A 72,089-nucleotide genomic window follows, 5' to 3' on the forward strand; every position below is an offset into this window, starting at 1 on the left:
GTTATAAAATGTTTAGTTGAAAATCAAAATGATATAGGTTTAATGTTTTTGTATGTTAAAAATAATTTAAATATTTTGTCTTACTAATATTTAATATAAAACATTAAACTCGCTTATAAGTTAAACGGCTATGATTACAAATAATTTTAACGTTCAGATGAAGTAAGAATGAACGAGTATTTCAAAATAAAACATCCAACACAATTTTTCACTATTTTCGTCTTAAACAGTAGAAGCCTTACAAGCATAAACAAAGGAGAATGGTTGGATTTTGATGTTTGTGTGATTGGTTGGGAGTAAGTATAGAATTCTAAGACAAATATGGTCTTGGTAGTTGCACGAAGCCATATTTGGCAACAATAAACAATACATATGGTAATATTAGTTTTGTAAACGTATAGGATAATCTTATGTAATTTTATAGCAAGGTTTAAGTAGGCTTTGTAATATCCTTACTATGTTAATTGTGTATTAAAAAATTATTAAATAACAATTTTGTTTGAACCAATAGTTAAAGATTAAATATAAACTTGCTGCTGAGTTAAACACATTTAGTAACAACAATTTCTATGTTCAAATGAATTAGCGATAAACGGATATCCTTAAACAATCTATAAATTTTAATAATATGCTTTAAATTTGATAAATATATATGGAAAACAAGTAAAACTAATAAAAAAATAAATGTACAGATTTTACTGTAGATTTTTTCCAACCGAATTAGTTTCATTTTTTGCATTAAATAAGTCTCTTTTAAGAAAATGTTGAGAGTTTTATTGAATTTACATTATAACAATGACAAATATTACATCAAGATTGTCACACACACACACGCATAGCAGTATCAGAATTTTTGTAGGAATTTTTGACACCCCTAACACGAAACTGCGAATACAATATAAAAATCTCGGAATTTCTCTGTTAAAAGTGGGTTATTTATTTTCTTTATGGATTATACTTCCAAAATAAACTATTACAGTTGTTTTAAAAGTAATAGAAATTTTTTTTTTAAAACAGTAATGAATTTTCCGAACTCAAGATTTTTCAATTTTTAAACTTTAAAAATCTATCAAAATTTTTGTATTGATTCTATTTTTACGATATTTTCAGGGTCAATGTGAAATTTTATGTTCTTTCCAATAAATCGAATATAATATTTTAGACAAACTTTTTTTTTAATTCACGACCCCCCATCCCAATTTTTAAGTGTCTATTAAAAAGTAAATAATTAATTTAGTCACCCAAAAGTAAATAATTAATTTACTCACAAATTGAAGAGAAAAGGTCAATACATAATATATTCAAATTTAAACAAAAAAACATAGTGTTTTTTTAGAATTTTACCTGTAAAGTTTGAAGTTTAAAACCTTCTTTTTAAACCACGTTCTTTGTTTTTTCTTTTTTTAATGAAACCTTGGTCCTTGCTCCTTTAATTGAAAAAAAAATTAGGGCTTGAATTACATTTTTCGAGGAGTTAATAGCTTGGATAGACAGGGGGTCGAATAATTCACGCCTCCCATTTTGTAAATGTCATATAATAATTAATTTAGACCCGATAAGTACATACTTATTTACTCACAAATTGAAGAGAAAAGGTCAATACATAATATATTCAAATTTAAAACAAAAAAAAATACTGTTTTTTAGAAATTTACCTGTAAAGTCCGAAGTTTAAAACCTTAAAAAAAACACGTTTTTTTTGTTTGTTTTTTAATGAAATCTTGGTCCTTGCTCCTTTAATTGAAAAAAAAAACTTAGGGCTTGAATTGCATTTTTCGAGGAGTTATAAGCTTGGAAAGATGGGGTGGAATTATTCGCTATTTCTGACACTGCTAGTCACACGCATATGCACATTTTCCTTAAAACAATATACGTTTATAATGTATTTATTCAATAAGCATATCTTAAAATACAACGGTTTATTAAAATTAATTGTTTAATAATAAATTAGTTAAAATTTTATTAAAATTAATTGTTTATTAAACTCAATGGAAATGATTTAAGTGTTTCATAACTCAATGAAATCATCAGACTTTTAATCATCAAAAAATAAATTTATTTGCTCTAAAAAAGGAAACGTAATTTTAATTTGCTCTAAAAAAGAAACGTAATTTTTATTTGCTCTAAAAAAGGAAACGTAATTTTTATTTGCTCTAAAAAAAGAAACGTAATTTTTATTTGCTCTAAAAAAGGAAACGTAATTTTAATTTGCTCTAAAAAAGGAAACGTCATTTTAATTTGCTCTAAAAAAGGAAACGTAATTTTTCTTTGCTCTAAAAAAGAAACGTAATTTTTATTTGCTCTAAAAAGGGAAACGTAATTTTAATTTGCTCTAAAAAAGGAAACGTCATTTTAATTTGCTCTAAAAAAGGAAACGTAATTTTTATTTGCTCTAAAAAGGGAAACGTAATTTTAATTTGCTCTAAAAAAGAAACGTAATTTTTATTTGCTCTAAAAAAGGAAACGTAATTTTAATTTACTCTAAAAAAGGAAACGTAATTTTAATTTGCTCTAAAAAAAAGGAAACGTAATTTTTATTTGCTCTAAAAAAGGAAACGTAATTTTTATTTGCTCTAAAAAAAGAAACGTAATTTTTATTTACTCTAAAAAAGGAAAAGTAATTTTTATTTGCTCTAAAAAAGAAACGTAATTTTTATTTGCTCTAAAAAAAGAAACGTAATTTTTATTTGCTCTAAAAAAGAAAACGTAATTTTTATTTGCTCTAAAAAAAGAAACGTAATTTTAATTTGCTCTAAAAAAGGAAACGTAATTTTTATTTGCTCTAAAAAAGGAAACGTCATTTTTGTTTGCTCTAAAAAAGGAAACGTAATTTTTACTTGCTCTAAAAAAGGAAACGTAATTTTTATTTGCTCTAAAAAGGGAAACGTAATTTTTACTTGCTCTAAAAAAGGAAACGTAATTTTTATTTGCTCTAAAAAGGGAAACGTAATTTTTATTTGCTCTAAAAAAGGAAACGTAATTTTATTTGCTCTAAAAAAGGAAACGTAATTTTAATTTGCTCTAAAAAAGAAAACGTAATTTTTATTTGCTCTTAAAAAGGAAACGTAATTTTTATTTGCTCTAAAAAAGGAAACGTAATTTTTATTTGCTCTAAAAAAGAAAACGTAATGTTTAAGCTGATTAGAAAGGGTTTAAATACATAAAAATCTAAAAAAGAAACGTAATTTTTAAGCTGGTTAGAAAAGTGTTAAAGACATAAAAATCAAAAATCCAGTAAGAAAAAGAAACACAATTTTTAAACGAAATAAAAAGCTTAACCGACAATAAAATATCTACTGGTTATAGATACATCATTAATATGCAGAAGAATGAAAGAAGATTAGTTCCTAGACTATTAGACTCATTTTAAGGCCATATTTAAATTCATATTTAGCTTTAAGCAAACATAACTGGTTAACGAAGTTCAAGTGAAATACAAACGATTGCACTGAAAGGGACTGTTAGAATCCTAAAAAGATCTGTTGGTTGGACTCACTAAAATAGGTGTAAATATTAGACATCTGGTTGAATGTTCCACTCCCTAGAAGAAAAAGATGAAGAAAAATGAAAAAAAGAGAGAAAGATTTCACCATTAATACATTTTACTAATGCATACTATTAGAAGGTGAAAATTATTCTGATAAAAAATAATAAAGAAAATAAAAAATATATAAAAAATAAAAATACACTAAAAACGTGGATGAAATAATTTGTTGAATGCTAGTAACAATTTGTTGAATTTCAAAAATTAAACAATATTTTAATCAAAATTAAAATAACTACTAAGAATATCAATTCTGTAAGGTTAGGTAAGGTACCAAATTTACAACTTTCGGTGTCTTTTTTCGTATACAAATATGTATTATCAGACGTTAATTAAAAAAAATGAAATTGTGATAATCTATTATTATATGCTTTTATCATTTGGATAATAAAATATGGGAATGATAATAATGCACTCATATGACTTAAAACGAAAGCTGAGTATTTGAAATCATTTTTCCTGTATTAAACACTTATTGTTCTATTGTTAGAAATATATTTTTATTATTATCAGTAATAGCATGGTAGTTATATGTTTATTGTTTCTACAAATTCTTACTATATTATTGTTTATTTTACTTTATTAATTGCATAATTCCTTTATCTATTACAAAATACTATGAATAGTATTTTACATTTAAATATATGAATGTGAATTAAGTGGTTATGTCTGTGATTTTAAATGTTTTATAAAGTTACGTTTCTGCTTTTGTTGGCACGATTAAATAAACAATGATATTTAAAATATTAAATTTCATTTATTTTTTTATTTGCAGATGTTCCTGCTTGAATGTTTTTAATGAATATTAAAGGACCATCCTTCTCCTTAAACAGTATTCTATACACAATTATTTCCTTACGTGGCTGACAACAAAAACGACAGCACACAACTTTATTAGACATATATGTGTGAAGAGTTATTTTATCTGGATTGTTTAGCAAATAGTGATAAGAACATCACGCATATTTAAATTTGTGAATTTTTTGTTTAATTTTTTTATAAATCATCTGATATCGAATTTAACATTTCAGAAAAATCTGCTTGTTTATAAAAGAGAATATTTTAACTTTTACACAACGAAATATCTCTTATCAAATAAAGTGATACAAATTGAAATTTATTTAGCATCTTAATTGCATCAACAACTCCAGATTAAAATTTGTGTATAACTTGGAAGTGATAATCTTGCTCCAGGAGAGTTTAGTTTAAATATGAATAAACATATGAAGGAAAAGCCACTTTCTTGTAAAGTGTGTGGATATTCTTTTACTGAAAAATCAACATTAGTGAGACATATGAGAACTCACACTGGAGAAAAACCACATTCTTGTGAAGTGTGTGGATATTCTTTTACTCAAAAAGGAACATTAGTGATTCATATGAGAACTCACACCGGAGAAAAGCCACATTCTTGTGAAGTGTGTGGATATTCATGTACTAAAAAATCAAATTTAGTGAGACATATGAGATCTCATACCGGAGAAAAGTCACATCCTTGTGAAGTGTGTGGATATCTGTTTACTGAAAAATCAAATTTAGTGATTCATATGAGAACTCACACTGGAGAAAAGCCACATTCTTGTAAAGTGTGTGGATATTCGTTTACTGAAAAATCAAATTTAGCGAGTCATATCAAAACTCACACTGGGGAAAAGCCACATTCTTGTGACGTGTGTGGATATTCGTGTACTAAAAAATCAAATTTAGTGAGACATATGAGAACTCACACCGGAGAAAAGCCACATTCTTGTGAAGTGTGTGGATATTCTTTTACTGAAAAATCGCATTTAGTGAGTCATATGAGAACTCACACTGGTGAAAAGCTCAACAGATATGACAATAGAAATAGTGAGGAACCACCATGAACGTCTACCTCAACAAACCTCAGTCACGAAGCTTACCGAAAACTTTGGGGGTGTCATACTGGAAAATACTGCCGAGGTATATGATAATCCAGCAACACAGATTGCAAGAAAAAAGAGAAAGAAATACACCGAAATCGAAATAGACACAAGAAAGCAAGGATGGGAACAACATAAAAGAGCAGGAAAGTTTCTGGAAGAGCTTAAACAGGAATATATAGAAAGGGATGCTTCACTCGAATGGTTCAAGAGCGGGAGACTTCCATTTGATGAGGAAAGACTCATTGTAGCCAGTAAAGACCAAGGCTTACTCACAAATGGATTCAACAAAATTGCTGGCTTACAAGCAAATGGCTAATGCCTGTTTTGCCACTCAGCAATTGAGAGTCCAAGCCACCTAATGTCTGCATGACCAATCTTATTGGCAGATGGCTTCTACACTGCCCGCCACAACAAAGTATGTAAGTACCTTCATTGGAAAATCTGTGGAGAGATGCAGCTTGACAGAGCGACGAACATCTGGGAACATGAACCACCACCAATAACATCAAATGGAAAAGTGACCGTGTTCTATGACAAAGACATACAGGCGGGGAGATACATAAAGACAAGGCCATCAAGTCAGATATTGTAATATGGAACGAGCCTGAAAGAACTACGCTCATTATCGATGTTACAGTCCCAAATTATTTTGGCCTTAACAGAGCTGAACGGGAAAAAATAACAAAATATCAGGACCTAAAAAATGATCTAAAAACGACATGGTCTCTGAAAGAAATAAACATTATACCGGTTTTGATAGGAGCAACTGGGTTAATAAAAAAGAATCTTCATAAATACTTAGAAGCAATCCTTGGAAGACCAAGCTGTAACGAAATACAAATAGCAGCCATAAAGGGAACAGCATCTATTCTTAAAATAGCCCTCAGATATAAATTTAAATCATAACAGAATCAAGTGTTAGCTCCAGGAGGGAGCCCCTTGATCTCTTAATACTTACTGAAGTAAAATAGATTAAAAAAAAGAGAAAAGCCACATACTTGTGAAATGTGCGGATATTCTTGTTTTGAAAAATCTTGTTTAGTGAAACATATGAGAATTCACACTGACAACCAGGAGAGAACTTAAATGCCTACTAGACATTATCATTGAGTGTACAAGGGGTTTGCCAGAATAACCAAGCATGAGGATACATTTTCCCTATAAGTAAACCATGAGTTAATATTTAAAATCACATAGTATTCACTGCTCACTGTTCTGCAACATCAGACATATGAGAACTCACGAGTGTCTAAGTTTTCTCTGTACAGGGGTTTGTTAGAACAATCTGGCATGAGGATATATTTTCCATAGAAGTAAACCCTGACCAAATATTCAAAATCACATAGTATTCACAGCCAAATAAGGTCTCCTCACTTCGGCTACCCCACAACTTTTCCAAGGAATGGTGCACCTTCTCGAAGTGATATTACCTCAAGTAATAGCACGAAGCTGGATACTCCACCAGATTAGATAAATTCTTGTCCTGGAATCCGGTAAGACCATGAGACCAACATGAAAGATATACTACAATGTATAAAAATGGTTAATTGGGGGAGAGGAAAATTATGTTCTCAATTTCTTTACTAATTCAGTGCTTGAGAGATAAAGAACTTTAATGGAACATTCGAATATCTATGTATCTCATATACAGTTCAAGTGTTAGCCCCAGGTCGTGGGCCCCTTGATTTCTGAGAATTCGACCGAAGTAAAATAAAACAAAAAGTGAAAAGCTATATTCTTGCACAGAATGTGAATTTACATGTTCCTGTACATCAACTTTCACACTATGTTAATATTCCTTTATTTTGTAAATAAATTGTGAAAATAAACAATTGACAAAATTATATTCTTGGAAATCATATCTGATAAAAATATCCAGCAAAATAAGTTTCAGAAATATTTTAACAACTGCACATTTAGGGAATCTTTTAAAATCTCTCGGTTGGAATGTGCAAGAAAGTGGTTTTATATCTTTGGTTCGATCGGATGCCTCAATTCTAGAAACAAACGCTAACAAAAATATAAAAAATAACAAGAGGTTTAGTAGAAATTGAATATAACCGTATTTAACAAAAATAAACCTGAAATGCGAGAATCTTGAATGTTAAATATAATATTGGATCAATTTTATCATAGACGACAATTTATCAAATTTCTGTTTGAAAAAGCTATCATCACTTCATAGAAAATATGGTGGTTGTTTCACGAATCCTTTGATTTTTAAGGAAGCCACAGAACTATGGCAACTAAAAGGTGTTATAAACATCATTTCCCCATAACAGTAAGACACTATGCTTTAGCAAGTACAGAGGCATCTTCTGTCTAACTATAATATAGAAGCTCTTTATTTGTTTGATTGCAACATTTATGAACAATGTCTGAACAGGAATTGTTTTGGCATCAAAAATGTATTAATTGATTACCAAAAGGCATATTATCACGTGTTTCGTACTACAATACATTGAATTATTAACAATTGAACAATAGTCAACATGCTAAAATATTTTTCAAATAGACAATTTATTTCCTATACTATTTTGCGTAATGATAAATCTACTAATCAATAAGATGTTTACAATGTGAGAAAAAATCGCCAATATGACCAAAAAAACATGCTCTTTTAAAGATCTAGAAGAGGATGCCTTTTGCGTAACGATAAATCTGCTTATCAATAAATGAGAAAACCTATGAGAGGATGCAGAATACAACGATTCAGTGTTGATAAAACATAATGATCAAAAGAGTAAATCCGCCTCAAATCATGAGATAACGTTCAATGAGAATATATCTATCGCCATTATAAAATTCTCTTATCGAAAATATCTCTTAAAATAAATGTCATCAATCAAGCTGTTGTTTCTTTTGTGTTTTATTATTGCTCACTTAAATATAAAATTATGAATTGCCTTCACACAAAAACCTTAAAAATACTGCCTCTACATAATAGCATTTACCAATATACAATGTAATACTGATCTGTACTTCACATGAAGATAAAGTAAGTTTCACTTAAAACGCCATCGGATATAAATTAATATCATAGCGAATCAATAATGATTTGGAATGATTTGAAAACAAAGCAAATCATCAAGAAAGAAACTTGTTGCGACAAAACTTTTCTAATGAGGAAATATTTAAAATTATACAGAATCTTTGCAAGACAAAACTGTCGCTAAACTTTTTTTTAGAAAAACTATATAATATGTGCTTTTGCCTTTTCATCTAATAAATATTAGTTAACCACATATTTACACATTGAATAGAAATTCTATTATGAAAGCTGTGGTCTTATTTATATTTTAGTTATTGTTAAGCAATTTGTTGATAATCGTATTTCGTTACTTAATATTTTCATCAATATCGAATAAAGTTTACATATGAACCTCATTTAATATTGACATCAATCGTTTAAGACCGATAATGTTGATACTAACATGTCAAATATATTCCACACATTTTCTCAAACAATTATTTTTACAACCATTTAAATATGTGACAATTATTAACAGATATATTGTTCATATTTTGGAAATAAGGTAATCTTTGTCATGAATTTGTACAGACTTAAAGCATAAAAATGTTATGTGATTTAATATTTTTCTCAACAAATACCAGACAATCTGGTGGATCCGTACATTGTTTACAATCATTGGAATATCGCCATGTTTACCATTGTCATTCTTATTAAATATTTCAAATTGTAATGTTTTGTTTTCTTATTTTTCCATTAGTTTTTAAGCTATTTTCAGTTGAATAACGTTGACACATGAGTAATATAATTGTTCTTCTTTTATTCATCTAAACTTGATAGTTATTGATTTATAATCATTTTTATGTAAATCAAGTGTTTATACAATTTTATTATATCTGGTAAAATGCAAACGAAAGCCAAGAAGAAATAAATAACCGTTTAAATTTATAAAAAAAATAGGTTAGTTCTTATTACACCCTAAAAAGAATAACCTTTAAAATCCTTAGAAAATTATAATGTCTGTATGATCACAATAGGGTTTTTACACTAATTGGAATTTGAATATATTAAATTGAATTTACTTATCTTTTCATGAAGAGGAGATAATACGGATAAGGGCTTTCACATGTGGGGAGCTAGGTGTGTCAGAATTTTGGGATAATTTTTGAAACTCTTAACACAAAACTGTGAATAAAATATACAAAACTCATAATTTCTGTTTAAAGTGGTTTCTTTAATTTCCTTCTGGAATATACTTCCAAAATAAACTATTATTTTTTAAAATATAATAGAAATATTATATTTTATTTAAAAAAAAGTGTCTCCAGGTGCCTGCGTGCGCTCATGCAGCCATTTTTTACGTAATAAAATGAATTGAATTTTACGAGTTATTTTTTTTTTCAATTTTTTCAATTTAATAATCTATCAAAATTTTTCTATAGGTTCAATTTTTACAATATTTGAAGGTTTAATGTCATATCTTTCCAGTAAATTGAATATAATATTCTAGGCAAACGTTTTTTTTATTCACCCTTTCCCATTTTGAAATGTCTATTCAGATGAAAATAATTAATTTATTACTTTAGATTTATATATCACAAATTGAAGATAAAATATAAAAAAAATAAAATAATTTCATTTAAAAAACAAAAAAATAATTTTTGTGCAAATTTACCTGTAAAGTCAAAAGTTTAAAACCTTTTTTTAAAACCATGTTGAATTTTTAGTGAAACGTCATATTTTTTAAATTTTACCCTGAAAATATTGAGTACCTACAACAACTTTTTCTGCTTCATTCAATGTTTTGTTAGATTAAAGAAAACTCACTCCATAAAGAAGGAATAAAATATATTAAATAAAAACACACATGTATTTCTTTAAGTGAATAAAAAAAATCGAAAATCGATTGAGTGGAATTTTGTAACGGCAAAAACTGATAAGTGAAATGTGATCATTTTTCAAATACGATGGCCCATTTTTACTACCTTTTGTTTACAGCCAGCAATGGAAAGTGAGATTAATTCTGGCGCTTAAGGCCACCGAAGTTCTTAACTCGAATAAAAGGAGACATTTGTCTCCCTTTATTCCACTTGTGAAACATCTCATGCCGCGGTATTTTTAATCCTTGCTTAAAAAAAGCATTTCATTTAAAAGGGAAATGGAAATATAAAATATAAATATGGATAAATCCTTAACAATGAAGAAGGAAAGTATCCATTGATTAGTAATTTTTATAGGTAAGCGCTTTTTTGGAATATATATATATATATATATATATATATATATATATATATATATATATATATATATATGAGTAGTTAGTAGTTTGCTTGAGGCATTGTCGGTAAAGAAATATATAGATTTTTTTAAAGCCAAAGACAATGCGGAGAAAGACCGGAATATGAAAGTACAGAAAGAAAAACAAAAGTAAAGAAAGAAAAAAGAAAGAAAGGAAAGAAAAGTAAAGAAAGGAAAGAAAAGTAAGTACATTTGTTTGTTTTTCTTAATTTTTCATAATTCCGGTTTTTCTCCTCATTGTCTTTGGTTTTAAAAAAATTATATATATATATATATATATATATATATATATATATATATATATATATATATTCGAAGTAAGTTCAAATTCGTTGACTTCTTGAAATCCTTTTTAAAGAAAACCGATTAAAAAAAGAAATATTTCATTTGTTATTATTTTACAATTTGGTCTTTGCTACTTTTATTGAAAAAAAATAAAGGTTTTAATTACATTTTGCAAGTAGTTATAAGCTTCGAAAGATAGTAAGTCTAATTATTCAAGTCTTCACAACGCATTTTTAATGGCGATTTTCTGAGACTGCTGAAAGGGCTCTCCTTAATTATAACAGAAATTGTCAAAGAGATACTTTCAACCGATTACGCAGGTGTAATAAAACGTGTTTGCACTTATGGAAAAAAGTTTTTTTTACTGTTTTTTTAAATACATTTACCAATGTGCATGGAGTATAAATTCATTGCATATTTGTCTAATTTGGGGATTAGAAAAGAAAGTATTTACTGATTTTTGTATACATTTACCGATCTGTATCGTGTAGAATTGCATTTGGGAATCAGCAGAGAAAGTTTTTATTAATCTTGTTACACATTTATCAATCTGTTTAGAGAGTGTGTTTATTGAATCTGTGTCGTGTAATAGTACTTCTACCTTATTTGGGAATCATCAGAAAAACATCGTAAAGCAACGAAGATAATGTGTCATTTTTCTCTTTCCACCTCGTAGGAGACTAAAGTATCAAACAGTTTTGTCTTAATATATCTGACAGAATTTTCTACTTTTTGGTTTCCTCGCATTGACTCTACAACTTTCGTATACTTATATCGAACGGTAGAAGAGATTAACAATACTCTTTTTTATAAAAACTTTTTTATTCGTTTCTTGCGAAGGTTTTTATTATTTATGGACCTCCAACGCCTGCTATGAATTTAATCCCATTATATGTAACTCGATGTAATCTAATTTAATAATAGCATTATAAATTTAATGTAGAATGTTTCTGGTAGTAGGATTTCTTTGTATATTGAAAGGTATTTAACAGGGGGTTCTTATGGTTGTGTAATTGATTGCGGTGTTGATAAAGACTTTTGGTTAGTTCTGGTTGTGTATGGGGTTATATTTGGTTGTGTATGAGTAGGGATTTGGCGGACGTTAGTTTTGGTGGTGGATAGTGTTGATAGAACACTTTGATTATACGCTCGAGTTTAAAACTAGTAAAATTTTACACTAAAACATGGATAATCCCGAAACCCTGAATAGTGGATGTTAGTGATAAAAACCAGTTGGTTCTCCACTGTAGGTGAACCTCATGTGGCAGGCAAGAAAATAAGTAGTTTCTTGGTGATTTTATAGGATTCGCATTAAAACAGATTGTATTCCAAGATACTGTTGAGTTATCAGGCAACAAGCGAGGGGGAGAGAGAGAGAGAGGTGATTCTGCCGAGACTCTGATTCCGGACTCTCTCTTCTTCTGTTCTTTTCCGTTCTTACTTCTCTTACTCCTTACTACTTAATCTCTGATTTTTCATTTCTTTTATAATACAATTATGGAATGATGACGACACCCATGTTCGTCATCGACCAATCAAATTGCTTGATTATATTTCGACGGGGCCTTTTCTCATTGGTTGATTATACTTCGACAGGCCCCTTTTTCATTGGTCCATTTCCAAAATTGGATGGACTCCTCCCTTAATTAACGCCCAACTAACACGTTGTATTAATTAACTCCTCCCTGGCTTACTAATGGAATTTCCTCATATCCAGGAAAATTATTTTTCCTTTGACTTAAAGCAAATCACGCGATTTTATTTGTTTTAAAATTATCTATTGATCTCACTTTTCGCTTTGATAATTCAAAGGAATTTTAGTTTATCTTTGAATTAAGTTCTGGTTGTCGGCCATTCTATTATATAAGACATTTTGTTTACATCAAAAGACCAAGAATGCATTTGTCGCTTTGAACTTATCGGACAACACATTTTCCCATCCGAGTAAAAATATTTCATAACTTACATTTTCGGTCGACCTGATTCACCAAATGACAATTCTCGATACGTTATTTTATTGTTTTGAAATTTCGGACAATTCATTTCTTTTCCTATTCTTTGTTGTAAAACATAATGCCGAGTCACTGCGTGTGTTTCTCTTAGATCAAAAACAACCCGACTTTTCAACTTGTCAAACTCACAGATCAACCTTGGCTCATAGTTTCGCCAATTGCGGGTGTGAAATCCCCACCCCTCCGGCTCCTGTACCACTATGATTCCGGTCATCGTAGATCAAACGCCTGTGTATTTTGACTAAAATATTTTATGCATTCTTTTTCACTTTTGAAGTCTAGAATGTGATTTAACCTCTCGCTACAAAGGCACTCTTGCCGCCGCCATTTCAACAACAGACTTAGCTCAGAATTTATTCACAAATAAAATAATAATTTTTTTTATTCCTTTAATCCGATCATCGTCCGGGAACAAAAAATTACTTTTAACCAAAAGAAACGTAACATCAACCCTACAGGTCTGATGTGGCCTCTCTTTAGTGTTACAATGTGATAAAAAAGTTATTTAACTTGAAAAAAAAGACTTGTAATTGAAAGGAGCGACGTCACAGCAATTGACTGTGAATTTATCACATATGAATTGGTAATACCTGAATTAAAACATATCTTGACAGATCTGAACCATACCTTATTACAAATAGGCTTGCATAACTCTAATATTCAAATGAAATCCTTAATTAGGGAGGGTTATAATATAACTATAGCAAAAACGCTACGGCTAGTAGAGGCAGAAGATGCAACTTGCAAGCACTACGAAGCTATAGATATTTTAGTTGAAAATAGCAGTTTAAGTAAAATGCGAAAATGGCCCATAGATCAACGCAAACCGCGAACGTATTCTACATTTTGATTGCTGGTCGGTGTGATATATGTCTTAGAGGACGGTTAATTACAGTTTAAGTCTGAAATCAACAGTAAAATTAATCGTAAGTTTAACTGTATCATATTTAATTAACAGGAAGTCACAAATTGTAAACAAACCATAAACTCATCATATTTTAATAACAGGAAGTCACAAGTTGTATACAAACCATAAAATCATCATGTTTTAATAACAGGAAGTCACAAGTTGTAACCAAACAAATGTATAATGCAAACGGGGGTAACTCTTTACTTCTTTCAGCAAAGTTGACTCCCTTTGTCCGTGGTCCTAAACTTAAAATTCTCGCGACTTCTCGTGAGATCAACGACCAGAAAGGAGACAGTGTAGGGAAAAAAGAGTGACTCTGAAAATGGCGAGATGAACATTATTCTCGTTCGTTTCAGTTATCATATTGGACGTCTAACTGTTTGAATTGTAGTTACGTGTGTGTGTGCATGTCTCCATAATAAACGTATATCGTTATGCAACAAGTGAGTGGCTTCTTATTTATTCATAAGTATTACGGTCTTTCTTCACGAGCTGCAACATACCCACGTGAAGGCTGGACTCCTTGCGGTAAGATATTTTATGGTATATTGATCTAACGCATCGCACGATATAACAACTGGCAACAAAGATTTGGAAATAAAATAGATAAAAACACTTTTTAAAGCATCCTGAGATCCACCAAAAGAAATAGTAACGCCCCGGTGTAGTTTCAAAAAACGGCACCCCGAGTATAATGTCCATACAGGAGTCAGGAAGCACGGTAAGGTCAATCTCTTTATATTCGCAACCACTGAAGAAAATGCTCTCTGTGCAATATTCACACAGTTTAAGGGAAACGACGGATGATGCCATAGAAATTACGGAGTTCCGTTTTAAAGTGGGCCGTCTCATTGTTTTAACAATGCGGGCACTGATAAAATTATCAGAACTACCGGTGTCTATAAGGGAAGTAAACCTTTTTCCTTTTAACTCCACAATTTTGGTGATAGGAGGGCAACTATCACCACCTTTAGCGCGGATCCCTATGATAGCAGAAGAAGAACGTGAAGGTGTCGTTAGAGTAGAACGGCAAACTTTAGAAAAATGCCCGAGTTTACCACAGCTTCGACATAACTTATCGTGGGCAAGGCAAAGGCAGCGGTCATCCTTAAGGTGACGTCGCCCTCTTCAGTTATAGCACTTGCACGAACAGGAAGGGGAGCAGAGAACTTTACAGAGTCACACTTGAACAGAATTTTTAGAAATACAAGTGGCCTCCTCGGCAGAATCGATCAGCACATTTTTAGTTCCCGTAGTAGAAGTAACAGTGACTGCTCCAATCTGGGAGGCATACGATTCCGCGCGAAAGTGAGCTTGTTCTAACGCCCTAGCACATTGAGTAGCTTCTAGTACATATCAATGAGGACCGGAGGCCACAAATGACTGCATCACGGACAGATTCATCCCTGTAAATGGTGGCTGTTACATCTTTAAAACATTCAAGGTCTGAAGGTATTGGTCGACAGACTCGCTTTCTTGTTGCAAACGCGTGGAAAGCAGATGTCTAGCGTGAATAACGTTTGGAGACTTGTCGCAAACGCCTTTCAATAATTCCACAGCATGTTCAAAACCAGAGCAACCTTCGATAACGTCAGCAACAGAGGGGCCGATGTTTAAATAGAGAACTTCTAGCTTATCAAGGTTTAACAAAGCAATAGTTGATAAGTCGTAATTAAAGTTGCAGAACCATAATTTCCAAAACTTGCTGGCCTCCATGAAGAAAATAAAAAAATTAGTTCGGTAAATTGCGGTGTTTTATCATAGAACGGAAGAGCAAAACCTCTTTACTAGGCTTTACCGAACTAATTTCACAGCCAATAATAAACGTAAGAGCAAATAGTAAACGTAAGAGCAAATAGTAAAGAGCAGGTAGCAGCAGTAAACGCAAGATCTGTTAATAATGAAATGTTGAAGAAGAAAACTCAGCCCTTTTAAAAAAGAAAAGGAACGTGTGCAAAATCACGTGCCATAGAAACTTTTACTTTTACGGAAATATAACACGAATGTTCTCGTTAATGGAAGTTAGCAGTAGTTCGACTAGTCCAAATTATTAAATGCCCAGACTTAATCTTACAGCAAGCCTGCCGTTGACAAATATAATCTAAACTTGATAGGAAAACAATTCGGCACGGTTAACTAATGTACGGACATTTTTTACACAAGAAACGAAACAATGATTACACCGTGTTATTATGATTACCTTAAGTTCTGTTCTTTAGCAGTTGATTTTCTATTTAAATAACTTCCTGTTTAAATCGTGTTTTTCATCTTTTAATTTTGATTCTTTTATATTTTCACATATTTAATTTCTTCATGAATTGGACACACGAAACAAAAATTATATCTACTTACTAAAGAAAACCTAACAAACTAAACAATGTTTGTATTTTGAAGACAAAAAAAAAAAAAAAGAAAACGAAATTATCCCGATGTTTTTTTTCGTAATTGAATTCCAGTAAAAAGAAAGGTAAGTTATTATTTTCCTTTCTTTATATACTTTAAAAAATTAAAATCCAATAAGTTTTAAAAGTAATTAAAACCATTAAAATGAGTTTATTTTTTTTATTGCAATCTAATAAAAATATGGATTTAGCCAATTGACGTGAATAAAAAAAATGTGTGAAGCTTCCATTTCAAAATAATCTCTTCTTAAAAATATGTTTTTCAATCTAACATATAGGGCCCCTCTGTTGCTGACGTTATCGAAGGTTGCTCTTGTTTGAAACATGCCGTGGAATTATTGAATTTTAAAAATATGTGTAAATAGAGAACATAAAAAAAATAGACATAAAAATGTGTGAAGCTTCTATTTCAAAATAATCTCTTAAAATATTTTTTTTTTAATCTAACATATAGAATTTTGTTCAATTTTGTAAAAAATGTGTTAAGTAAACCTCATTATAACATAGACAATAATAATATTTACCATATACACAAAAATTTAACTTAAAATAATAATAATTACCATATACACAATGATTTAACTCAAAATAATAATAATTACCATATACACAACAACTAATTAAAAATAATAATAATAACAATGTACACAATAGTTTAATTCGAAATAATAATTACCATATACACAATAATTTAACTCGAAATAATAATAATTACAATGTTCACAATAATTAACTCGAAATAATAATAATTACCATATAAACAATAATTTAACTCCATATAATAATAATAATTACCATATACATAATAATTTAACTCGTAATAATAATAATTACTATATAAACAATAATTTAACTCGAAATGATAATAATTACCATATAAACAATAATTTAACTCAAAATAATAATAATAACCATATAAACAATAATTTAACTCGAAATAATAATAAATACCATTTACAAAATAATTTAATTTAAAATAATATTAATTACCATATACACAATAATTTAACTAAAAATAATAATAATTACCATATTCACAATAATTTAATTCAAAATAATAATAATTACCATATACACAATAATTAAATTTGAGATAATAATAATTACCATATACACAATAATTTAATTCAAAATAATAATAATTACAATATACACAATAATTTAATTTAAAATAATAATAATTACCATATACACAATAATTTAATTTAAAATAATAATAATTACAATATACACAATAATTCAACTCAAAATAATAATAATTACCATATACACATTAATTTAACTCAAAATAATAATAATTACAATATACACAATAATTTAACTCAAAATAATAATAATTACAGCATACACAATAATTTAATTCAAAATAATAATAATTACTATATACACAATAATTTTACTCGAAATAATAATAATAATAATTACCATATGCACAATAATTTAACTCGAAATGATAATAATTACCATATACATAATAATTTAACTCGAAATAATACTAATTACCATATACGCAATAATTTAACTCGAAATAATAATAATTACCATATACACAATAATTTAACTAAAAATAATAATGAAAATAATAATAATTACCATATACACAATAATTTAACTCGAAATTATAATAATAATAATAATAATAATAATAATAATAATAATAATAATAATAATAACCATATACGGAATAATTTAATTCGAAATAATAATAAGAAACATAATAATAATTACCATATACAAAATAATTTAATTCGAAATAATAATAATAATAATGATAATTATAATAATAATAATAATAATAATAATAATAGTATTTACCATATACACAATAATTTAACTCCAAATGATAATAATAATAATAATAATAATAATAATAATAATAATTAGCTTATACACAATAATTTAACTCGAAATAACAATAATAATAATAATAATAATAATAATAATTACCATATAGACAATAATTTTGCTCGAAAAAAAAATAATAATAAACATATACACAATAATTTAACTAGAAATAATAATGATTACAATATACACAATAATTTAACTCGAAATAATAATAATAATAATAAAAATAATAATAATAATAATAATAATAATAATAATTACCATATAAACAATAATTTAACTCGAATTGTCAACAACTGAGCAGAAAATTTTATTTTATGTTTAATCAAATATTTTTTATTTTATATTATAGATCACTTTCTTATTTATTTACTTTACTTTATATATATGCCTGTTTATCGGCCATCACTAATGGAAGCCAATGTCGAAAATGAATATTGATAAATGTTTATAATTTAAACTAGCATAGTTTACAATCGAAAATAAATGAAAATGATCACAGCTATTTCTCTTTTACTAACTTAAACTCATCAGTATTTTTCTAAATAAGTAAACGCTTTAAAATAAGTATAAAACAAAAAAAAAACTTATCCAGAAAAGTATTATGTTGCCTTTAGTCACATTTACGCATAATATATTCGTTTTTTTTATTTATTTTACTAATGTTGGGGGGAGAGTCAAAACTATAAATTTGATTATTAAATTATGGCTGACTGGGATAGCTTCCGTAAATTCATATCTGATCTGCTTCTGCATTCCATGTTTAAAAAGGATCTATCCTCTATAGTATCAGACCTTACCGAATGGTAAATTGTAGGCATAGACCGAATCATACCATCCAAAAAATTCCAACAAAAACCTAACAGCAAGCCATGGTTCTCCCTAGAATGTGCTGCTGCCATTGCGCACAGAAATCACTTTTTTCCATAGCTACCAACGTAATAGATGTACTGAGACTAAAGCTGTCAATTGTAAAAGAGTAATAAAAAATGCAAGAGAGCTATATGTTCAGTCTGTCAAATCCAAAGTAGCTGAGCAGCGGCTTGGTTCCCACCAGTTTTGGCAAATAGCAAACAGGATCCTGAACAGATGCATACGTTCTATCCCAACCATCATCAATGGACCTGAGGTCATCTCATCAGCATCCGACAAGGCCAAACTTTTCGCCAAGAACTTTGCAGCTAACTCTACCCTTTTCGAGGAAGGGCATCAACTCCCCATATTTCCTCCTACAACAGACAACACCTTATCCAACATAGAAATATCTGTGCACGAGGTCGCCAAACTAATCAAGAACCTTGATTCCAGTAGAGCAACTGACCCAGACCCATTCCAATTATACTGTTGAAAAAACTTCGACCAGAACTTGCCCCCATACTTACAAAACTGTTTAAGCGTTGCCTTGAGGAGAAGTGCTTTCCAACACCCTGGAAAACTTCGTCAATATGCCCTGTATTTAAGATCTCAGGCGATAATCATCCCCCTCTCAGTACAGACCAAGTCTCTTGTGTGTTATGAGTAAGGTACTGGAATCCATATTAAATAAAGAAGTAGTTAACCACCTCAGCAGAAATAACCTCCTTATGTTAAGGAATAGAGAGAGGGAGAGAGAGAGAGAGGTGAGTTATAGTGTAGACACGTTGACTGGAAGTTAAGATCAGCTGATTGGATTGCGTGCGAGTCATGTGATCAGGTTAGCTGAATCATTGAGATTTGATTTGGACTCAGAAGACAACGGACGGCTTCCCGTTGTCTCCTCCTCTTCACTGGGGGTAGGGGACGAACGCTGACCTGTGTAGAAGAAGAACCCACACAGGCCGATTTCACTTTCCACCTTCTGCAGGACATCTGGGAAAGTGAAAAAAACTATAGAACTAATTCCTTGTCTTGGAGTGATTGAATCTTCATCCAAAAACAAGTATCAAGTCTCCCTCCAGGACGAGAAATTCCAGATGGCCCAACATCCAAGAAGCAGAGGAAAGTTCTGAAAATACATGTCACTCACACACGATTCCCTTTATGATACAACAATATAAATATATAACAACAACAAACACTCAACCCTTTATTATACGACAATGTAACACTTAGTGACATGCAATATGGTTTCCGTTCTGCTTGATATACAGCTGATCTGCTAACAGTTATATCCCATAGGATTAGTGAATCTCTCGACAGAGGCTTCCTTTCTAGGGCAATTGCTCTTGACATATCAAAGGCCTTCAATAAGGTTTGGCATAAGGGCCTACTTCACAAGATATCCAGCTACGGTATAACTGGAAATGTTTTCTCAATAATTAAATCATTTCTCTCTGACAGGTTCATAAGAGTAGTGGTTGATGGGCAGAAACCTGAGGTCCACAGTATTAATGCTGGAGTCCTCCAGGGGTCCATCCTGGGCCCAACTCTCTTCCTGATCTGCATCAATGATCTCCCAAAACACATACTTAATTCATTCGTTGAAATCTATGCTGATGATACGAGCATCTATGGCAACACATCAAAGGCCGTAAATGACAAAGTTCTCTCTGATTCCCTCTCCTCTAATCTTGATTTCTTAAACTTTAATATCGAAACAGGCTTATTTAAGCCATTTTTCACGTGTTCGTGTTCTGTTTTCATCGTTCGTTTGCCTTATGTTTGTTTTTTGTGTTTTTTTTTTCGATGTTTTGATTACTCTTCCGCCCCGCTTAAGTTTTAGCATTGTTTTCTATTTTTTCTTCACTTATAACAATCAAACCGGGTCATTGACATTGTCATCGTCGTAACGCTCAACAACTTCCGGGCGTGCACCTCAATTTGGTTCTTATTTAAATAAATTCAAACATCTTTCAGTAATTCATTTTGGCTGGCCGATTTTATTTTCAAACTTCGCCTCAGGTTCTATTCTACCCCCCCCCCGGTTTTTTTTTTTAACACCACACACACCTACAAACACCCGGGCAACCCCGGTTACCCCTGCTAGTATATCTATAAAAGACATTTACTGAGACAATAATTCTGTCAATTTTCAGTCTACAGACTCGAAACCTGATATACAGGGAATTGAGATTTGGGAAAATCTTTGTAACCGGTTTTCGGCCAGAAATTTGGCTGTCAAGGGGTGAAAGTTCAACGATTTGACCTTTGAGGACTCTACCAAACTCCTCCGCCAATTTTGGGTATAAACAATTGAAATTTTAGATATAGGTTCCTTGGACATGGAGCTAACTTAATAACTTGATGTAAGCCCAAAACAATAAATATTAAGGGGTCATAGTAGAGGTCAAAGTTTTTTTATAAAATTACCTCTGCGGTCTCTAGCAAATTGCTCAGACAATTTTTGGTTAAAAAATTTGAAATTTTACATAAAGGGTATTCAGAGATAGGGCAGGCTTTTTAATCGGGTCGAAAATTTGAGCTATCAATATATAACTGTATGTTTGCATGTCTGCCTAAAACTGTCATCCTCAACTGGGCACTTTCCTACAAGGAGGGTTTCCTTTTTTCACCGATATTTTCAAAAGTCATCCCCTCTTTTCGATTGACTAGCCTTAATTTAAACCTATGTCACTTCTGGTTTGGCGGTGGTCGTAACTGCAAAAACGTCACACTTTTTATCTCGTTCTTTTCCTCCATCGAGTTTGAGCCTGCCTTCCTACTACCATTTATTTTTTTACAGAAAATAACATAGATTAAAGTGTAAAATTGCGAACAGCAAATGTAAACAAAATAGCTTAAACATCCTTAAAATTGGTATTGCAATTTGAATTTAAACATATTCCATCACTTCCTTATATATCAGTTGCATAACCTCAATTAAAATGCTGTAAATATAACAAAGAGAATAATTCTTAACACTCTATAAAATGAAATGTCGCTGAAGCCATCTTGCAATATCAAAACACTTGTCTTCTCAAGCAAAATAGAAGTGTGAAGATTTAAAGTACCAAAGAGTTATGTTATTTTGTGTATCAGATAAGCGTAGATGCGTCAGACAAAAATCATAATCATATCTTTCTTCATCTGAATTTTTAGGTTTATTCGATTTAGCAATTGTTACACACACTTTACACATTAAGAATATAAGGGTCTTTTCTCTAAACAGCTCATACTTCACTGATATTATAACGTCATTATAGTAGTCTTTTCCTTAAACAGCTCATACTTCACTGATATTATAACGTCATTATAGTAGTCTTTTCCTTAAACAGCTTATACTTCACTGATATTATAACGTCATTATAATAGCCTTTTCTTTAAACAGCTTATACTTCACTGATATTATAACGTCAATTTAATAGCCTTTTCTTTAAACAGTGTGTACTTCACTGTAATTATAACGTCATATCATTCTAAATAGCGCTTAATAAACCAAATCTAAAACTATGCCAAAGATCAGAACTATCTCAATACAATACTTATGTATATACTTTATAAACATTGGTATCGCATCCCAGCCTGCACTTCATAAACAGCATGCAAAATGGTTAATGGCAGCTGAAAAAGATAATTAGGCTTTGTCAACATCTAAACGAACTTTTATCTAAAACCTCCGTTCAATTTGCAAAAACGTTTATTCTATGAAAATAAAACATTTAAAGTCTCTTTCAAAATGGTGGTCCAATTTTAACTTCAACATGATTGCAGAGTTCATTAACGCATGGTTTACGAAGCACAGGCAGACGTTATTTGCATTACTTCAGTTTAAAGAGCATTTAAAGATTTTACCGGACAAACAGTAAAGACGATAATTAATGACAATATTGGTATTCAGGACTCTTTTAATAATTACAGCCACCTGGCAATATGGCAACACCCTTATAAAAGGCATTGGTCAATACCAACATTTAAAGATAAAACATTTAAACGCTGATAAGTTAAAGACATGTTGTTACAAATAATTTCAATGTTCAGCTGAATTAGAGATGCACCAATATTTCTCATCAAATAATTATTAGCTTGGAATAATAGATTGACAATTGAGAAATATATGAGAAGAAATAATAAATTTTGTTGTTTCAAACAAAGATGCCGGTATCAAAGTTTATTTAAAACGTAAATGATAGGTTCGGATAATTGTATTTTATCCGTTTATAGCAATTTAAATTGTGATTAGAAAGTCGTACAACATACCGTCTGTTTCAGGAAAGAAAGAAAGGAAAAATTCCGCTCTTCCATTTATGGACTGGTGGTCACCTGAGGTAACTAGATCTGGGAAAATATGCAAATGAGATACAGTTGGTTTTTCAAATAAAAAAAAACTGTGTGTCAGGGAGGGAGGGAGAGAAAGAGAGAGAGAGTGGTGGGGCATATGCGAAAGGAAAAAAGAAACGGTTCCATTTAAGGTTGGGTTATGGTTAGAAACAAGAGAAATAAGTAATATACGACGTACCGAGCGTATTTGCATCGCTCTTTGGGAAAGAAGAAGGAAAGGATGGCCGGCTCATTTATATACCCGAAGAGCATCTTGGGAAGGCAGTGCATGATGGGAGAAGCTATTTTTTTAATTTTTATTGTCGCTTCCTTTTATGTTTTTGATAGGAGGATATAAAAGCCAGGAAAAATTCGATGGTCGATTTGAAAAGAAGAGGTCTGAAACGTGCTGGTGTCAAGCGAGTCACTCACTCCTTCTGAAGCCCAGAACCGAATCCTGATCGTAACGTCACAAGAAGTAAGTTAAATTTTGCTCATCATCACGTTGGTCGTGATGCATATATGTGAAGTTTATCAAATAGCATTCCACTAAAGTACTTGCTATATTTAAAACCCTTTTTGAGCCTTAACACAAACATAGTTGTATCAGCACATATGCATAACAAATGTATATTGTGATATTTGTAGACATCTACGATACCTGATTGTCTAAGTAATTGGGAGGGTTGGGAAAAATCACCTTCTTTGAATCAGCTTTTGTAATATCTTTAAAGTGTTTGTTAATATATAGTTAAAGATATAGATGAACACTGATAAAAACGCTCTCACTTTCAAATAATATACAAGACAAAATATAAAAAACTATATCGATTTTTCTGTAGCTTTTCAAATGAATATAATGATGAACAAATTAGGAAAGTTTAAAATATCAAAATAATACATAATCCACACCCAAACCTACTACACATATTAAACTATTCTATCCTTATCAAATCAGGGGAAAAAGTATTAAAATATTATTAATAAAAATGTGCAAACCGTAGACCATAACAAAATATAAAATTAATCATTTACTATAATAAATTTAAAACATCTAACCTTATTATATATCAAGTTTGTGTAAAAATAATGTCTTTTTTACGTTCAATTTCAAATAAAAAACCGGCATTATTTTTTAACCAATCTAATATATAATAACGAATGTGAGTTGCTTGATAGAATAACAATTTATGAATGCAATATATATATATATATATATATATATATATATATATATATATATATATATATATATATATATTGCAATTGTATCGATATGAGTATTTCTCTTCTGACCAGGATCTAAATCATAGAAACAGGGTTGGATATAATTTCAACAAGAAGCAAGCAAAACCATTATTGCCTGATTCTGTGTCAAACTAGAAATTATCCGATCATTTTGTAATGTTACGTCAATGAATATCTTAGATTAATTAATCTACAGGTTGTGAGTTCAATCCAATAATATTGACAACACAAACAAGAATACTACTGTTATGTGAATGCAAATATAAAAAAATATTGAATTTCATTATTTTTTACAGATGTTCATGATGGAATTTTAATGGAGTAACATTATCTTTAAACATTATTATGTTAATTGGAAGAGTGCAGCGATATCTCTGAGACGATTTCTATACTGGACTCAACTATTGAACGGACTTTGAAACTGTGATAAACATCATAAAAGATCGCATCACAAATTAAAGAAAAAATTATGTGGCTTTAAAAAAGAAAAATATTGAATACAATTCTATAAAAACATCTTATATGTTTAACATTTGATATAAAGCCTCATCCTCAGCTTGTACAAATTAATGATAAACCAGCATTGACAGACTCTGTGTAAAGCTAGAAAATATCCAATCATTTTGGCAATGTTACGTCAATGAATATCTTAGATTAAGTTAATCTAGAGGTTGTGAGTTCAATTCAATAATATTGAAAACAACAAACAAACAATACGATTATGTGAATGCAAATAAAAAATATTGAATTTCATTATTTTTTACAGATGTTCCTGATTGAATTTTAATGGAGTATCATTATCTTCAAACATTATCCTATAAACACTTGTTATGTTAATTGGCCGAGTACAGCAATATCTCAGAGACGATTTCTATACTGGACTCAACTATTAAACGAACTTTGAAACAGTGATAAAAACATAACACATCTTAAAGGTAATACCATTTTTGTTAAATATGTATTAACATAAAGCAAAACGTCAGAAAAGATTGAATCACAAATTACAGAAAAAATTATGTGGCTTAAAAAAGAAAAATATTTAATACAATTCCATAAAAACATGTTATATGTTTAACATTTGATATAAAGCCTCATCCTCAGCTTGTACAAATTAATGAGAAAATTTAAAAAAGAGAAAAAGGCAATGTTTTTGTAATGTGTTGACATTCCGAAGCATTTTAAAAAAAGATATCTCGGTTGGAATATATATGAATATATGTTTAGCAGTTGATATAGAGTCCAGTCGTCAATAATTAAAAATAGAAAAATGCTACATTCTTGTGAAGAGTGTGAATATTCTTCATTTCAAAAGTCAAATTTAGTAAGGCATATGAGAACTCACACTGGGGAAAGACCACATTCTTGTGAAGTTTGTGGATATTCTTGTTCTCGAAAATCAGACTTAGTAAAACATATGACAACTCACACTGGGGAAAAGTCACATTCTTGTGAAGTATGTGGATATTCTTGTTCTCGAAAATCAGACTTAGTGATGCATATTAGAATTCACACTGGGGAAAAGCCACATTCTTGTGAAGTGTGTGGATATTCATCTTCTCGGAAATCAATGTTAGTGAGACATATAAGAACTCACACTGGGGAAAAGACACATTTTTGTGAAGTTTGTGAATATTCTTGTTCTGGAAAATCATCTTTAATGACACATATGAGAAATCACATTGGGGAAATGCCACATTCTTGTGAAGTGTGTGGATATTCTTGTCATCAAAAATCAACGTTAGTGAGACATATGAGAACTCACACTGGGGAAAAGCCACATTCTTGTAAAGTTTGTGGATATTCTTGTTCTCAAAAATCATCGTTAGTAAGACATATGAGAATTCACAATGGGGAAAAGCCACATACTTGTGAAGTTTGTGGATACTCTTTTTCTCAAAAATCAAGGTTAGTGACACATATGAGAACTCACACTGGACCATAATCCCTAGCCACCTACCTTAAAAATACTGCTGTAAAACCTGGTGAAAAGGTGCATTCAAACATATGAAAACTCACACGAGTGAAAATTCATAATTTTGCAGAATATGAAAATAGTCTTTCTTTTCAATCATGTTTTATGCAACATAAAAAGACAATTAGTAAAAACTTGGAAAAATATGTTTATAGTATTGTTTATTCATATCAGACCGTTAAGCTAGACAATATTACATAAAAAACATTTGCTAGGATTGTGTCATTTGATTCTGCTGTAACAGTTTATACTTAAAAATACTGCTGTTCAATTTTAATCGTAATGAAATAAAATATTAGTTCTAATTAAGGAACCACTTGATTTCATAAAATAAAAAGCCGAAAATCTGTATTCTTTTGCACTATTTTAATATTTCTATTTTTATAAACAAAATTTAAAAAATAACTAACAATTGAAAAAAGCCATATTCGGTTAACGCATGCGCGTAACAAAAAAAGAAGGAAGTCTGTGCCACATTGGAATAAACCATATCGAGCCAACTTAGTAATCAAGGGTAAGTATTTCAAAAGTTTAACAGATATTAAAATGAAATGATGAGATAGTAATAAATATATAGATAAATAGATGAAAATGACGAGAGACCATATTAAGCAAGAGAAAGAACTTCAAAAGTTTAACATATATGAAAATGGACATGATAAAGGGCCATAGTAATCAATGGAATTACTTCCAAAGTTTAACATATATGAAAATGTGGTTTACTCATACAAAATTCACTCAGTAGAAAGTGTTCGAGTATTATTGATGAATGATAAATGCTGCAGATATGATGAATCAGCAACAAACATTGCAAAAAGAAAACGAAAGAAATCGATGAGAAGATAACAAGAGAAGCAAATGGATTCTTCAACCCAAGAGTGGGAGACTTTCATTTTAGATAGTCAATATCAAGGTTTACTCACAAATGTTTTTTTAAAAGCTGGTCCACAAGGAACTGTTTACACAGTGATTTAGCGCCCGAGGGACCTAATATCTGAATGTTCAATTTTAGTGGCATATGGTCTTTGAACTGTATGTTAAAACACATTAGGTGATGTGTGGAGAGATGAAACTTGACAGATCGTCGAACATCAGGGAACATAAATGTAGTTAAATACAATGACCCCACAACTCAATCTTCACTCTTCAATCCTGAAGTCCAATGCACTTCTGACAGCAATTGCTTCTGCCAAACAAAAAGACACCGTCTCTTCCCAAATACAGGCTTTTTATAGGACAAAACCGTCCAAAGTTATTTGCATATTCTTCCCATGATCTCTAGTCTATAAATAGACGCAGTGGCCATTCTCTTCTTCTTCTTTCTTCTTTCACTCTCTGAAGCAGGCGTTGCCAGTGGTAAAAAGTTTGCACGATTTTTTTTACTACAATAAAACAAAACCATAACATGAAATGTGAGATATTAAGGCTCATGAACAACATGAAAAAAGATCGTTCCAAATTAATATGGTCTAAGTAGCATAGGAAAAAATAAAATATTAGAATCTAAATAATGCTTTTTAAATTAATATGGTCTAAGTAGCATAGGAAAAAATAAAATATTAGAATCTAAATAATGCTTTTTAAATTAATATGGTCTAAGTAGCATAGGAAAAAAATATTAGAATCTAAATAATGCTTTTTAAATTAATATGGTCTAAGTAGCATAGGAACAAAATAAAATAGAATCTAAATAATGCTTTTTAAATGGCATGGTCTCTGAAATAAGTAAAGATTATCCCGTTTGGGTGAGAATAACTTTGAAATAAATGCAAATCGAAATGAATCCAAATGTTTGATCCAGAAAGAAACTCCTTGATCTTTAAAATCTTATTGAAGTAAATTAAAAAAGAAAAAATCGAAAACTATCTGACAAATATATCTAATAAAGCAAATTTCATATATATTCAAACACGCTTCAAGGGAATGTCGGTTGGCTAATAAAAGGTAACGTCGTCGTCGGCTCCTAATCGTATCCGAGCATTGGGTCCTGTCGTTATGTTCATTCCTGTACGTAACAGTCAGCGGCAAGTCGATTTAAGATCTGAAGATATTGGTCGACAGATATGTTTTCTTGCTACAGACGCGTAGAAATCAGATGTCTAACATGAATAACGTTTGAAGACTTGTTGTAAACACCTTTCAGTAATGCAATAACGTGTTTAATTCAAACAACCCTCGATAACGTCAGCAACGGTGTGTTAGCTTTTATGATTTTTTTATTAATGAGAACATCATAAAACCTTATAAAATGCAAATAAAGACGAATTACGTTATTTTTATAATGTCATGAACATTCTCTTTCTCTATCTCTGTGAAAACAGCCTATCCTGCATTGACAAAGTGCAAAATAGACTTCGGGGCTTAGTGGGGGATGCTCTCTTCTCTTCCCTGCAACCTCTCTCCCACAGAAGAGAGGTTGCGAGCCTGACTTTGTTGTGTCGTTTTTTCCATGTTTAAATAAAGAATTTCAAGTTTATCTGGGTTTACCAAAGCAATAGTTGATAAATAGTAATTAAAGTTACGATACCACAATCTTCAAAGCTTGCTAGCTCGGTCTGCCGAGGATACGTCAAATTTGTCCAGACGAACAGTCTTTTCGATGAGGGAAATAAATTTTGTTCAATAAATTGTAGTGTTGTAAATAAATGAAGACGTAAAACACACATTTCTTTCTAATGCTTTAGTGAACAAAATTCACAGCTACTAAAGTGTGATGTCCACAAGTAAAGGTAGATAACCCTAAGAGTTATCTACCTTTAGGTATGCGCGCTCTCTAATAAAGAAGGGTCGGTTTTATTGAATAAAATTCACAGCTACTAAAGTGTGATAAGGGAGATAACCCTAAGAGTTATCTACCTTTAGGTATGCGCGCTATCTAATAAAGAAGGGTCGGTTTTATTGAACAAAATTCACAGCTACTAAAGTGTGATAAGGGAGATAACCCTAAGAGTTATCTACCTTTAGGTATGCGCGCTATCTAATAAAGAAGGGTCGGTTTTATTGAACAAAATTCACAGCTACTAAAGTGTGATGTCCACAAGTAAAGGGAGATAACCCTAAGAGTTATCTACCTTTAGGTATGCGCGCTATCTAATAAAGAAGGGTCGATTTTATTGAATAAAATTCACAGCTACTAAAGCAAGAGAGAAAGAACTCAGTCTTTTAAAGAAAAAGGAACGCGCGCAAAATCATGTGGCAAGAAACTGAATTTGCATATCTAATATTTTTTAAAACAGTAAGAACAAAACAATTTGCATTAGCGTTTCCTTTAAATGAAATATAACATAATGCCAACGACAGGACTCAAACAGTAATATAACATTTATTAAACGACACCTCAGCTAAATTTAATTTCAAATAAAGAGTTTTATTTTCGAAATATTCTGTGTTAGTTTTTATGATTTTTTATTTATGAAAACATAATAAAACCGTATAAAATGCAAATAAAGACGAATTACGTTATTTTTATAATGTCATGAACATATTTGTCGTAAAACAAGACGAGGAAACAAATGTTTGATTATTATCTTATTTGTGTAGTGTAAGCAAATATGAATACCATAAGTTTTTATTTTTGAAGTTTTTTTGTGTCCGAATGTCCAATAAGATTTAATTCGTACAATTATAACCGTTGTACATAGAAAAGCGATTCATATATATATATATATATATATATATATATATATATATATACACACACACATATATATATATATATATATATATATATATATATAGTAATTTATAAAATATATATGGTGATTAAGCTACACTGAATATTCTGCGTTTCATCCAACTATAGGATTCGTCAGGCTTATGTGCGAATTCTGTCGTTGCTTCTTGTTTTTATACATGTTGAGGATTACTAGTTGGCCACTCAGCTTTCTAGTATCCACCGCGCCCCTTCCTACCAACCAATGGGCATGCATTTTATCAAACAAAGGATCTGTTTTAGAGCTAGGTTAGTGGTTTTAGGTGGCCGTTCTGCTTCTTTTTTTTATATACATATAAATATACCTATGTGTACACAACAATGCACACACATATATATATATATATATATATATATATATATATATATATATATATACATATACGTGTGATCGTTTATGTATATTCATGTTTATTTAATTTATTTATTTGTTTGTTTTCTATTGTTATTGTTAGTTTTAAAGCTATTTTGTATCGCTATCCTAGAGTGAGTTTTATTTTGTGAACGCAGTTGTTTGCTATTTCCCGCCTACAGTTTAATAGATTTTGAGGTTCTTTAAAGTACAGGATAGAAAATTTTTCATGGAGGCATAATTTACATGGGTCGTCTAAATGTCTGCATGTGGTAGCTTGTCTTATTATTTTCCATTCGACTACCGGCGAATGTCCGCTTTCTTTGAGTTCCCAGTATTTATTCGCTAGTGTTGTTTTTATACGGTGTTTTTTTTATTTTTGAATGTGCTTTTGTGGTCATAGTATCGGGTTTTGAAATCTAAGGAAGTCATGCCTATGTAATATTTTTTGTTATTCGGGTTTTCTTTTGCAAATATTGTTGCTTGATAGACTACGCTTTTTGTTAGACATTTGTTTTGGACTGGGCAAAGTGTGCGGTGTCTACAATTGCATTTATCTTGTTCGTTATTAGTATTTTTATTTATGGTATGGTTGTACTTGTCCGGGGTTGGTTTGTTATTATTATTATTATTATTATTATTATTATTATTATTATTATTATTATTATTATTATTATTATTATTATTTCTGCTAGTGTTGTTTTTATTTCTGTCCTGGTGTCTACTTTTTTATTGTTTATTTTGTTGTTGTTTACATTGTTTTCATTTAGTATTTTGTTATTATGTGCCTTAATTATCATCTCTAAATTTTCGCAACAACTGTAAGATAACTTCAAGGTATTTTTATTGAAGATTTTGTGTAAGGGGTTGGTTGCGGGAAAGTGTTTTTCAATAAGATCTAGAAATTTCTTGCCAAGTTTTGTTTTTAACATTTGATTGTATGGGGCCGTATACCAAATTATAGTTCTTTTTCTTCTGTTTTTAATTTTATTATAGTTGTTGGTGTTTTGTTGTTTATATTTGATATCTATATTTTTGTATCCACTGTTTTTTAGGGCTGTTTCGTAAATATTGGATGACCTGTTAAATGCATTTTCATCGCTTGAGTTATTACTGAGTCTACTTACGATCGAGTTAGGGATATGTTTTATACTTGATGGTGGGTGGTTGGACTTGGGGTTTACGTAAATTGGAGTAGCGTTATCTTTTAAGTATGGTTCATATGTGTTTTTATCTAAGTTTAACGTGACGTCCAGGAAGTTTGTTATTTTTATGTTAGCTGATATGTCCGCTTTTAGGCCTAATTTTTTCATTTCTTTGTGTATAGTTTTCTTAAAGTTTTCTCCCTTGAGTTTGTTGGAGTTTTTTATTATATCTAGTACGTCATCTCTATATAGGCCGATATCCGTAGTATCGAATATGCTTGTGAGGGTATATAGAATGAATAATCCCACAAGATCTGATGCCTCTGCAGAGTCTCTGGCACCCATCGCCAAATCGAATGAATTTTTCATTTTATTTTTTATCCATTGGTTATTGTTATTTATTAGAACTGATTTTCTACATTTTTTAATTATGTTGATTTCTTCTGAGGATATATCAGTGTATACCTCGGCAAATTCTAGGGCAATGTTAAAAAGTTCTTCGGATATCGAGGGATAAAAGTTTATGATGTCAAACTGTATGAACGTACATTTATCTTTGTTTTCTATATTTTTAAACCAGGTGATTGCTTCGGTAGTATTTGCCCACTGGTTTAGTTCTAGGTCCTGTTTGATTTGTTTGTTTACTCTAGAAAGTATAGTTTTGCTAATTCTACCTATTTCTGGTTTAGTTGGGTTTATCAGGCGGGTGCTGGGATTATTATTAAAGTCTCGTTTGTGGTCTTTAAGCAGAATGTATGACTCTCTAGGTTTCAATTTGCCAACTTTATCGCTAATTTTTAGTTTATCGGTAATTTGTTTACTTTCAGTATTTATTATATCTATGTAATCGCATTTGTTTGTGTCTAGTTTTTTGTAGTTTTTTGTAATGTTTTCTGTGATTAGTTTGTTATATTCTTGCTTATCTATTTTATAAAAGTTTCTTGTTTTATCTGCTTGTACAAAGATTTTATTAGAGTTGTTTATGTTTCTAACGATTTTGTGTAGTTTCCGTTGGAAATTGTTAGGTTGATTGTGGAATTCTAGGTTTTTAATTACGTTTAAAAGGTCATTTTCAAAGTTTATCAAAAGGTCTACTGTTTTCGCATTTTTAAGGGTTTTAAAACCATAGGATTCTTTTTTTGTTTACATTTTCATTTTTAAGGAAGAAATTTGCTCGCCATCGCATTCGGTGTATTAATTCATCTGTTTTTTGGATTAATTTAATAATATAGCTATGCTTGCTGGGTGTGGGGATGTTTTTTAGCGATGTTTCGAAATTGACTCTTTCCATATCTATTTTTAATGTGGTGAAATAAATTCTTTTGAAAGTGCTCGACTCTTTTAGGAGCTAAGTATAACTATTTCATTTATTCAAATAAATTTACTATACGAAAGTATAGATTTATGCGTAAACTTTAACCATGAAAAATTTTCTATCCTGTACTTTAAAGAACTTCAAAATCTATTAAACTCTAGGCAGGAAATAGCAAACAACTGCGTTCACAAAATAAAACTCACTCTAGAATAGCGATACAAAATAGCTTTAAAACTAACAATAACAATAGAAAACAAACAAATAAATAAATTAAATAAACATGAATATACATAAACGATCACACGTATATGTGTGTATATATATATATATATATATATAATATATATATATATATATATAATATATATATGTATATATATGTGCATTATTGTGTACACATAGGTATATTTATATGTATATAAAAAAAAGAAGCAGAACGGCCACCTAAAACCACTAACCTAGCTCTAAAACAGATCCTTTGTTTGATAAAATGCATGCCCATTGGTTGGTAGGAAGGGGCGCAGTGGATACTAGAAAGCTGAGTGGCCAACTAGTAATCCTCAACATGTATAAAAACAAGAAGCCACGACAGAATTCGCGCATAAGCCTGACGAATCCTATAGTTGGATGAAACGCAGAATATTCAGTGTAGCTTAATCGCCATATATATTTTATAAATTACTAACTAGCTCTACCTACGTATTGAGCACTTTTGAAGTAAATACAGAAAGTTTACGCATAAATCTATACTTTCGTATAGTAAATTTATGTGAATAAATGAAATAGTTATATATATATATATATATATATATATATATATATATATATATATATATATATATATATATTTAAAAAATCAAGAACATAAATGAACTTTCATTATCAATCAATTCATCATTTACGGACATCTGGAACATCCCAGATTGAATTGATATGTGTCCGCATTCGTTCAGAAAGCAAATACATGACCAAAACGTGGTGAGACGTCACGACAACAACTACGGATGGCAATTATTGCTGAAATGCAGTTAGGAGATTCGAAGTTCATATCCGTTGCAGTTACCACCTAACGAAGGTCAGAGGAATAGTTGACCGAAACGCCGTGAAAAACAACAACCAATAAAGATTAAAATAACAACTAATAAAGATGAGAATAATAGTCCGAAATAAAAATGAATTAATATATATATATATATATATATATATATATATATATATATATATATATATATATAATATACTAATCTCAAAAATGAATTCCAATTAATGAATAATATATATTATAATTATAGTTATGAATATTATAATTATAGCTATAAATATATATAATTATACTTATGAATATTATAATTATACTTATGAATATTTTAATTATAGTTATAAATATAATAATCATCTTTATAAATATGTAACCTCTTTTTAATAAAACATCGTCTATTTGCCAGACACAGCACCAATCTTTTCACAATTAAGTTGAGAGAATTGAGTCATGTCACTGGTAACCGCCTATAATGTCCGCCTTCCATAAATAATAAAAGACTGTACGGGTCATGAGTGGGGGATTCAACCAATAGACACAAAATATGTTAGAGATTTTTAGACGTTTTTGTTCATCAATCTATATCAAAAGAAAACAGTTTCAGTAGCTGTAGGTGACAACTTGGCCGATTCCTTGCACTAAAGAGATTGAGTTTTTATCATTTATTTTCTGCTAATATAAAATTACAAATGTTCAGTGGTGGCTCGTGCCTGGGATTAGTGGGGGTTCTGCTTCAAATATGTTACGTATATTTTTTTATATCGTGTAAAAGAGATTCGAATATATAAATAAATATTTAATTAAATAATAAACAAACATTCAAATAAATATTCAAATCTATAACAAAGACAAATAATCAACCAGAAATGGATAATACGCAAAACCTTTTTTATTAAAAAGATTTTTTAAAATTATGTACACTTTACAGAATAAAAATAATATATATATATATTTTTCATTTTAAACATTTCAGATTAAATAAAAGTTTGCGTTTTCTTTGTTTTGTTTTTTGCAAACAAACGAAAAACATTTTTTAAAATAACTTATTTTTATAAAAACAAAAAGAAAAACTTTGAAATTTACTTGCCTCCCTACGAAGGTTAATTTAGGAGTTTACCATTTGAAAATAGCGTTTTATTTAATAACATTTTTATTTACAAAATTTATTTTTAAAGATGCATTTATAAAAAAACGTATTTCTAAATAAAATACAAAATAAAAAAGTTTACCTTTTTATATAATGAGCAAACGAACAAAAATATTTAAAGATACAAAATTTTATTTACAAATCTTTTAACAACTTGAATTTTATATAAAAAGAACAAACAAACTTGGCTATTTTCTGACCTTCCCATGCCGGTAAATATCAACATAAAGTGGAGATGTATTGTAAGAAAATAGCATGTCATATATAAGCATTATAAAACATCGAATTTTAATTTAGCTTTCTCCCCCCACAAAACAAAAAATTAAAATTGTCTCAGTCCAGAAGGATTTCTAATTACTTTTTTTAATGTGTGTTATCTGCCCTATCTACTAACAAATTCAATGTAAAGTTTAAAAATGCATAATTATAAAAACTGTTTTTTTACTTACAAACACATTTTAATTAAAAAATCTTGTGTAAAAAATCCGTTTTTCAAAGTGTAAAACTTCTAACATTGTCCTTGTTGGAGGCAAATAAATGCTAATTTTTTTTTATATCTAAAACATACAAGTTAAAAATATTTCTAACTAAAATGTATTTTCAACATAAACTGTTTCTTCGCTTGTAGGAAAATGTAAACAGTTTGTTTTTGTAAAGTTTAGTTGTTGGAAAAAAATAGCATTTAAAACTACTTAAAACAAACAAAAAAGCAGGTAGATGGAAAAGTAACTTTTATGGTAAGGTTTATTTATTGTATATTTGATTTTTACCCTTAGTCGCGTGTTAGTTTCACTGCTAAATCCCCGAATACTTTTAATAATAATAAAAAGGTTTCTGCATATTATATATTTCCGTCTGATACCAAATCAAATCGCAACGCTAAAAGAAAAAAGCACAGTATTTTATGTACAAGAATACGTTATATGCAGATTTTAATAATAATTTAAAAAAAAAATGTAAGTAAACCCGTTTTTTTTTCTTTTTTTTTCAATAACAATGTTATCATATCTATACAGGCACACACTCAAAGCAAACAACTAATTTCACGACGCGGAGCTGCGACAAGTGACAGTTCCTCAAGAGGGTTTCATAGGCTGTCTAAAACGTCTAATCCGCGCATGTGCACAAGAGAATTTCATTAAGAAAGTGTAATTTTACAGCTCCAACCAATTTTTATATTGTTTTTATATGACTTTGGACATACCGACATTAAACTTAATGATTTTATAATGTACACATAGAAAAAATAAAATATTAAAAACAAACGTATTATTTTTAATTTTATCATTAATATGGTGTAGAAAGAACTGGGAGGGGGTGCTGCAATGCTGCAGTTCCACAGCTTCATGCACGAGCCGCCACTGCAAATGTTAAACAAAAAATCAATAATTCGGTACAAATCCAACTCACAATTAATTAATAATAAATAATGAAAGACTGTACGGGTCATGGGTGGGGGATTCAACCAATAGACATACGAAATCTGTTGGAGATTGTTAGACGTTTTCGTTCATCAATCTATATAAAAATAAAACAGTTTCAGTAGCTGTAGGTGACACCTTGGCCGATTCCTTACCCTTAAGAGATTGAGTATTTTATCATTTATTTTCTACTAATATAAAATTACAAATGTTAAACAAAAAATCAATAATTCCGCTCACAAAATGGTGGAGAGGCTGTGTACGTATTTATTTGTTAAAAGCTTATCCATAGCTAAAGTTTTTACTCGCAACAATCACTCAAGGGACTGTCCTATTTACTTAAATCAAATCAATGATTTTTATATAACAGAAAAGATTATGTTCAATGCAAACGTTACTGATATGGACATGCAGATTAGATACAATCAGAACGTTGGAATAGAAGTGGATGATAAACTGATCTGGAAACATCGCTTGTTTTGTGGCGCGTACAGAAATGGGCGATTGGAGAAAAGGGAAACTAAGTGGCTTTTTGCACATCATCGGTGAGAGTTATAGACCTACGGACCAGAATTAGGTTTTTTACTTATGTGTAGAAGGATATCTGATATTGATTGAATTATCGGGGTGAGCGCGTACGCAGACCCCACACTTAGAAATAATGCACCCGAATCGTCCACATTTGGGAAGATCGCAAAGGTCAACCCAACCGTAGTGCAATGGAAGGGTCTCACTCTGGAGGAACGGCCTTATTGATCACCGTACTCTCGATACCAGGTAAGTATAGCTCCTTGTCTCATGTGCACTTTTTTTATATCGCACTTATATACTAACCACCGACAGGCATTTGTGGGAACATGATGAGAATTGGCAGCCAACCGGATGTTAACGCATCAACCATGATAGACAAAATAATAAATCGTCGTTTGCACATGGCTCCACGCATCGCTTCCGCTTGGGAAGAAAAATATGATAACCACAAATTAATTACCAACCAATGGCAGAGCTCCGCGCCTAAAAATTAAAACCTCAAATATCACAGTCACTGGAAGTCAGTTTGGAACTATAAAAAGGAGGGATTTGAGGGAACTAGGAGAACGTAGATTCGCCCTGCTGCGTCAGTGAACGCACGGACGGATTCCCCCACCCGACCTAAAGAGATGAAGAAGAAAAAGAAATAAGGCACCAGTGAACTGAAGCCGACTACGCGCTCATGTTATTGGCCAAACGCCTTCAATTCTAAACAATGCCTAATTCACAAAAACCAAAGAAGAGAGGAGGAGAAAGAAGACGAAGACGCCAGGCTGCTAGCGCCGATGAAAGAAAAGACTCGCTTTCCAGTACAAGCCAAGACACGCATCACCGATAGCAGGGTGATCGGCCTACCCAACCCTCTCCATCGTCCCAAAGATAAGTTACATTTTACGAACATTCATTCCTTGTCAATCCATACATACCTACACACAGTTTACGAACATTCATTCCTTGTCAGTTCATACATACCCACAAACATTCTACGAACATCCACCTCCTTTGTTAAATCACATTCCATCCTACGAACACTTTACCTCTCCTAATACAAATTGTTGGTAGTAAATAAAATCAGTTCTCAACCTTCAATATTCGTCTGTCTTTATATGGAGTCAGAAACTACGTTATTCATTTCAGATATTCTTGGTTGTGGCCTCTATAGCATCCTTTTTATCCCCCTAATCCTTCTCATAAATAGCCAGGCCATGCATTAATAACAACAGCGTATTTTTATCATTGTTTTAAGTCTCGAGTATATATCGGACGCAGTTAATCAACAGAGAACCGCATCACTTATATAAAGGCATATAAGATATCAACGAATACAGACTCGAGAGTCAAATTTTTTTTTTAAATTGCATCAACTAAACTTTTTTTAAAATTTTATCAGCAGTGAGATATCTACTGGATCGAAAGAAGGACCCAGCCATTTTCCCAGCGACATTTGGTAGAGAATGTTCAATAAATAAGCCTAGACGAGGGTAAGAGATTGTGATGTTTAAAATTAAAGAGATATGGCCCCATTAGATTTATCTACTCCTGAACGGATATATATATATATATATATATATATATATATATATATATATATATATAAATGGGCGGAAGTCTGTTGAGAGCTCTTTCAGCTATCATCTCATCAGAAAATCGATAGTGTAAAAATAATAATACTATGTCGACAGTAAATAGTTCTGATGGGGAACTATTGAATGTGCCAAAACTTACGGGGACACTTAAATAAAGTGTATTAACGTTTAAAAAACGATTAAAATATTGGCACAACGAGGGGGGAAAATTGGAGAAAAGATTCACAGTTCCCCAAAGAGAAACAATGCGTTAGATGTTTCTTTCTGCCGGCACAAAGAAGGTTTCCACATCGCAATAGAGACAGACTCCAAAATCTTTAAATGGTTTCTGGAGTCCGCTCTATGTAGCACCTCGACCCATTCTATTTTATATCTATCGGCACAGCACGGGTTATCAACCAAATGCTGGCCAATAGCAGAGTTCGAGTCTGCAGAAGGAGGAAGACTACCAGACCCAATCCTCCCTTGGCTGATCTTCGATGGAACATTCTGGTTTATACGAGTCAAAAGATGCAATGCAATTTGACTCGTATAAACCAGCATGTTCCATTTAAGATCTGACAAGGGAGGATGGGGTCTGGTAGTCTCCCTCCTTCTGCAGCCTTGGACTCTGCTATTGTCCAGCATTTCGTTGACAACCCGTGATGTGCAGATAGATATAAAATAGGATATAAAATAGAATGGTTCGAGGTGCTACATAAACAGACGCCTTCTAGTAATCAATGAACCAAAAACACCAAACGGCCTGAATTACCTCCCTTTGTCCATTATAGGATACAAATCGACCCAATTTCAAAATTAACTAACAATACTTAACAATATAATTGGATTATCTCCCTTCATTTTATCCTACTTAACGATATGAAAACATCTTTCAAGTAGAATAACAATGAATCTTAAAACATTAAATAACAATAAATAGATTAGAATACTCCACCCGTAATATTATACAAGGAGTTTTATATATATCTAATACACCCATTTTATTTACTCTCGTATTCAATTAAACTTTGAAACTAAAAGGCTCTTAAATCCGAGCACAAATATAACGATAATCTATAAACATTACCTGCCACTAATACGAAACTAAAACTAACCGTAACATTTTTGCAAGGCTGTTACGGCAAATAAACAAACAAAATATTTAAAAATTAATTAACAAACAAACAAAAACTTTAAAAATTAAGTATTGGGTAACAAAGAAATAACAAGATCTAATTTAGGAACCCAACGAATGGGATATATATTAAAACAAATTTTTAATGGCTTAGGGCTCTCTGTAGCAACTTCTCATGACTCTGCTCTTAAATAAGGATACGAAAATTAGGCGACATATTAATATTTAAATGGAAATTTCCGTAACCACAACAAAGGTAGATGTTTCTCGTATGCCTTTCTAGCTAGGGATTTTCTCTTCCGTCCTTCTCTTAAAAAATGCTCCATTGCCAAAAGCGTGCTTATTCATAAAGTCTGAAGAAATGCTGGTTTTGAAAATTTTCAAACTGTAAACATAACACTGAGTTATGTACACTTAACCCGAGCTCTCCAGGAGGGAGAGAGAAAAAGATACTGTCATGGCGGACCCAATAAAGGTACACATGTACGTCGCTTATCGAGGCTAACTACTGTGTCTTGTTCAGTGGCGGCTCGTGCCTGGAGCTGTGGAACTGCAGCACTCCCAATCATTTCTACTCAATATTATCGATACACGGTAAAAATAATATGTTTATTTTTTCCTTTTTATGTGATAATATATCATATTAATAATAATGATAATAATTATATATATATATATATATATATATATATATATATATATATATATATATATATATATATATATATATATATATAATCCTGAAGCTTAATGTCGATAACTGTCCCCATATTCATATAAGTATAAAAGTAAAACTTTGCTTGGAGCTGTGAAATTCACAGTTACACATTCTTAGCGAAGTTCGCTTATACGCATGCGCGCTTCAGACGGCGAATTAAAGCTAAATTGGAATTGTCGTTTTAGCAGTTCCAAACGCTCGTGAAAACCGGTGTTTGAGTGTTTTCGCTTATATTATTATTTTTTTAAAAGGCTTATTTACAAATGTTTTGTTTTTATTATTATTAAAAAGTGTAAAGTGTTCTTGTATATAAATATCCACCTTAAAAAAAAAATTCTCACACTTTTAAATGCGATTTAAGCAGACAAAAATATACAATATGCGAAACTTTTTTTTTTTTTTTAATTAAAAGTCTTCGGGCTTTTTACCCGTAAAGCTACCAACGTAACTAATGTTATTTTTTCACGTACGGCTTATTTTGTTTGTGTTTTTATGTAGTTTGAAATCTATTCATTTTGTGGTAGTTGAACTTTACAGAATAAAAAATATTTACATTTTTTTCTATAGAAAAGCGAAGAAAATTTTATTTTTTTAAAATACATTTTAGTTAAAAAATGTTCTTAAATGTTCCTATTTACAATGCCTCCCCACGGGACAGAGTTAGACACCAGGGTCGTTTTTTAACGTGGAGAAAAGGGACAAAAATAAAAATTGTCTCAGTCGTGAAGGACTCTCCTCCACCGACAGAGAACCAGAAATTGAAGTGAAGCATCTGAAGAACAGACACTACACCTTGATCTTGGACAAAAGGAAAACTGTTATCCAATAAAACCATTTTTAAATGGTAAGCTACTAACTTTACCATCGTGTGCAAGCAAGTAAATTTCAAAGATTTTGTTTTTATGAAAAAATAAATTATTAAAAAATTGTAAATAAAATGTATTTAAAAGAATGTTTTTCGTTTGTTTGCCTGCGGAAAAGCCCATAAAATTTATTTAATCTGTAAAGTTTAAAAGAAATATATCATATATTTCTTATTACTCTGTAAAATGTACACATTTTAAAATTGTATTTTTTTATTAAAATGTTTTTGCGTATTATCCCTTTTTCGACGGCTTATAATGGCAAAGTTAAAAAATATTTGTATTAAAAAAAGACAATTTTAATGGCAAGCTTATTTTGTTATACGCCTATTTTTTATATACAGCAAGCTTTTTATAAATAAAAAACGTTTTTAAATAGTAAAACTATTTTCGTTAATGAAAATCTGTTATCTAAAAGTTATAAAAGTACGATTCAACTCAGTTAGAACCCGGTTCAGTTGAATCGCAAAAAGAGGATCACGTAAACATTGTATTCCTTCTACCCTAATTAATATTCTACTAATAGACTGCCTAGTACTTACCTTTCCCAACACAATTGATATAAAAGAATTTAACCATGACCTCCTTGCATCCCCAAAAAATAACTTCTGTGACGGTAAGTGAACTTCAACAGATTGAGTTTTCACAGCTGCCTCTCCATGATAAAGTTGAAATTAAGAAAAGAGGCCGTTCAACGCCTGATATTCAAATATCTCAGTCAGGCATTAGCAACAACAAAGTGTATATTCGTAGCTTTAATTCTGACTGTGTTATAATCGCATATCTCTCCACATTTCCATGAATAAACCAGAAATCAGCAAGGCAATGACGGCAGCAACAATGGCGACCCTAAGACAAATCTGTTCGCCGTTACAACGTAGTCAAACACAATAAATACACAGGACAATTTCAAATCCCATCTCTTTAGATACACACATCATTAGAATAACTCGCACCTTATTTCAACATAGAAAACCTCCAGAGAAAGTTGCACAGCAAAAGAAAAAAACCAAAATAAAAAATCACAGACACTACCGTAAACGCAACTCAGATAGCATAAAAACGCAAATAATGATTCCACAAAACACCCCAACAATACGACACCGACTAGGTTACATTCACAACTTTCTCAGCTTTAAATCGATGTAACACATGCATACACACACCAAACAGATAATTCTCTACAATTCATTAAAGCACGAAAAACAAACACAAATAAAAAATACGACGGCCATTTTGACGCCGGAGCCGATGTGCCTTTTACTACGTCCGCACGTGCTGTATAAATAAGCCGGCCGTCAGAGAAAAAGGGTTTTCCAGCAGATCGCTGGCCAGAGCAGGTCGCCTCGCTACCAGCAGAAGCGGACACAGCTGTTCCCCTCAACTCTTTGCAGCAGCAGCAGCGACAGCCGTTCCCCTCAACTTTCTAGCAGCAGCAGCGGCAGCAGCAATAGCCGTTCCCTTCAGCTCCATCCAGCAGTAGCAGCAGCGACAGCCGTTCCCCTCAACTTTCTAGCAGCAGCAGCGGCAGCAGCAACAGCCGTTCCCTTCAGCTCCATCCAGCAGTAGCAGCAGCGACAGCCGTTCCCCTCAACTTTCTAGCAGCAGCAGCGGCAGCAGCAATAGCCGTTCCCTTCAGCTCCATCCAGCAGTAGCAGCGGCTTCAGCGACAGCAGTTGATTCAAAAGTGCCTAGTCACCTATCACCGCTTGTTCCCTTGAGGAATACCACCAGCGAACCCCGACTCATCCCAGCGACTCCTCAGCGGCAACAGCGGTGGCGATGTTCCAGTCCCGGACGTCATCCCTAGACCGTACCAGCATCTAGGCCCCTGTACCTGCCCGAACCTGATCAGGCCAGGATTCCAACCTCTCTAATCCCTATTCCGGCCTTCCTGACGCCCGGCTGACCGTTCCGGCCTTGATTGAGGATATATATACTTATTCACATTGACCCTCAATAAAGGTTTAAACCAAATTACTTCGTTTGTTCTCCTTGCTTCCATACGCTCGTGTTATTCTATAACAACTGGTACCAACGGAAAAGTTGGCTTTGCGGCTGTGAACTAAAAAAGGCATTGTTCTGCTTTCCTTGTTTGTTGTTTGGGAGTGATGTAACGTGGACAAAAGATGGTTTCAGAACTATTAGCAAAATGAAAGATAGAACTGAAAAGCATGGGAAGTCAAAGGAGCACGTTGACAATGTAGTTTCCCTATCAATTTTGGGGACCGTAAATATTAAAGAAAAACTTAGTGAGGCCTACAGACTTTCAATCAATCATCATAACATGAATGTTAAGAAGAACCGTGAAATTTTATCTAAAATAATAGATTGTATTTTCTTTTGTGGGAACTTTGAAACTCCCTTACGAGGACATGATGAAAAAGATGATTCAGTAAATGCAGGTGTATTTAGAGGATTAGTAAATTTTGCATCTAAATTAGATCCATATTTAAAGAACCACTTAGAAACCAGTAGTGTCTTCAAAGGTGTTTCCAAGATGACATACTTGACTGTCTTTTACAAATATACCATGATGAAATAAGGGCAGAAATTAGCAGAGCTTCCTTTGTAGCTGTCATGGCTGACGATACAACAGATGTGTCTGAACATACACAAATGATCATTGTTTTACGGTACGTCTTGGATGAAAAAATACTTGAACGCTTTTGGGGATTCTTTATTCCAGAAAATCAAACCGCTGATGGAATATCAAAATATATTCTACAACAATTGGATATAATCCTTCAAGGGAATCGCCAAAAACTGATATCTCAGACATTTGATGGTGTAAATGTCATGAAAGACAAAAAAGCTGGTGTTCAGGCGAAAATAAAAGCAGTTTATAGTAATGCACATTTCACTCACTGTTATGCGCATCAACTTAATTTAATAATGAGGAATGCAGCAAGCATTACACGAAATGCTAGAATATTTATCTCTAACATTTTGGCTATTCCGACTTTCTTTTCTAGATCACCACAGCGTCTGTCCATTCTCAAGAAGCATCTGGATGCAAGCATTCCACCTCCATCCGCCACGAGGTGGAACTTAAACATACGGGCCATAAATAGAGTTCATGAAAATGTTCAAGCATTAAAAAAATGTCTCACTGAAATTCAGTCAACATCATATGTAGATGAAACCGTTGCAGAAGCGACAGGAATTCTGAAATATTTGAACGATGAAAATTTCATATTTTGGTTAGAGCTATTTCATAAAATTATGTCTCATGGTGAAATTATTTATAATCAAATGCAATCTCGGGAAATTAGCATATATAAAGTCAATGAATACATAGCAAATTTCAAAACTGCTATAAGATAAGAAACTTCAAATACTGTGAAAATCCTTCACAAACACTCAAGGCCGAAGCTAAAGAACTGTGTGACTATATATCTGTTGATATAACAGACAGATATTCTTCAACTAAACATTTAATAAATTGTTTAACAAGAAAAGCTTTGCGAGTTTTAAGAAAGAACTACCTACAGAAGAGATATCCTTGACAACTGAAGCATATCCCATGATTGACAAACAAAAGCTTGAAACTGAGTTAGAAATATTTTATAGTAGGTCAGATATCCATGAGTATTGCAAAGTAATTGATCTCCTGAAATTTATTTTGGAAAACAATTTAAACGATGTTCTTAGTGAAATCACAAAACTCATAAAAATTATCTTGACAATTCCCATGACTACATCAGAGGCAGAACGTTGTTTTTCAACTCTGAAAAGAATAAAAACTTTTCTAAGGAGCACCATGGGTTGCGAAAGACTAAATGCACTTGCAGTGCTTTCAATTGAAAAAAAGTTATTCAGCAATCATTCAGAAGTTAAGGAGAAAATTATCAATCTTTTCTCACGAATTAAAACAAGAAGAATGGAATTTACTTTCAATTAAATATAAGTAAGCTATTCCAAATGTTTACATTTATTTATAATTCCTTTAAGTTATTGTATACGTATAAATTATGTATATTTTTTCATGTTTGTTTTATTTTTACACAATATTAAAACAATACGCATTTTTTTTTAAACAGCACCCCCACTAATCTTAGGCACGAGCCGCCACTGGTCTTGTTGTCTTTCCCTTATGAGTGAAGTCCTTCCCTCTTAATTATACATGGTGTCAGGAGTCGGATAAAAACAAAAATAACGAAACAAAGGAAAAATACAACGACCCATCCTAAAAATAAAACATGAAAATACGTATGAACGATGAAGGACGCACCCTCACCACGTGGTAAACTTTTTTCGTTTCTTTGTTTGTTTTGTTTTTAATATCCAGTCAGTCAATACTTTTTGACGCTCTTGTTTAACACAAATATGTCTAACCCAAACGAAGCTTCACCAAAACATGCCGAAATCGACCCAATTTCTTTCATGTTACAAATGCAACAACAACAACTCACCATGCAAGAACAGATGACGAACCTCATGGCACGCCTTCTGCCCACCGGGCAACACGCCCCCACCCCATTGTCGCGCCATTCACGGGTGAATCCCGAGCGACCAGTAATAGAACCTGACTCGTCAGACAATAAATGGATCATTTTTAAGGATGCATGGCTTCGTTATAAGGAGATGACACAACTTAACGACCCCACAGAAATCCGGAATGAGTTACGATTTGCATGTAATTCATCTGTCAATGAGATGTTATTCAATATTATTGGTCCGGATGCCCTGCATAATGCATAATGCTACAGAGAATATATTAATTCCGTTGCCGTGAAAACCGTCCATCCCGAGGTATACCGTCAGCAGTTCTTTGTAATGAGGCAAAGTGATCGGGAGACTATCACATCCTTTATTTCCCGGTTGAAATCACAAGCGATGCTCTGCGCTTTCAATTGTGGCAACCAGCAATGTACAATGTCATTTTCCGAAGACATGATCAAATCTCAAATCATTGCCGGATTACGGGACACCTCCAACCAGAGCAAAATTTTAGCAGAGATTACGTCCCTGCCAACTCTAAATGACTTAACTAGACATCTCTTGACTCTAGAATCTACCGCCAGAGCATCAAATCACTTCCGACCAGCAGAGATCACACAAGTGGCCCAATTTAAATCTGCGTCATCAAGAAAGTTTTCACCACCAGACAAGACCAAAAATGATAATGGCAAATGCAAAGGTTGTGGACACAAGGCACGCCCAAAAGGACGAAGACAATGCCCCGCTTGGGGCAAATCATGCCACAAATGTGGCAAAGAGAACCACTTCTCAACCATATGCCATGGCACAGCATCGTCAAATGCCATAATGGGAGACTACCCAAATGACAGCCAAGATGAAGATTCTTCGTTCATATCGACAATGACTGTGCAACCTAAATGACTAGAGGAAGAAGAGGGGATCCCGCATGGGTCATGGACCAACAACAAGTTCACACTAAGCCGACCAGAGCCACCTCCATTTTTCAATTTTACAACCACATTAGATACAAAGGCCCACCAACATCTCGGACGATTCAGACATATAAATATGAAACACCAACCCGTCCAATTGCTCACTTTGGCAGACATAGGATCTCAGACAAGTACAGCTCGTATGGACTTATTGAACAATCTGGGGTGAACTTCTGAACATCTGCTGCGCACCAGACATCGGTTACGCGCCGTTAATGATGACAACCTGCCCATTAAGGGGGCCTTAATTGCCACGATGTCACTCGGTAAGGCAACATGTTCGGAGGTGATATACATCAGCCCAAGGGTTAAGGGCCTGTATATATCACAAACGGCCCTGAAAAAACTCAAAATTATCAACGACGACTTTCCAGCACAAATTAATAGTCTGGTAGCTACAACGAAGATGGACCACAAACCAACTGACCGAATGTTAGCCCCATTCGGATGCCCATAGAGATCACCATGCCCACCACTGCCAGACAAGCTCCCGTTTCCTGCCACACCGGAATATTGAGGAGAGATAGAGAGCTGGATCAAATGCTATTTTGTCAGCAGTGCATTTAATACATGTACACACCAGAAATTGCAGACCATGACCGGTGAACCGCTTACTATCACATTCCTCGACAACCACCAACCTAAGGCTGTTCACAAACCAATCCCTGTCCCTTACCACTGGAAAGAAGCTGTCAAATCCCAGCTTGATGCAGACGTAGCACTGAACATCATTGAACCAGTGTCAGCAGAGACACCAACGACATGGTGTTCGAGAATGATCACCGTGCCCAAAAAAGATGGCAGCCCACGTAGAACGGTCGACCTCCAAAATTTAAATGCAATGACAAGACGAGAAACACACCACACACCCTCCCCATTCAATCTTGTCAATACGATACCCCCAGGAAAAAAGAAAACTATTCTGGATGCCTGGAACGGATATCACAGTGTTTCTCTGGCTGTAAAGGCACGGGATGCCACCACTTTCATAACAGAATGGGGCAGATACAGGTATTTGCGAGCCCCTTAAGGTTTCCAAGCGTTCAATGATGGTTACACAAAGAGATTCGACACCATTACAGAAGGTTTCCCTCGTGTTGCTCGCTGTGTGGACGACTCTATCTTGTAGGATGATGATATGGCACTATCCTTTTTTGCACACCGTTAGATACATCATACTATGTGCTGAAAATGGAATAGTATTTAACCCAGAAAAATTCCAATTCGCAAAAGACAATGTAGAGTTTGCTGGCTTCGACATCAGCTTAACAGGGTACAAACCATCTCAAAAATTACTTGAGGGCATCAGAAACTTCCCATCACCGACAAACATTACAGGAGTTAGATCTTTCTTTGGTTTGATTAACCAAGTTTCATATGCGTTTGCCCAAGCACCCATCATGTCACCCTTCAGAGAACTACTGAAACATAACAGCAGGTTTTACTGGGACGATACATTGGAACAACTCTTCCAGCAATCCAAGGACACAATCCTAGAAAACATCCGGGATGGCGTTCGAACATTCGAAATAAATCGCCCAACATGTCTGACTACAGACTGGAGTCGAACAGGAATAGGATTTACCCTACTCCAAAAACATTGTGCATGCCCGTCCACAATGGACCACCGTTGTGGGCCAGGACATTGGAAAGTTGTATATGCTGGCTCCCGACTCACTAGACCTGCTGAGAACCGGTATGCACTAATTGAAGGGGAAGCTTTAGCTATAAAGTTTGGATTGGAAAGCTGCAAAATGTTTGTTTTAGGCTGCCCCCACCTGATACTTGCTATTGATCACAAACCCCTTGTGCCGATATTCAATGATCGTAGCTTGGACGAAATAAAAAATCCCAGGATTTTAGATATCAGAGAGCAGACCCTGGTGTACCAATTCAGGGCCATATCAATACCAGGCGACGCCAATGGTGGAGCAAATGCCATGTTCCCGTATCCCTACACATACCATCAAGGTCGCAGCAGCGGAATTGGATAGCATGGAAGAAGCGTTGCAAGCTGGAATAGAATCCCGATACAACCAAGAAACATCTCCTATCAAGATGGTGCGCATACAGCAAGAAGCCGCGATGGATCACCAATACATGAACCTCGTGGAAACAATAGAACAAGGATTCCCTGAACACAAGGATCTTCTACAGCCAAATATTAAAGAGTTTTGGAATATGCGAAGCGACCTATACACAGTTCAGTCTCTAGTATTCAAGGAGGCCGCATATTAATTCCGAAAAACCTACGTCGCGAACTCATCGACCAACTCCATGTTGGCCACCAGGGGGTCAACAGTATGAGAAGCAACGCCAGACAACGTTTTTTTTGGCCTGGTATGGGAGCACAATTGCAAGAAAAGCGCAATCAGTGCAAGCGCTGTAACGAAATTGCCCCATCAAACCATAAAGAACCTGCAATGGAGCCTGTCCACCCAGAATACCCTTTCCAGTCGACAGTAACAGATATTTTCAACATGGCGGGACGGAAATATATGATATATGCTGACATATATTCAGATTGGACAGAGGTATCTTCAATGCAACAAGACGCCAGGATCTCCACAGTATGCAACATCTTACGCAGGTATTTGTGAATTATGGTGTGCCGGAGGAAATTGCTTGTGACGGTGGACCCCCATACCAACTCTGATGAGTGGAGGACATTTCTCAAAACATGGGGCAGATCCTTCCGAGTCTCGTCGGCATATTATCCACAAAGCAATGGCAGAGCTGAGGCAGCTGTCAAGCATATGAAGACGATATTAACAACAAAATGTTAGCCCCAATGGTATCCTCACTGGATACGGATGAAGTGGCAAAAGCACTGCTACTCCATCGCAACACACCACCACCTGACATAGGTGCGTCACCATCAGAACTTCTATTCGCTCGTCCCCTGAATGACCACTTACCAAACCCCACAAAATTTCGCCGTGAATGGTTGGAACTCGCCGACATGCGCGAGAGGGCCATTAACCAGCGTTTCCTCAACAACATGAAACACACTGAAAACAGGCAACAACTCAACCCACTAAGAATTGGGGAACATGTGTCAATTCAAAACCAACATGGACACAAACCACTGCGCTGGGATAACACCGGCACGATTGTTGAAACTCTCCCCACAGACAATACCGTGTATTAGTTGATGGTAGCAGAAGAACCACACTCCGAAACCGCCGTTACTTCGCAAAATAAGCACGGATAGCCGCAACCTGGCTCATGATGACACCCTACCAGATGACCTACCAAACAGAATCAGGATCCATTCCCCACAGTCACCTACAAACTCAAAACCCAGTTCGCCCAGACAGCCAACAACACCCTCAAATACAAATAACACCAACCCCACCTTCCACACCAGGTACTCAAATAAAGAATGAACCACCTGAAAATGATAGATACAGGGCAGAATTAAAGATCTGAAGCTAGGTCTAGACCTATCCGTAACAGACGATTAACATCTAGATTTAAGGACTTCCAGCTGGATGATAATAATAATAATAGTGGTAATAATAATAATAATGATAAAAATAAAATAAATAAATAAAAATAACATGTAAACATAACACTGAGTTATGTACCCATAACCCGAGCTCTCCAGGAAGGAGAGAGAAAAAGATACTGTTATGGCGAACCCAATAAAGGTACACATGTACGTCGCTTATCGAGGCTGACTACTGTGTCTTGTTGTCTTTCCCTTATGAGTGAAGTCCTTCCCGACATAATGCTTGAAATTGTCGAACTGGACATGGAAACAATTGTAACGTAAAGTGAAATACACTTTTTGTTGCCACCAACACCTTGTTTTGAAGTCTTGTTTTTGCTTACACAGTATATTAATGCTCAATTATTATAAAATCTTGTAGCTTACTCTTTAAGTCAAGCATTTTTGGTTTAAAACTCATTGGTATATGAAAATTTACTGAATTTCACGAACTCAGTATAATTACACACACACGCACACACGCGCGCGCGCACACACACGCGCACACACACACACACACACACACACATATATATATATATATATATATATATATATATATTATATATATATATATATATATATAATTAGTGTTTAAGCCAATTACACGGAGAGCAGAATGTTGTTAAGTATCGATTTGTGTTCTGTTATATATATATTTTTTCACATATTCACATCTGCGAGTCGGGACATTTTTCAACATTGCATTACTTCTCTATCAAAAGAGGAGGTAATACATGGGAGAGCAAAAAAACATTAGAAGTAAAGCAAGAATGGTGATAAGGCGACACGTTTGAAATGCGCAAACAAACTAGAAACAGGTACTACACTTGCATCGTAAGTCGCTTGATGTTTTTTTCAGGGAAAAATCAGGTTTAAGTCTGGAATTATAAGTTAAGGTCATCGTAAAGTTAACGGAATCGAATCTGATAAAAATAAGTCGCAATTTTCATAATGTCATCTGATTAATGTTTTGTTTTTTGTTGGTTCAAATCTAGTTTTTGTTATTTGATTGACTTCGCTATTTGTTCAATTCCTTCCTTTTTGAATTGTTTATGTGAAATATTCAGTTTTGCATTTTTTTATATTTGGATTATTTGGATTACTGTTCTCATCTTGGATGTAAACAGTAGTTCGACTAATCCAAATCATAATGAAATGTTCAATCTTTTACACGAGGAACAAAATAATGATTATACCGTTTTACGATGAACATAAGTTCTTTGTTCTGAAGCAGTTGATTTTTTCTTCTCATAATAATTTCAAGTTTAAATCGTGTTTTTTCTCTTTTAATTTTGATTTTTTTTATATCTTTATATATTTTATTTCTTAATGAATTGGACACAGAAAACAAAAGTTGTATCAATTTACTAAAGAAATCCTAACAGCAATTTTCTGCGTTGAATACAAAAGAAAAAACAATTTTTTTTTTCGTATTATATTTCCTGGAATGAAGGTAAGTTTGTTTTTTTTTGTTTTTGTATTTTGTTTTTTTACAAAAGTATAATTTAATAACGTATAAATAATTTTTAATAATAAAATAAGTTTATTTTGATTTCAATCCAATATAAAAAATAAGTTATTTCTTACGCTTTAAAAAAATCGTAGCTAGTGCAAGAGTCAGAGAGTGATCCGCGCTATTTTTTAAAATCGTATTTTCAAGTTTAATTAAAGTTTTATATGTTTTTTTAATTCAATTGTAAGGTTAAAGTATAGAATAGGTACAAAACACCCTCCCTTCCCCATGTTAAGAATGGCTTTTTAAATGATAACGTTATTTTTTACGTCCGAATGAAACACTCTCTCTGCATTAGTACCAAAAAATCCAATTCAATAACTTTTAAAATGATCTGAAAAAAGTTTAATTTTTTGCAATCCCCTCCAAAATATTGATTCTTAAAATAATCGTAACCATTAAAAAGGTTTTATTTTTATTGCAATCTTAAAAAATATTCACACCTCCCAAATACGAAAATGGTGCTAGTGCACTTATTGATCCGCGCTATTTTTAAAAAAGTATTTTCAAGTTTAATTAAATTTAATGTTTTTGTTTTTATTAAATTGTTAGGTGAAAATACAGAATATTTAACAGCATGTAAACTCTAATCCCCAAAACGTAACAAACATATCTTTTGTTTATTAATTTGTTACGTGAAAGTACAGAATAGTTAACATCGTAGATTCCATGAACAAAGCTTCTTTCTTAGAACTGCACACCTGTGGAATTGTCTTCCGTTTTCCTGCTTTCCGGCTGACTACAATATGGTTGTGTTCAAGTCTAAAGTAAATAAGTTCTTGATGAGCCGTTCCATATAAGTTATCAAATTTACCAAATTTTCATTACTAATGATTACTATATTGTCCAATTTCTACTGTATACTCTTTAACCCTGATCCTTGAGTGGCCTCTTGGCCTTGATAATGTGGTGATGCCTATGTAAAAAAAAACATGTAGGTTCTAATCTCCCCAAACTTAAAAAAGCCACAATCGATATTGAAAGCAACAACTGATATGCTCCTCTCAGTCCTGCCACAAACTTTTGAAACTGCAAATGATGACGTGTCCCATTAACTGCCAACTGGTCTCGAAGTGGGTAACATTTACATTAAATTCATATAAGAAATGATCCCCTAATCTAAAATCTTAAATATTATCTTACTCCATCCTTGCAGATATTTTTTTAAGGTTGTTGAAACATTATATAAAAAAGATTAGACTTTACAGTTTTAAATGTATAAACTATGCTGGTTTAGATTGTGAAGATTTACGAAAATATTTTTTGATATTTTTTTATAACGGATACATTTTTGTGTGTGTTCGAGGGCAACATTTTTATTGAAGAATATTTATTTTCAATTGGTTTATTTTTATAACAGTGTCATTAATTTTTTTACGTATGTACATACCGCATTTTCATTACAAAAAATCTAAATTGCTTTAGAAGTGCATGCATATATTGTTTTAATATAACTGCATTACTAATTTAAGATTAGATATGATTACGTAAATGATATAGTCATATAATGTGGTACATTTTCACATGGGCTAATTCAAGATTAGATATGAATATATCAATCATATTGTAATATAATGTCGTATATTTTCACATGGACTAATTTAAGATTAGATATGAATATGGTAATCATATTGTCATATAATGTTGTATACTTTCACAGGGACTAATTCAAGATCAGATATGAATATTTTTTATCATATTGTCATATAATATTATGGTACATTTTTACATTGTTTAATACAATATGAGATATGAATATGTTAATCATATTGTCATATAATCTTGTATATTTGACATGGACTAATTCAATATTAGATATAAAAATTTATACCATATTGTTATATAATATTATATTACATTTTTACATTGGCTAATACAATATTAGATATGAATATGTTAATCATACTGTCATGTAATGTTGTGGTACATTTTCACAAGGGTTAATTCAAAATTAGATCTGAATATGTTAATCATATTTTGATATAATGTTCTGGTAGCTTTTCACATGGGCTAATTCAATATTATATATAAATATTCTTACCACATTGTCATATAATAAGGTACATTTTCAGATGGGATGATTCAAGATTAGATATGAATATATTAATCATATTGTTATATAATATTGTGTTATATTTTCACATGGGCTAATTTGATATTAGATATGAATATGTAAATAATATTTTCATATAATGTTCTGGTAGATTTTCACATAGGCTAATTCAAGATTAGATATGAATATTTTTATCATATTGTCATATAATGTTATGGTACATTTTCACATTGGCTAATACAATATTAGATATGAATATGTTAATCATATTGTCATATAATGTTGTGGTACATTTTCACATTGGCTAATACAATATAAGATATGAATATGTTAATCATATTGTCATATAATATTCTGGTACATTTTCACATTGGCTAATACAATATAAGATATGAATATGTTAATCATATTGTCATATAATGTTTTGGTACATTTTCACATTGGCTAATTCAATATTAGATATGAATATGTTAATCATATTGTCATATAATGTTGTGGTACATTTTCACATTGGCTAATTCAAGATTAGATATGAATATTTTTATCATATTGTCATATAATATTCTGGTACATTTTCACATTGGCTAATACAATATTAGATATGAATATGTTTATCATATTGTCATATAATATTCTGGTACATTTTCACATGGACTAATACAATATTAGATATGAATATGTTAATCATATTGTCATATAATGTTGTGGTACATTTTCACACGGCTTAGGTGGATTATGGAAAATGAGGATCGTTTAGATGTACATTTAAACATAATTAAGAAATGCTCAGCTGAACTAGACACTGTACTGTCAAAATTCTACAACAAATTCCTTGCAGAATCCTGCTTCTCTAATAGCTGGAAGATGGTCTCTGTATTACCAATGTACAAGAATTGTGGTGTAAGGACTGATTCTCTCAACTATCGCATTATAATTCTCCTCTCCCTCTTTGTTAAAATCTTTGCGATGCTAATCAATCAAGGACTAGTTCACCACATTTCCAAATCTAATCTTCTTTCTGACAAACATGAACGGGAATAAATACATTGAGGACATTATGAAGGCTGCTTCAAGGGAGATGGGTTCCCTCTACTATGCTAGAAAATTGCTCATACCTGAGAGTATCCTGTACCTCCATAAGGCCACCATTAACCCATGTATGGAATGTTGTTGCCACCTCTGGGCTGGTGTATCTACCACTAGTCTATCCTTCTTTAAAAGTGTCCAAAAAGGGTGTGAAATCTAATATGTCCCACTTTGTCAACAAGGCTCTAACCTCTGTCCCATCACCACAATGTTTCATCCCTGTGCCTGTTTTACAAGTATTTTAATGGAATGTTCTCTGATGAACTCAACGCACTTGTTCCCCTTGATGTACATATTCCTGACAAACGCTTAGCAACAAAACCACACCCTTTCACTGTTGAGGTGCCTAAATGTCAGGAAGCGTTCCACTTTAAAATCTTCTTCCCTAGAACAGATAGATTTTGGAATTTTCTTCCAGCTGCCTGCTTCCCAAACTGCACTGATATGCAGAAGTTCAAATGCCACGTAAACCAACATTTTAATCTTTCTTATACATAGTCCCAAGTAGTGGCCCTGGCAAAATTGTTTGGGGTGTAGGTGAGTAAATAAAATAAAAAATTAAAAGAATTAAATTAAATAAACTACATTACAAGAAATATGATCAGTTAAAATGTTTATTTTTTTCTGTTCACATAATATTTAAAGTTCTGAGTTTCGTACAGTTAGGAAACTGGGAGGGAAATTTCAAAGTCTAGCGTTCTGAGGGAGACAAGTATTAGAATTTCCAGCGTAGTGATACAGGAACAGTGAAGAGGTGGGATTTTGCTGCTTGTCTGGTTAGTCGAGAGTACATGTACATCGAAGACATATACTTGCTATGAATTCTTCAGAGCACATTTCATTAAAGGACTTGTAAAACTGACGAGAAGATAGAAAGTAAAGCTTTGATATAATAGTAACAGAAGTATTTAACTTTGCTATTTAATTTGTTTAATGTTTGAATGTCATACTTTCCACAAGACATCATGGATTTGAAAGCTCAATACTGTTGAAATCACCAGTAACTTTGAAAACGAACAGAATGTTTTGATATGAAGTTGTACTAGAATTACTTTGACAACATCATCGAAAAGTTGAAGAAAAATCAATAACAAATAATGCACTGTTGAAATGACCAGTAAATTTAAAAAGGAACATATTTTATATGAAGTTGTGCATGATGTTTGCATTAATGTTCTAAGTATTCTAGTTCTAAAATACTAAAATTTCTTTGACAACCTCACGGGAAATCAATAACAGTTTGCAATTGATATTCTTTGTATACCTTATTGGAAACGTTCGATTTACTTGGACAACAACAATGAGGAGTTGAAGACAAAATCAATGCATCCTTCACGCTGAAGAATTTTACTATCGCAAACTCTCTCTCTCTCTCATATATATATGTATGTATATGTACTTGTTTGAAATTGATCACAAATATATTTTGGGGGTAGACTCCATCTTCAGTGTCTCCTTTGTTTCTTTTTTTTTCTTTTTCTTCTTCCTTGCTATGTTGTAAATTTGGAGAAAGAAGTCTGTATAGAGCCGCGCGTTGTATCGATAAGTTGTATTTTGACTTGTTTGAACTGTGTGCAGGTAACACGAGAATAGTGTCAAAGATGTCTGTATAGAGCCATGCGTTGTATTTTGAATTGTTTGAACACAACCGCCATTCAAATTTATTCATATTAAAAACAACGTTTCTATATTGAACTGTCATTTTTTGACGATATATATATATATATATATATATATATATATATATATTAATGTTTTAATGTTTTCTCGCCAAAATGCAAATTGTGTTCAAGTTATAGAGATAATTGTCTCTATACCATATCCTTAGCAATGACTGTATCATCTAGTTCTTTGCTAAGTAAGGAAATATTTGCTCATTTCGATTCTGTTTCATATGAGGTCTTCAATAAACTGTAAATCATTTGTGAGTTCCATCCTGTCATATTTACAACAAGCAAAAACTAACATGTGACTGATGATAAAAACAATTGAATTCGTTTTATTTTTTATTATAAACTTTGTTTTACTTTATTTATATAAACATTTAAAATGTGTTTTATCTTATCATAATAAAAACAAAACTAATATGTGATTTACAATTTTATTTTTATTTACAGATGTTCCTGTTTCATCACACATAATTTATGTTTAACATTCTCTCAACAATTGCTCACTTGTATGAAGAAAAGCAGGAGCAACAATGTATGTTATATTCTTATGAAGCAGGTTCACTTTCTGTAATCTTCATAAGAATTTCATATAAATTTAGAATAAAATACAAAAGTAAAACGCCATATTCCAAACTACGTTAATCTTGTTCTACGATCAATTTTAGTGAAACAAGCAGGTTCACAGTGATAAAAAGCAACATACTTGTGAAGTATGCGGATATTCTGCTGATAAATCCACTCTCGTGAAACGTGAGAACTCACACTGGTGACAAGCCACATTCTTGTATGCTGTGTGACTATTCTTGTTCGAAGAAATCAACCTTAGGGATACATATGCGAACTCATTCTGGTGAAAGCCATATTCTTGTGAAGTGTATGGATATTCCTGTTCTACAAAATCAAAATTAGTGATACATATGAGAACTCACACTGGCGAAATAAACTGTCTAGATAAATTCTTGTCCTGGAATCAATTAAGACCATGAGACCAACATGAAAGACATACTACAACGTATTAAAATGGTTAATTGGGAAAGGAAAATTATGTTTTCAATTTCTTTACTAGTGCGTGAGATATAAAGAACTTTAATGGAACATTCGAATATCTATGTATCTCATATAGACTTCACGTGTTACCCCTGGTCGTAGGCCCCTTGATTTCTGAGAACTTCGACTGAAGTAAAATAAAACAAAAAAGGGAAATCCACATTCTTGTGAAGTGTGCGGATATTCTTGTTTTGAAAAATCAAATTTAGTGAAACATATCCGAACTCAAACTGGCATTCTTGTTTCACTAAATCAACGTTAGCGATAATATGGGAAGGCACATTGGCAAAAAAACACATTCTTGTGAAGTTTGTGGGTATGCTTGCTCTCAAAAATCACATTTAGTGAAACATATGCGAACTCACACTGGCGAAAAGCCATATACTTGTGAAGTGTGTGGATATGCTTGTTCTCAAAAATCAAGCTTAGTTAGACATATGAGAACACACACTGGCGAAAAACCACATTCTTGTAAAGTGTGTGGATATTGTTGTCCTGCAAAATCACATTTAGTGGAACATATGCGCACTCATAGTGGCTTAGTTAAATATATGAGGATGCACACCAGCAAAAAAACACATTCTTGTGTAGTTTGTGCATATTCTTATTCTACAAAATCAAATTTAGTGAAAAATATGCGAACTCACACTGGCAAAAAGCCATATTCTTGTGAAGTGTGTGAATATTCTTGTTATCAAAAATCAAGCTTAGTTATGCATATGAGAACGCACACTGGCGAAAAACCACATTCTTGTGAAGTGTGTGGATATTCTTCTCCTGCAAAATCACATTTAGTGGAACATATGCGAACTCACACTGGCGAAAAGCCATATTCTTGTGAAGTTTGTGGATATTCTTGTTCTACAAAACAAAGCTTAGTTAGACATATGAGAACGCACACTGGCAAAAAACCACATTCTTGTGAAGTTTGTGGATATTCTTGTTCTATTAAATCACATTTAGTGAAACATATGCGAACTCACACTGGCGAAAAGCCATATTCTTGTGAAGTGTGTGGATATTCTTGTTCTATTAAATACACATTAACGGTACATATGCGAACGCACACCGGCGAAAAACCATATTCCTGTGAAGTTTGTGGATATTCTTGTTCAACAAAATCACAGTTAGTGGAACATATGCGAACTCACACTGGCGAAAAGCCATATTCTTGTGAAGTTTGTGGATATTCTTGTTCTACAAAATCAAATTTAGTGAAACATATGCGAACTCACACTGGCAACCTTAGTTAGACATATGCAAACGCACACTGGCAAAAACACATTATTGTGAAGTTTGTAGATATTCTTGTTCTGCCAAATCAGTTAGATATATGAGAATTCAGTAGCACTTAAATGGAATATTCGAATATCTATGTATCTCATATAGACTTCAAGTGTTAGCCCCAGGTAGTGGGTCCCCTGATTTCTGAGATCTGCTAACGAAGTAAAATAAAACAAAAAACGGAAAACCCACATTCTTGTGAAGTTTTGAATAATTTCCAGAACCACACCACCAGTCTTAGTTGAACAAACTGAACAGTCTGTCCCGTGTGTGGATATTATTGTTCTACAAAGTCAACGTTATTAACACATATGAGAACTGACACTGGATATTATTGTTCTACAAAATCAACGTTATTAACACATATGAGAATTGGCACTGGATATTATTTTTCTACAAAATCAACGTTATTGACACATATGAGAACTGACACTGGATATTATTGTTCTACAAAATAAACGTTATTGACACATATGAGAACTGACACTGGATATTATTGTTCTACAAAATCAACATAATTGACACATATGAGAACTGACACTGGATATTATTGTTCTGCAAAATCAACATTATTAACAGATATGAGAACTCACACAAGATATTATTGTTCTACAAAATAAACGTTATTGACACATATGAGAACTGACACTGGATATTATTTTTCTACAAAATCAACGTTGTTGACAAATATGAGAACTAACACTGGATATTATTGTTCTACAAAATCAACGTTATTAACAAATATGAGAACTGATACTCGATATTATTGTTCTACAAAATCAACGCGATTAACACATATCAGAACTGAAACTGGATATTATTGTTCTACAAAATAAACGTTTTTAACACATATGAGAACTGACACTGGATATTATTGTTCTACAAAATCATCGTTATTAACACATGTGAGAACTGTCACTGGATATTATTGTTCTAAAAAATCAACGTTATTGACACATATGAGAACGTACACTGGATATTGATGTTCTACAAAATCAACGTTATTAACGCATATGAGAACTGACACTGGATATTGATGTTCTACAAAATCAACGTTATTAACACATATGAGAACTGACACTGGATATTATTGTTCTACAAAATCAACGTTATTAACACATATGAGAACTGACACTGGATATTGATGTTCTACAAAATCAACGTTATTGACACATATGAGAACTGAAACTGGATATTATTGTTCCACAAAATCAACGTTATTAACACATATTAGAACTGACACTGGATATTACTGTTCTACAAAATCAACGTTGTTGACAAATATGAGAACTAACACTGGATATTATTGTTCTACAAAATAAACGTTATTAACACATATGAGAACTGACAATGGATATTATTGTTCTACAAAATCAACGTTATTGACACATATTAGAACTGACACTGGATATTATTGTTCTACAAAATCAACGTTATTAACACATATGAGAACTGATATGGATATTATTGTTCTACAAAATAAACATTTTTTACACATATGAGAACTGACACTGGATAATATTGTTCTAAAAATCAACGTTATTAACACATGAGAACTGACACTGGATATGATTGTTCTACAAAATAAACGTTATTAACACACATGAGAACTGACACTGGATATTATTGTTCTACAAAATCAATGTTATTAACACATAGGACTGACACTGGATATTATTGTTCTACAAAATCGACGTTATTAACACACATGAGAACTGACACTGGGTATTATTGTTCTACAAAATCATCGTAATTAACACATGTGAGAACTAACACTGGATATTATTGTTCTAAACAATCAACGTTATTAACACATATGAGAACTGACACTGGATATTATTGTTCTACAAAATCAACGTTATTGACACATGTGAGAACTGACACTGGATATTAATATTCTGCAAAACAAACGTTATTAGCACATATGAGAACTGACAATGGATATTATTGTTCTACAAAATCAACGTTATTGACAAATATGAGACCTGAGACTGGATATTATTGTTCTACAAAATCAACGTTATTAACACATATAAGAACTGACACTGGATATTATTGTTCCACAAAATCAACCTTATTAACACATATTAGAACTGACACTGGATATTACTGTTCTACAAAATCAACGTTGTTGACAAATATGAGAACTAACACTGGATATTATTGTTCTACAAAATAAACGTTATTAACACATATGAGAACTGACACTGGATATTATTGTTCTACAAAATCAACGTTATTGACACATATTAGAGCTGACACTGGATATTATTTTTCTACAAAATCAACGTTATTAACACATATGAGAACTGAGACTGGATATTATTGTTCTACAAAATAAACATTTTTTACACATATGAGAACTGACACTGGATAATATTGTTCTAAAAATCAACGTTATTAACACATGAGAACTGACACTGGATATTATTGTTCTACAAAATCAACATTATTAACACATATAAGAACTGACACTGGATATTATTGTTCTACAAGATCAACGGTGTTGACACACATGAGAACTGACACTGGATATTATTGGTCTGCAAAATCAACGTTATTTACAAATGTGAGAACTGATACTGGATATTATTGTTCTACAAAATAAACGTTATTAACACATATGATAACTGACACTGGATATTATTATTAACAGATATGAGAACTCACACAAGATATTATTGTTCTACAAAATAAACGTTATTGACACATATGAGAACTGACACTGGATATTATTGTTCTAAAAAATCAACCTTATTAACACATTAGAACTGACACTGGATATTACTGTTCTACAAAATCAACGTTGTTGACAAATATGAGAACTGACACTGGATATTATTGTTCTACAAAATAAACGTTATTAACACATGAGAACTGACACTGGATATTATTGTTCTACAAAATCAACGTTATTAACACATAGAACTGACACTGGATATGATTGTTCTACAAAATAAACGTTATTAACACACATGAGAACTAGCACTGGGTATTATTGTTCTACAAAATCATCGTAATTAACACATGTGAGAACTGACACTGGATATTATTGTTCTAAACAATCAACGTTATTAACACATATGAGAACTGACACCGGATATTATTGTTCTACAAAATCAACGTTATTGACACATGTGAGAACTGACACTGGATATTAATGTTCTACAAAACAAACGTTATTAACACATATGAGAACTGACAGTTGATATTATTGTTCTACAAAATCAACGTTATTGACAAATATGAGAACTGACACTGGATATTATTGTTCTAAAAAATCAACATTTTTAACACATATAAGAACTGACACTGGATATTATTGTTCTACAAAATCAACGGTGTTGACACACATGAGAACTGACACTGGATATTATTGGTCTACAAAATTAACGTTATTGACAAATGTGAGAACTGATACTGGATACTATTGTTCTACAAAATAAACGTTATTAACACATATAAGAACTGACACTGGATATTTTTGTTCTACAAAGTACACGTTATTGACACATATGAGAACTGACACTGGATACTATTGTTCTACAAAATCAACGTTATTGACACATGTGAGAACTGACACTGGATATTATTGTTCTACAAAATAAACGTTTTAAACACATATTAGAACTGACACTGGACATTATTGTTCTACAAAATAAACATTATTGACACATATGAGAACTGACACTGGATATTATTGATCTACAAAATCAATGTTATTAACAGATATGAGAACTCACACAAGATATTATTGTTCTACAAAATAAACGTTTTTAACACATAATAGAACTGACACTGGATATTATTGTTCTACAAAATCAACGTTATTAACACATATGAGAACTGACACTGGATATTATTGTTCTACAAAATCAACGTTATTAACACATGAGAACTGACACTGGATATTAATGTTCTACAAAATCAAACTTATTAACACATATGAGAACTGACATTGGATATTATTGTTCTACAAAATCAACGCTATTAACACATATTAGAACTGACACTGGATATTATTGTTCTACAAAATCAACGTTATTGACAAATGTGAGAACTGGCACTGGATAATGTTGTTCTACAAAAGAAACGTTATTAACACATATGAGAACTGACACTGGATATTATTGTTCTACAAAGTCAACGTGATTGACACATGAGAACTGACACTGGATATTATTGTTCTACAAAATCAACGTTATTGACACATGTGAGAACTGACACTGGATATTATTGTTCTACAAAATAAACGTTATTGACAAATATGAGAACTGACACTGGATATTATTGTTCTACAAAATGAACGTTAGTAACACATATAAGAACTGACACTGGATATTATTGTTCTACAAAATCAACGTTATTAACACATATGAGAAGTTACAATGGATATTATTGTTCTACAAAATAAACGTTATTGACACATATGAGAACTGACACTGGATATTATTGGTTTACAAAATCAAAGTTATTGACAAATGTGAGAACTGACACTGGATATTATTGTTCTACAAAATCAACGTTATTAACACATATGAGAACTGACACTGGATATTATTGTTCTAAAAAATCAACGTTATTGACACATCTGAGAACTGACACTGGATATTAATGTTCTACAAAATAAACGTTATTTACACATATGAGAACTGACACTGGATATTATTCTACAAAATCAACGTTATTGATAAATATGAGATCTGACACTGGATATGATTGTTCTACAAAATAAACGTTATTAACACATATAAGAAGTTACACTGGATATTATTGTTCTACAAAATCAACGTTGTTGACACATATGAGAACTGACAATTGATATTATTGTTCTACAAAATCAACGTTTTGACACATATGAGAACTGACACTGGATATTATTGGTCTACAATATCAACGTTATTGACAAATGTTAGAACTTACACTGGATATTATTGTTCTACAAAATCAACGTTATTAACACATGAGAACTGACACTGGGTATTAATGTTCTACAAAATAAACGTAATTAACACATATAAGAACTGACACAGGATATTATTGTTCTACAAAATCAACGTTATTAACACATATGAAAACTGACAATGGATATTATTGTTCTACAAAATCAACGTTATTGACACATATGAGAACTGACACTGGATATTATTGTTCTACAAAATCAACGTTATGGACAAATGTGAGAACTGACACTGGATATTATTGTTCTACAAAATCAACGTTATTGACACATATTAGAACTGACACTGGATATTATTGTTCTACAAAATCAACGTTATTGACAAATATGAGATCTGACACTGGATATTATTGTTCTACAAAATCAACGTTAATGACACATGAGAACTGACACTGGATATTAATGTTCTACAAAATCAACGTTATTAACACATATAAGAACTGACACTGGATATTATTGTTCTACAAAATCAACGGTATTAACACATGAGAACTGACACTGGATATTATTGTTCTACAAAATCAACGTTATTGACACATATGAGAACTGACACTGGATATTATTGGTCTACAAAGTCAACGTTATTGCCAAATGTGAGAACTGACACTGGATATTATTGTTCTACAAAATCAACGTTATTGACACATGAGAACTGACACTGGATATTAATGTTCTACAAAATAAACGTTTTATAATAAATGTGAATAAAATTTATGAATTTTAGATATTTGTTTTTACTTGCAAATGTATTTATTTTTAGTAAAATGTTCATCTGACATTTGGATTTCTGTCAAAATTTGTTTACTTAAGTAATAATTTTGTGATTTTGAGAAAATAATTTTTACCATAAACTAAATAATGTATTATAAAAACCATTTAATTCAAAGTTGGTCAAAAACTGGTTTTCGATATTTAATTGTTTGAACATTTTATACAATTCTTTTTCCGTCTATACTTCTCTAGAGGATAATGTTTGATTTTTGATATTTTATCCAATTATTAATATTTTAGAATAGGGGCTAATGGTTTTATAAAGTTTACATAAAATGAGAACCCATTTATATTGGTCATCATCAATTAGCAGAAACTTTATATTAAAAAAATCGATAAATTTTTACAATCTACACAGCATAGTTTATCATCTACGAACTCAAAATCTACTTTATTTTTTGTTATTATATTTCAAAAGACTAAAAATATCCGCAAAGAAATAATTGATAAAAAAGAGATAATTAAAATTTTAGAGTGCGTGATCATTTAACAAGATGATTGTAATGTAAAATGCGCATCCACATCGTGGCCAGTTAGTGATCAACAAGACATGTAATCGTTCGTAGTGTCTAAATTTTGTGGCATAGGAAAAGAGGAGAGAATGCTTGTGTCACATTTTGTTTTCTTTCTTTTTCGAGGGGGAGTATAGCCGATACGTTTTTAAATAACCATTAAGCAAAAACCGATATAAGTCACTCATTCACCTATTCAACCACACTAATTAAAAACTGTAATCTATTCAGTGTCTCGGTGACTGCTAAAAGCGGTATTCATTTTACGTTAAATTTATATAGAAAATGATCCCCAATTTTTAAAATCCTAGCTATTTACATTATTATTATTATTATTATTATTATTATTATTATTATTATTATTATTATTATTGGTCCAAAAATAATAATTGTCCCATTGACTGGGATCCTAGCTATTTTCTATTAGTATTTAATTGCTTTCCCCCAAATAAAATGTGACACAAGGTCGTTTTTATATGGGGGTAAACCAGCTCCCCGAAAAAAAGGCAAAAGGAGTACTCTGGTTGGGTCCAAAAGTAGTAAATTGCTCCAGTATAGAGGGTTTCCCCTCCATTGACTGGGACAAATTACCTTAAGTTCAGCATCTGCAGAACAGATACTACAATTTGATCCCGGCCCGAAGGCCAAGAACAACAGGGTAGCTATTTACTATTTAGAATTCCTTTATATTTTTTAATAATTGTTCAAACGTAATGGTAAAAAAATAATTAAGGGGGGGGGTTGATCTACACTGAGTTCGATTGTAAGGATTTACAAAATATATTAGTTTTTTTTTTATTTTGCATTTTTGTATAACGTTAACATTTCTTTTGTGGCGTGGGAGGCATTTTTACCAAATAATTTTTATTTCGTCTATTTTCATGAGTGTCAATTTTATTTTTAGAGGGAATTACCAACGAAAAAGACAGAAATCGATATAGACAAAAGACAAGAATGGAAATAAGATAAGGGAGTTGGAAAGTCCAAGCAGGGATGCAAGCGACACAAGTATGGCTCATAAAAGGCAACACAAGCCTCATCTCCATAACAGCGAGGGACTATTCCCTAGAAACTTTAAAATATATCGTTTGGAATGTATAAGATAGCAATAAAATCTTGATTATATCGTTGGATTGATTTACAGTATAAAAAATCGATGTATAATTTATAATTGTATGAAATGACAACGGTTGATGATACGGTTCACATTTACAATTTACGTTACGATTTACAGTATAAAAATCGATGCATAGAATAAAATACAAAAAAAATCGATGCATAAAATACCTATAAATTCCTGGATGAATAACTGGCATCATTTCATAGCAATCGAATCGGCTTTTCATCAATTTGTCGATTGTAAGCAAATATGTCTCATAAAAGGTGACTCAAACCTCATCGCCATAACAGCGATATAATACTTCTTAACAATAACAGCCGAATCTTCTCTCTTCCTGCAATATAAAAGTAGATTCAACAAAAAAAGAAAACCGGCTTTCATTAAATGGAAATGGAATCATGTCGATTTTTCCATAGGTGACAATTTTATCATTCCATCCTGTATTTTATCCTGTTGCTAACTGATTAGGATTAAACACATTCACTGCCAGCTACAGCTCTATTAAATTCATTGTCAAGCTGTTTTTCAGTAATTTCTAAAAAATAAAGTCAACAAATAATGCATATGAATATTTTTGCAAAAGAAATTGTCAGATTTTATCAGTTTGTATATTTTTTGTAATAAAAATATCTCAAATGAGCTTTTATTTATAATGAATCATTCAACTTATAACTTACATACGTATCCGCTAGAAAAAAAACCCATAATACATGACAGGGGCGAAATATGAGAGAACTTGTAAACATACAATTCAATATGTGTTATTTTGAGATGCCAGTTCAAGTCGAAGACAATTATTGTATGTGCTGAACACGCATTGACTAACACAGTAAGAATTCGGTTACTACAAAATTGCTCGTAGCAGGCAAGGCTAAGCAAATGCCAGGGTACAAGAATGCTCGTAGTTGGCAGCGAATGTGTTAAGTATCAGCTCTTTATTCAATGAAATATACTGTGATATAATACTTCTTAACAATAACAGCCGAATCTTCTCTCTTCCTGCAATATAAAAGCTCTTTATTCAATGAAATATACTGTCTGGAGTGTAACTTAAAAAGAACAATCAAAATGCAGGATGAATTGTTTTCGTACCAACAAAAAGTTTCTGATTAACAAGAACATCACTAAGGGTAAAAGGAAGCAACAGAATTCAATAAAAATTTCACAACAACAACAATAACTGGAATTAGGTTATATGAAAACATAATTTGTTTTTATAGTGTTACATTCAGAGGGAAAGGTATTTCTTCTGCATGACAACTGTGACATGATGCGGACCGAGCGATGCCGAGTGACCTTGCTACTCGACACGAATTCAGAGGAATTCGCACGGCTGAATTCTAATGATGATGATGATGATGGGTTGATGTTGTTTTAAACAGAAATGTCTATGGGATTTTGTCAGAAAGAAAAAAAAACAAATAATTGTTCTTATCTTATTGCTATTAGAAATCCGTTAACAACGAAAGGTTGTTTTTAGACCCTCTGTTAAGCGATATGAAGAAATCCAGAGATTCTTAAGCTGACAGCTTGGGGTGGGAATCGGGGGAGAGGGGTCGCCACCAGGCATTGGTCGACGTGGAAGTGACTAATAGCTCCTAATTACATGATAAGGAACACCTCAGTGCAATGAGGGTTAAAATGGGGATAGAAAAAGCCGAAAGGAGGAGTAGAAATCAGGTAAACAGAGGGAGGGAGGAAATTCAAAAGAGGAAAAAGGAAAGGGAGTACAAATTAATAGGATAAAAGAAGAGAGGGAGAGGAAAGGAGAGAAAGAGTGACTCCAAAAAGGTGGAAGGAGGAATTACTGATTTGATAAAAACAAGACACTTGGCTAATTGGGATCTTTTTTTCGCTGATCCCTTTCCGTGGACTGACGGTAGATGAAGAACGGAGAACTTGGTAAAAGAAACAAACTGCCAGCCCCCTAAGTTGCATGACTAGGCCAGTGTGTAACTATTATTTGTAAAGTCAAAGACAATAATCAATTCTATGTTAAGAAAACCAATTAAGTTTTGACTTTCTTTTCTTTGATTGGAACGCCGTTGTGAATGCAATATATTTCTCCGATAGCCCAGGTGACGGTTGGAAGCTGATTTGAAAGCGGAACCGGAGAGCGACCGACGACGACGGCGAAGACAAATTCGACCACTAGACGAAACCACGGGTAACGCCACAGGTATCGGCTACGGGTGTCTTTCAATCAGGAGCAGCTATGCACCTGAGCTGAGCTGCACTGGAGAGGTTACACAACGACCACCACAACAAGCGCACGTCAGTTGTACTTTGCAACTAATGACAACATTTACTGGAAATTTGAATTTTATTTTCATTACATTGCAGATCAAGCAACCATAGTAAGAATACATAAAAAAGCACAACAGATATGAAAATGGTGTATGATAACTCATACAAATCTCAAAAAAAAGCTGAAAACTTGTGGGAAATACTGCAGAGGTGTATGATAAGCCCACAACACGGACTGGAAAAAAATACAGAAATCGATATAGAAAAAAGACAAGAATGGAAATAACATAAGGGAGTTGGAAAGTCATGGAAGAGCTTAACCAGGAATATATAGACAGGGCTGCTTCATTGCAATAGACTTATTGTAGCCAGTAAATATCACGGATTATGCAAAAATGAATTAAAAATTATTCATCTACCAGCAAATAACCAGTGCAGGTTTTGCCACTCAGTAATTGAGGGCTCGATCTACTTATGTCTGGATGCCCAATCTTATTAGCAGATGGACATTACACTGTCCGCCACAACACAGTCTGTAAATACATTCATTGAATTATTTGTGGAGAGATGCAGCTTGACACATCGTCGAATACGAAATGAAAACTTGAGAATGTTATAATATATAGGCATATACATATATATATGTGTGTGTGTGTGTACGTATATATATATCGTAATATACATACAAAATTTGGTGCAAGTCTATAAATGGGCCACAAGTAATATTTGTTACTATAAGAATCTGAAAAAATATTTATAATGTACGTACTTGTTACTGCATGAAAATGTCATATACCAAAAATTACGTAAATCGATCAAGTAGGTTTTTTTATTTAAGAAAATCAAATATTATCGGACGTATTATCGAAGTTTCGCCAGTCCGCCATCTTGTTTGAGAGATAACGCCACTAACGACACCTAGCGGATATATAGGTCAACAAGGGCAGAACATGCACACCTCCTCATCGAATATTTTATCAATCAAGTAGTTTTTTTTTAAGAAAATCAATTTTTTTTTCTATGGAAAAAAAAAATTTACGATTTTTAGGGATAATAAATAAATAAATTGATTTCGTTTAATAAAGAGAATGTGGAAAACACTAGTTTTTTTTTTGTTCGCCTAAAAACAAACTTTAATAAACGAAGCACTTTTCTTTTTTTTTAAGAAAAATCAAATTTTACAATTTTTAGGTATAATTAATAAATAAATTGACTTCTTTTAATAAAGAGAATGTGTACTTTAATAAAGAGAATGTGTCTTTTAATAAAGAGAATGTGTCTTTTAATAAAGATAATGTGTCTTTTAATAAAGATAATGTGTCTTTTAATAAAGAGAATGTGTCTTTTAATAAAGATAATGTGTTTTTTAATAAAGAGAATGTGTCTTTTAATAAAGAGAATGTGTATTTTAATAAAGAGAATGTGTCTTTTAATAAAGAGAATGTGTATTTTAATAAAGAGAATGTGTCTTTTAATAAAGAGAATGTGTCTTTTAATAAAGAGAATGTGTATTTTAATAAAGAGAATGTGACTTTTAATAAAGAGAATGTGTCTTTTAATAAAGAGAATGTGTCTTTTAATGTGGAGGGCAAACCATCGACTATTTTTAGGGTTTTTTTTTCGTAAATGTCGAAAACCCTTTTTGATTGATAAAATATTCTGCATGTTCTGCCCTTGTTGACCTATATATCTGCTAGATGTCGTTAGTGGCGTTATCTCTCAAACAAGATGGCGGAATGGCGAAACTTCGATAATACGTCCGATAATATTTGATTTTCTTAAATAAATAAAAAAACTACTTGATCGATTTACGTAATTTTTGGAATATGACATTTTTATGCAGTGACAAATACGTACATTATAAAGATTTTTTCAGATTCTTATAGTAATAAATATTACTTGTGGCCCATTTATAGACTTGCACCCAAAATTTATATTGTCGTATCATACAAGCAAATGACACACACACACACACACGCTTATATATATATATATATATATATATATATATATATATATATATATATATATATGTGTGTGTGTGTGTGTGTGTGTGTGTGTACGTATATATATATATATATATATATATATATATATATATATATATATATATATATATATCGTAATATACATACAAAATTTATATTGTCGTATCATACCAGCAAATGACCAGTGCAGGTTTTGCCAATCTTATTAGCAGAGTTTCAACCTTGGTTGAAGTGAGTGTCCCTTATGATGGAGGTCTGAACGGACTTATACACTGTCTACAACAACACAGTATATAAATACATTCATTGGAATATTTGTGGTAAGTTGTAGCTTGACACATCATCGAACACGAAATGAAAACGTGAATATATATATATATGTATACATATATATATATATATATATATATATATATATATATATATATATATATATATATATATAAGACACTGAGAGAATTCAGATGAAAATCCTGATAGATATTACTTGAAGTAACAATTTCAGGGTGATCGAAGCCAAAAAGGAAAAGCTCAATATTTAAGAATAGACCAATATATAAGTTTAGTTGTTAAATTTTAAATTCTGAAAAAAAAAACATATAGACACATGTATTCGAATCAAGAATTTATTGTTTGACAAAAAGAATATATAGAAGGGCTTATGTTAATTTTCTTAATCCATGGATTTTTAATGGCTCATATCATCAGAGGAAATGAAATGCGGTTAGCAAAATTTGCAGCTGGGAATAGACACTTATTTTTCTTTTCAGCACAAATATTGAAAATAGTTTTCTGTCTTTTTTTTTCTTTCAATCTGTGTTGCTGGCTTATCATACACCTCTGCAGTATTTCCCAGTATGACGTCATAAAAGTTTTCAGCCTTTCCTTTGAGATTTGCATGAGTAGACTTTTATAGTTATCCTACACCATTATGAACAACCACTCAAAAACCTATTTTCAATTTTTGTCAAACAATATATATATATATATATATATATATATATATATATATATATATATATATACTTTTACTTTTTTGTAGAAAAAGAAATCCCATACAGTGCTCTATTATTAGGGAAAAACCTTTCTCGAAATAAGAGTAATATATTTTTTTGTATAATATATACAGGAATTTACATCGGTAGTCGGTACCGACGGTTTCAAGCCCGGTAGTTGAGGACTGCTCTTAATGTCCGCCTCAGGCTCTCCTCAGCCGACTCTCATCTGTCTTTAACCGGAACCGGAACTCTATATATGCACACCATAATTTTTATTTATTTATTTTATCCTTTTTTTGTATATTACTTTAATAAAGTAATAAATTTGAAGCAATAAATTAAAAAGTATGGGATGATGCCTTCTATATTATTATTTTTCTTTAAACACCCCTATCATTCAGTTTAAGTCTCG

General features: G+C 32.0%; 1 long non-coding RNA gene and 1 other non-coding gene across 2 annotated transcripts; one reads left to right on the plus strand and one right to left on the minus strand.

Annotated features, from left to right (window-relative positions):
* Positions 1-16,134: 16,134 nt before the first annotated feature.
* LOC145270434 (uncharacterized) lies at positions 16,135-26,920 on the plus strand. Its single transcript, XR_013865355.1, has 3 exons — positions 16,135-16,391; positions 23,698-23,827; positions 25,364-26,920. It is a non-coding gene; the product is annotated as an uncharacterized LOC145270434 (long non-coding RNA).
* Positions 26,921-37,322: 10,402 nt separating this feature from the next.
* Positions 37,323-37,485, minus strand: LOC145271550 (U1 spliceosomal RNA). Its single transcript, XR_013865960.1, has one exon. It is a non-coding gene; the product is annotated as a U1 spliceosomal RNA (small nuclear RNA).
* Positions 37,486-72,089: the final 34,604 nt, after the last annotated feature.

Source organism: Euprymna scolopes, chromosome 46 (genome assembly GCF_053919585.1).
Source record: "Euprymna scolopes isolate OS-2025 chromosome 46, ASM5391958v1, whole genome shotgun sequence".
Taxonomy (NCBI): Eukaryota; Metazoa; Mollusca; class Cephalopoda; order Sepiida; family Sepiolidae; genus Euprymna; species Euprymna scolopes.